General features: G+C 48.2%; 4 protein-coding genes across 7 annotated transcripts; 2 read left to right on the top strand and 2 right to left on the bottom strand.

Annotated features, from left to right (window-relative positions):
- Positions 1-873: 873 nt before the first annotated feature.
- Positions 874-37,843, top strand: MTF1 (metal regulatory transcription factor 1). 2 transcript variants are annotated; one of them, XM_044237837.1, is made up of 11 exons: positions 874-959; positions 2,568-3,026; positions 17,877-18,115; positions 19,239-19,370; positions 21,727-21,800; positions 22,260-22,396; positions 26,642-26,716; positions 31,021-31,117; positions 31,839-32,428; positions 35,380-35,440; positions 36,680-37,843. In XM_044237837.1, the coding sequence occupies exons 2-11, from the start codon at positions 2,619-2,621 to the stop codon at positions 37,105-37,107; spliced, it is 2,241 nt and encodes a 746-aa protein (XP_044093772.1). In that variant the 5' UTR covers positions 874-959; positions 2,568-2,618; the 3' UTR covers positions 37,108-37,843. The 2 variants fall into 2 exon arrangements, with proteins under 2 accessions (XP_044093772.1, XP_044093771.1); XM_044237836.1 differs by having other exon boundaries at positions 35,377-35,440.
- A 5,015-nt stretch (positions 37,844-42,858) lies between these two features.
- On the bottom strand, positions 42,859-44,092 carry C2H1orf122 (chromosome 2 C1orf122 homolog). 2 transcript variants are annotated; one of them, XM_044237842.1, is made up of 3 exons: positions 43,768-44,092; positions 43,341-43,542; positions 42,859-43,097 (listed from the first exon to the last, which is right to left on the bottom strand). In XM_044237842.1, the coding sequence occupies exons 2-3, from the start codon at positions 43,386-43,388 to the stop codon at positions 43,002-43,004; spliced, it is 144 nt and encodes a 47-aa protein (XP_044093777.1). In that variant the 5' UTR covers positions 43,389-43,542; positions 43,768-44,092; the 3' UTR covers positions 42,859-43,001. The 2 variants fall into 2 exon arrangements, with proteins under 2 accessions (XP_044093777.1, XP_044093776.1); XM_044237841.1 differs by lacking the exon at positions 43,768-44,092 and adding an exon at positions 43,635-43,680.
- On the top strand, positions 43,894-48,261 carry YRDC (yrdC N6-threonylcarbamoyltransferase domain containing). Its single transcript, XM_044237840.1, has 5 exons — positions 43,894-44,285; positions 44,842-44,956; positions 45,081-45,200; positions 47,004-47,146; positions 47,456-48,261. Exons 1-5 carry the CDS (start codon positions 43,894-43,896, stop codon positions 47,514-47,516), a joined length of 831 nt encoding a protein of 276 aa, XP_044093775.1. The 3' UTR covers positions 47,517-48,261.
- Positions 48,197-54,507, bottom strand: MANEAL (mannosidase endo-alpha like). 2 transcript variants are annotated; one of them, XM_044237838.1, is made up of 4 exons: positions 53,958-54,507; positions 52,615-52,724; positions 51,683-51,759; positions 48,197-50,607 (listed from the first exon to the last, which is right to left on the bottom strand). In XM_044237838.1, exons 1-4 carry the CDS (start codon positions 54,505-54,507, stop codon positions 49,971-49,973), a joined length of 1,374 nt encoding a protein of 457 aa, XP_044093773.1. In that variant the 3' UTR covers positions 48,197-49,970. The 2 variants fall into 2 exon arrangements, with proteins under 2 accessions (XP_044093773.1, XP_044093774.1); XM_044237839.1 differs by lacking the exons at positions 51,683-51,759; positions 53,958-54,507 and having other exon boundaries at positions 52,615-52,685.
- Between the last annotated feature and the right edge of the window lie 6,441 nt (positions 54,508-60,948).

Below are 60,948 nucleotides of genomic sequence, written 5' to 3'. Positions count from 1 at the left end.
TCCCATCTCCTTCTGCCTCTCCCACTCATGTTCCTTCTCTAAAATTAAAAAAAAAAAATTAAAAAAATAAAGAATAAGGAAGGCACGTACGTGCAAAGTCGCCTCTTGGGCTCTGGGACACCAACACTCCTTGGCAGAGTGAAATTTGACTCAGATGCAGGCTGAATGGTCAAAATTTTAAAAAGGGAATGAGAAATAGGTGACGCCGACTGGCCCGGGCGGGAGTCCTGTGGAAGCCGGCAGTCCTCAGCAGGGAAAAAGTTGGAACCAACAGTGAGAGTGAAGGAGTGGGGCGTCCGGTGATAGCGAGTGGGGGGGCATGGTGGGAGTGGGGTTTGAGGCAGCGGCGTCCTCTGGCTGAGTTTGGTTCTGCCATTTGGATCCCATCTTCCTTTCTTGACCCCACCCGCTACGTTAACGTTGGTTAGTCCCAGCTTCCCCTCAGCACTAGAGGTAGAAAGCCGGGAAGGTCACAGCATCGCAGGCTCCCCTTTAGGGTCCGAACTGGCATTAGGAGGGCTAACTGGGGTCCTTCCCGTTACAGGTGGGGCTGCCAGGGGTAGGGCGGCAGGCGCAAGCCGGGCTGACGCTACTTTTCCCCTAGTGGTTGTGGAGGTTTGACCCCCTTTCCTCGCGTCTGGCGCCACAACGCGGACGCATCGGCACCCTGCAGACAGCGAACACGGAGGGTACTGCTGAGCGCGGGACGAACTTAAGGCCCCACGATCTCTGCGCGGCACCCCGCCCCGCCCCGCCCTTTCTACTCGCCAATTGGAGGCTCGGGCTCCGCCCCCACACCGCCTAAACCAGTTAGAAGCGCCAAGGAGAGGCGGGGCCAATATCCCCTCCTTCCTCCGGAAAGCGGAAGCGGAAGTGACGTTCAGGGAAGGTGGGGGCAATCATGGTGCCGCTGGGGAGGGGAGAAGCTGCCGCTGCCGCCGTTGCCGGGAGCCGCGGAGGTAAAAGGCGAAACTAGACGCGGCCTGGGCTGGGGGCTTCCCGGGGGGTGCGGGACTTAGGCTCCCTCCTGAAGCATTTCTCAGTAGAGACCCCCGTCTGGTCACCATAGGGACCCCACCCCTCCTCCGTTTCCATAGGGATGGGTATCCAGCCCCCCTTCCCTGTTTCCATGGAGACCCTGACCCTGCCCCTCTTCGCCCGGCTTGGAGACCCCCAGCCTGTCTTCAGATTTTTCTGTGTAGCCCCTTCTGGGGGCTGTACCAGTCAGTTTCCTTTTCCCAGCCTTCTCTCAAGAGTGCTCCGTTTGTACTCCTCGTATGCCACCCTCAAACCTCCTGGTCTTGTTTGTTCCGGACAGTTGGTCTCCGCTTAGCCGCTGATGGTGCCAGGGAAGCCCTGCGGGGCCTCCGGTGCTCTTATCTCTCCTCAGATGCAGCGAAATGTGCATCTACCGGGTTGCGTAAGCCAGAGCAAGGGGTCGGGCCGGTTCCTCCCAGATCTGATCCCTTGGCCTGTCTCTGCTAAATGCCTCTCTGTCTCGCCGCCCCACTACGTAAAGGTTCACTTCCTAACCCAGGGCAGAAGAGAAAAAGTGCAAAGCCAGACTGAACACTAAAAATGATGTGCTGATTATTTTTCAGTTCTGTTCTGCCTGCCAAAACCACATTTGTAGAACCTGTATGTTTGCAGCTAAAGGAAAGAGAACTAATCCAGAACAGGAAAGCTTCAGAAAATGTATCTTTCCAAGAGAGTGTGTCTTCCCAAGAGAGTATATCTGCAGGTCTTTAATTCATTTAGCTGACATCTCCTGAACTCTTAGTGTCAGTGTATTGTGCTAGGGGCAATAGAAACGAAAATAAGATTCACCATTCCCTCACTGCAGAGAGCACACCATACAGGCATAGGTTCTAGTGGATACCACATTGTTTTAGAAGGTTAACAGATAAAATGATCTTCATTGAATATTCCTGACTAGGGATCTGCCCTCCTACCCAGAAGCTGAAACATCTGTTCTAGGAAGGAGGGAATGAATTCACACTTGTTTTCCCTATAATAATCAGACATCGTGCCTTAACATACATTATCTCTTTCACTCTCCGTAATAACTTTGCGAGAAGTAACTAGCAGTTCCACCTTACTTATAAGAAAAATGGGACACAGAAAAGTTACTCAAGTAGTAAGTGGCAAAGCTGGGATTTGTGGGTAGATGATCCTGCCTCCAAAGTTCTACTTCTGCAATAGACTGCACTGCCCCAGGGTCTAATCTGAAGGATATGTGACTGGAGTTTTCTTACTTTAAGACTTAAAACAACTCAGCCTTTAAGTTGTATGCCGTTTATCCCCTTCAGGAATTGTTTGGTAGTAAGGCATATTTGGAGGGTCTTAAGAACTGCTACTTACTTCTTCAGTGTTTTGTTTTGTTTTAAGGCATTGCTTATCCTTTAAAATGACTTGATGCTTTCAAATTTAAATTAAAAAAAATTATTCCCAGGGAAGATGATTTTCATTTACTTTGACCTATTCTTCACGTGAGAGGAAAAATGAGTCTTGTGGTTGCTGAGGTGTTCCCTGGGTTTGACTCTAACTCTCGCTTTGTCCTATTGCAGACAGGTCATTATCTTTCCATTTCTCACAATTGGGCTGAGCACGATTGAACCATGGGGGAACACAGTCCAGACGACAACATCATTTATTTTGAAGCAGAGGAAGATGAGCTGACCCCCGATGACAAGATGCTCAGGTTTGTGGACAAAAACGGACTGGTGCCTTCCTCATCTGGAACTGTTTATGATAGGACAACTGTTCTCATTGAGCAGGACCCTGGCACTTTGGAGGATGAAGATGACGATGGACAGTGTGGAGAACACTTGCCTTTTCTAGTAGGGGGTGAAGAGGGCTTTCACCTAATAGATCATGAAGCAATGTCCCAGGGTTATGTGCAACACATTATCTCACCAGATCAGATTCATTTAACAATAAACCCTGGTTCCACGCCCATGCCAAGAAATATCGAAGGTGCAACTCTCACTCTGCAGTCGGAATGTCCAGAAACGAAACGTAAAGAAGTAAGTAAAACAGTGGGTGAGGGCCCAGTTTAGGTTTGGAGAAAAGTTCTTACCCAACTTGTGTTGGCAGTTTTAGCTGGGGAATAAAGGAGTCCCCGGAATGAGGACCTGCAGTGGCTTTACTTGTCAGCAACACATGTGCTTCACGTTTTGTTCTGACTGCTTTCTGGAACTTTTTAGTTTGTATGGCCACATTGAAATTTGGGAAAGCTAAATTACAATGTTTCAAATTTTCCTTCCCAGATCATAAATAAAATAGAAATCTCACTGAGGTAAGTCCATGTTTTTGATGCTGAAATAACTAGATTTGGCTTATTTCTGGGGTGTGGATAAATGGTTTGTTTTGGAGATGAGTATCTGCCTAGAGTATGCTTTATTTTCATAGTGAATATTTGATGAATAATAAGGCCTCGCTGTCTTCCGTAAGAAATTCGGGCAAGAGACAGTAAATGAGAGTAGGTTATCTAAAATAAGTGTTCATGCTCATACTTAGCAACAGCGAGTAAGGCAATGTATGTCACGATGGTTGGAAAACTATAAAACCTTGTACAAATTGTACCGGTGTGGTGATCATTAGCAGAATGAAAGATACGGTTTAAAGGTAGTGATAGACATTATCTAGGAACTGATTACAGGTCCATTAGAAAAAAAACAGATAACTGGTAGTCGCAGCGTCAGGGACTAAATGTAAAATGTTACCAGACAGACATAGGGTAAATCATTGAGCAAAGTATTTTTCTCTTATGCTGTAATTAAGGTCTTGGAATTGGAGAATTTTATTATTCGTGCCATATGGCTTTTCCACTGCTAGCCATAGAATCTCAGAGCTGGAAGCAGCCTGAGAGAAACCATCTCGTCCTACCTCCCACCTCAGGCAGGAATTTCTCTACAGCATCTCTGCCATGAGTTCATCCAGGCTCTGCTTGAACACTTGCAGAATGACGAGAGCACGATGTTTCACCACTCAGCCTCCTGCATTTGTTGGCCAGCTCTGTTAGAAAGCTTTTACTTGTATAGAGCCAAAAACCTGCCTTCCTGCACCCACTGCCCACCGGTTCTACCTTCCTGAACTACAGCAAGTTAAACCTTCCTGTGACAGGATAACAGATATTTAAAGATCGTGGCTTTCTCTTTATCCTGTCTTGTACAGGCTGATCGCCTTGATTTACTTAAATATTCCTCTGTGACATTCTTCACTAGTTTCTCATCTCTGGTCACCTTGGCTTATGTGAATTCTAGTTATCCAAAGTCTTCTTAAAATTCACAGTTGAGCACATTCTCCCAAATGTGAGGCAACCAGCACTGAATACTGTGTGATTCTTACCTCCTAATCTGGCCACTCTCCTATAGTTGCAGTATAGTTTGTATTTATTAGCAGTGACATCATACTTACTCTTAACTTGTACTTGGAAATCTCTAGAATAGTGGTTCTTAACTGAGGGCATTTTTGTTCCCCAAAAGACATTTAATAATGTGTGGAGCCATTTTTGGTCGTCACACTGGGGAAGTGCCCCTGGAATCCAGTGGGTGGAGGCCAGTGATCCTATTAAACATTCAGCAGTGTACAGGACAGCCTCCTGCAACAAAGAATGATCTGGCTCAAAATGTTGAATGGGTGTTTTCCAATTAAACTTCATTTACAAAACAGGCAGTGGGCTAGAGTTGACCCACTGGCTGGAGTGCGCCTACTCCTGGACTAGAACACAGGGCTTAGGGAGTATTGAAAATAAGGACAGAAGGGTAGCAGAGATCCAGATATGGGAGGCAGTGATAACATGCTAAGGGGTTTGGACTGTGTTCTGGAAATAGTGGGAAACCATTGAATGTGTTTGAGCTAAGGAGTGATGTGGTTAGAGTAGCACTTTATGAAATACTACTCTTGTAGCAGTGGTAGCTTGATTGCCCAGTTAGGAGGTAGTCTAGTTTAGAATAGAGTTTCATTTGGGTGTGATGAAGGATAATGGCCTTGTAAGTGAAAAGAATCCAGAGCTTTTGTTGAACTGCAAGATAACTTCATATATTATTGGCGTTTGAAGAATGAGCCGTGAATTGGATATGATTCAGTGGATTCATCCATTTTTCCAAGTATGTCGGGTTTCTTCTCTGTCTTAGCTCAGGGGCCACACAGAGGATTGTTGGAGCTTCAGGACTTGGATGTTGAGTAGCTAGAGTAAACTGTGGTAGGTGCATGAACAGAGGCCATTCGACTGCCATGTCAGGCTGAGGACAAAGTGGCGGACTCCACTGCTCACCTCACCATCTGGGAGTAGTGAGATCATGAGAGGAATCAGGAAGAGGAGGAAGTTTGGTGGGCGACTGATGAGCTTCTTTGGAGTATAGCGAATGTATAGTCCTTGGGGAAAAGTAAAGTGAACAAGTTGAGAAGCCCATTGGAAATGTGGATCTGAAGTTGAAAACTAGGTCAGGATTCCCAAAGGGTTCAAACCATGCATGGGCGGTTTACTCAAGGGAGGAGTCAGAGTTGGTCTGCAAATGTAAAGGCTAAAAAGATAAAGAGGAACCAAAGATCACGTAGTCAAAGAGATGGGTAGAATTGGAATACAGTGTTGTGGAAGGCGAGGGAAGACTCTCAGGGAATGGGGCTGTTCCTCTGTGACCCTGCAGAGGGATTGACGGGCCGAAGAGAAGCCATTGGTTCTCCTCTCTCGCACCATGAGAAGACTTTCTGTAGAGCACTGGGGGCTGAAGCCAGATTTCCAGTGATGGAGAAGTGAGTGGGTGGTGAGGAAACTGGAGGCAGGAAGTGTCGTGTGTGTGTGTGTGTGTGTGTGTGTGTGTGTGTTTTACTATGGTATTTGGAGGAAGAGTAGTGGTATGTGGAGGGAGGTAGTAGCAACTCAAGGGGGATTGAATCATTTCTTTAGCACAGAATATGTGAACATGGCTTAGAGCCTAAACTTGAAGCCATCCTCAGTTAATGATTACTATGTGAAAGTCTTTGAGAACAAATGTTTGGGAAACATTAAGTTAAATCGAGATAGAGGCTTATTACAGAATTTCTCAGAGCTTTTGGTGTGTTAATAACTGCGAAGGAAGGAAATGCGGACTTCTCCAAATACTTTGAACTTGGGAACCCATTTTCAGGTGTCATTTCCAGGGTCGGTATTTTGTGGAACGCATTTTGGGAAATGCTGATCTAGGCAGGAAAGGAGGAGATGGTAGGGAGGGAATGATATTATGCAATCACTTATATGAGCTGTTACTTTCTCACTCCAGGCTCCAGATCTTCCTTGACTCATGGTTTGGTTGTTTCAATAAACCAATCAGCAGTTGAAAATGTCATGGAAAGTGTGTTGTAGACACCTAACCTGTTGCTCTCATAGCTTAGCCTAGCCTACCTTAAACGTGCTTAGAACTCTTACATTAGCCTGTAGTTGGGCAGAGTCATCTAACATGGCCAATTTTGTAATAAAGTGATGACCCGCTTGTGTAATTGATTGTATACTGTGCTGAAAGTGACAAACAATGGCCGTATTGGTACAGAATGGCTAGAAGTATATTGGTTGTTTACCCTCATGATGATGGGACTGACGGGGAACCACAGCTCCCTGCTAGTGCCCAGCAGAAAGTACCCTGCCTCATACCGCTAGACTGGGAGGAATCCAGATTCACAATCTGAAGTACAGTTTCTCCTGGATGTGTATTGCTTCCTCACCACTGTGTGGTTGAACCGTCATAGTTTGGGGACTGTACTTGCAAGACTGGTTTACCATCCATTGATGGCTTCAGGTCTTGAACATCATGTTGAGTAGATAAGGTGAAGGATACCATGAACACTTTGTTCAATCTACTATGGATTTAGCTTGCTGTACTTTCATCCTACCATATTGTTCCGGTCTGTTTGTGAAACCTACATGGAAGAGTCTAGAAACTTTAAAAAAATCAGTTGATACGGAGTTTGTTGGAGATGGAGGGCGCCGCATCAGTGGCTTTTAGTCTTTGAAAATGTTACTGAATGACCAGGCCTTCAGGAGACTTGCCTTCCTAAGGCACCATCTTACCTTAGCTTTTGCTTCAACAGTGGTGGGGAGGCACTTAAATCCTTTTAATTGGCCTAAAGAGGGCAGTGTTTATGACTGCTTGATAATACTTCTCATGATTTCTGTACCTCCTCTTTTCCCCTTTTTTAAAACCCGGTGTTTTCCTTCCATCTCCATGTCCAGGTGTTACTCTTGAGAAATCAGATTATTTGATAACTAGTTAGTCTTCTTGGCTTCCCAAGCAGCTTATTTTCTGAGTCAGATTTTAGCCTGATTTTCCTGTTTACCCTGGATTGTTCTTTTGTTTCCTGTAGTGTGTAGTTGGCTTACCTGTTACTTCACTTTTCCCCTTTTGCTTGTCTTGCGTAAAAATAAACCAACCAGAACTCGGCTACAGATACTGTCTTCTCCTCCTTCCACAGGCCCACTGGTCGTTCTGACTCTAATTTCTTGTATCTTCTTCTCATACTTGTTGTCTTAACCACCATCCACCTGCGGGTATCTTTGAGAAGTTTCCGATCAAAATATGTCATTCTACACAAGTCAGCATTGTAAAGGGGGTTGCTCCTTTAATGCCCTTCTCTGGGTTTCTGAGCAGCTGTGTTTCCTTTTGCTGGTTCAGGTAGCCCATGATTTCCCAAACTTTCTTGCATCCCTTCCTTTGCGAGAACCTGCCAGGACTCTCCAGTTACCTGTTCATCCACCTCTGTACGAACCATACTGGTAAACATAATGTACCCCTGTGGCTAGCTGGCCCTGCCACTTTTCTGCTCTATAGCTGGCCAGGAAGTATGAAGAAAGCCAGGAACCCCGTACCAGTTATTTCTTCACGAGGCGCCAAAGTATTCCGGTGTGTTGACTGGAAAATAATATCTTTTTTTTTCTACCAAGAAGCCCGGTTACATAGATGCTTTGTGAATTAGGCTGCTTGCTATATTAGTCAGGGACACTCCAAGAGAAGTTTTGTGGGGTTTTTTCCTCTTTAGTGTGACAAATTTTAAGTATAAGAATAAAGGGAGAATTTTGACTGTGGTGTTTTGCAATCGCCCTTTACTTTGGGAGACCTAGTTCCAATTTCATTCCTCATTATCAGCCCCTCAGGCAGTGGAATGATCCACTCTGACAAACCTGGATATTGCTGACTCTCCCAGAGGGGAGCTACTTGCTTTTAGTCTTCGCATACTGTGATTACATTTCTTCCTAGGCTCCCTTCTGAACTGCCACAGAATTGCCATTCAGAACTGGGACTGTTGCTGCTTGAAATTTTGGTGTTAAGGAGCCATTCACTCTTTCCACAAGCTTTTACTTATGGAGTCCCTACTTTTGTCCACGATCAGGAAGGACAGAGAAATAGTTCCTGCCCTGAAGGGCTGGGACTCCAGCAGGGAGACTGCCAGAGGCTGTCTGTGCAGGGTTGGGGGGGGAGGGATGTAGGAACCCGGGGCAGGAAGCATTTTCCATTTACCATGGGGAGAAGCCATCTCTGCACTTCCCTACAAGTCTGTATGCGTGGTGATAGCTCTCCATAGCCATGGGCACTTGCATCATTGAAGCCCCCTGGCCTGGAAGAGGGACAGAGTGGTTTTGTGTACATACTGGTTTTATAGCATGGTGCTTCAGGAATAAACAGGTCTCAAATTGACGTTTTATATAAGCTGTACCTCTTGGTTATTGCTAACATTTTGGTAGTGTAGGACATTGGAGAAAAAGCCCAAATTTTAATGTTTTTCTCATTTGAAAATCAAGCCTATTCTTGAAATTGTTTCTTCTGTGATGTGCAAAGGGATAATTTAGACTTAGGTTCCATCTTTGCTCTGCTTTATTCTGTGTGGCCTTGGGCAAGCTGCTCTGTTTCCTCTTTTGTAAAATTGAAATAAAAATATCCCGGTTGCATTTTGTGAAGATTAGATGAGATTTATTCATATATAAATATACAGCAGTATGTGCATAAAACATTGAGCCCAGTGTCTGGTTCACCGTGGTTGTTCAGTGAATGCTCATTTACTCTCTGTTCCTCATGGGCCCACGGGTTCTTAAAGGAGGTTCACAGGTAATCTCCTGTTTAAGAGGAGGTTAATAAAATGGCCTTCGTTAGGAAATCTTTGGGAAGCATTTTTTTTTTTTCTGAAAACAAGGAGACAGCCTGCAGAATTCCCAGTAACCTCTGGTTAGCTGAGCTGTTGTATTAATATCGCTGTGGAATGTGAACCTCTGTTTATAATCAAAAGTTTGTAGTCCTTCTGTGGGGTTCTGTGTGCACCAGCCCTTGCCACAGGTATTCCGTTCCCTTTGACTTCCCTAGCACCCGGCCACTGAAAGTTACTCCCATCAGTGGGCAGTTGGAGTATCAGGCAAAAGATGGGGACTCATTAAAAAAAAAAACCAACAACAAAAAAACCCCGCCACCTTTTTAATTGCGAGATAATTGACATGTAACATTTTATTAGTTTCAGATATACAACATAGTGATTCGGTATTTGTGCGCACTGAAATGATCCCCACAGTAAGTCTTGTCACCACACATAGTTGCAGGTTTTTTTCTTACGGTGAGAACCTTTTTTAAAAAATTTATTTATTTATTTGACAGAGAGAGAGATCACAAGAAGCAGAGAGGCAGGCAGAGAGAGAGGAGAAGGCAGGCTCCCCACTGAGCAGAGACCCCGATGCGGGGCTTGATCCCAAGACCCTGAGACCATGACCTGAGCTGAAGGCAGCAGCTTAAACCTCTGAGCCACCCAGGCGCCCCTCGGTGAGAACTTTTAAGACCTGTTCTCTCAGCAGCTTTCAGGTGGCACCGTATGATACCATTACCTGCAGTCATCCTGCTGTGTGCTGCATCCCCATGACTTACTTGTTTTATAAGCTGAGGGCCCCTAGAGCTAAGGATCGAGGACTCCAGATATGCCGGCTATGGTGAGAGGGCCAGACAGCCAGCATCCGCGGAGCGCCTGCTCAGGGGCTTCAGCATGGCTTGTATGTGATCTTCATAAGAATTTATGAAATAGGTACCGTAGCCCTCATTTTACAGATGAAGAAGACACGCTTAGTGTAGCAGGTGATAATATGAGATTTGAACCGAGGATGTTCTGGATGCCAGAGCCTGTGCTGCTGTAACATAACACACCACCTTTGTAAGGACAGAGGGGAGACTGAGCCACCGAGGCCTATTAGCCCTGAAACGGGGCAGCAGGAAGGCGTTAGTTCTGCGAGTGTAAAAGGCTGAGGTGTGGGAAGTACTGTGTGACTCCAGCTCTGGTGGTAGGCAATGGGAGGCCTGTTGAAGAAATGAGGGCAGTCAAATCTCTTGAATTTCCACTTTGAGGGGTGCCTGGGTGGCTCAGTGGGTTAAAGTCTCTGCCTTTGGCTCGGGTCATGATCCCAGGGTCCTGGGATCAAGCCTTGCGTCGGGCTCTGTGCTCAGCAGGGAGCCTGCTTCCTCCTCTCTGCCTACTTGTGATCTCTGTCAAATAAAATCTTAGGGCGCCTAGGTGGCTCAGTGGGTTAAGCCACTGCCTTCGGCTCGGGTCATGATCTCAGGGTCCTGGGATCGAGTCCCACATCGGACTCTCTGCTCAGCAGGGAGCCTGCTTCCCTTCCTCTCTCTCTGCCTGCCTCTCTGCCTACTTATGATCTCTCTCTCTCTCTCTCTCTCTCTGTCAAATAAATAAATAAATAAATCTTTAAAAAAATAAATAAATAAAATCCTAAAAAAAAAAAATTTCCACTTTGAGCTCTGTGGTTGCACATTGTACAGTAGAAGAAATGAGATCAGTGACAGCCTGGGAACAGAGTTGGTATCTGGGAGATGGGTAGGAAGTCTCCAGCGTTGGGGAGGAGGAATGGGTAGCTCCAACAGCCATCAGGACCAGGCCAGTTGTTGATTTGTGAGAATGTTCGTGCACTGGGTGCTCAGGACCAGAGACTCCTCGAGTATGGGGCTGGTAAGGAGGGTCACATCTAGTTCTCTAGATCTCTCATTTCTTTTTCCTCCAGCAGAAACCCAACCTTTTTATCTTTCTGAAAATTTTTAAGCTTTTGTCTCTTGGAGTCTAGTGTTTAATTTTCTCATTTTTGCTTGTCTCATTTACCTTTCCTTCTCTGATTCTGTTGGCTTAACCAGGCAGTCATCTTTGTTAAATATTTCTATATTCCAGAACTACTCAGAACTCCTGAGTAAAGCAGTATCAGTTCTCTGAAAGCTCATGCTTCTTGCCCATTATAACATTAGACCCCGTCCTCAGTGAGCCTACCCTGCGCACCCCTACCCCCAGCTCTTTAGCTTAGTAATCAACAAGTGTTAGAGGTCACACAGGAAAGTTAAGGTGATGGCAAGTCTTCAGCTCTTTTAAAGAAATGCAGTCTTTATTATCCAGTGGAATCGTCAGTGTCATTAGGTCCATATTATAGACAATGCTAGTTAATTTTGAAGGTGAATTATGTGTCACCTCTTTCTTTAGATTCAGCTTGAGCATAACTTCTTTCGAGAAACCTTTCTCAGTGGCCCCCATGTCCAAGTTAGATTCTTTTCCCCTGTTCTCACATCCATTATCAGCCCAACTTCTCATACCATATTGGTCTTGTCTCTCTGTTTGATTCTCCTTCTGACATTGAGCTCCTTGAGAGCATGGACTGGTTTTGCTGTATGCCTAGAACCCTGGACAATATAATCCCTGCGACATTATTTTTTGAAAGCACGATAAACCTTACTTGTATTTAAATATACCGTATGTTGCAATACCTCTTCTCTGTAACCGTGAAAACTTACATGTTTTTTGCAACTTCCTGTTCTGATCCAGTTTGAGGAGGTTTAGTTTTCCCTTTTGTGAAATTTGGTGCTATTTAAAAATGATTCTGAAAGACCCAGAATAATGACTTTCATTTATAGCCTCCCTCCTTATGGGGTAAGAGATTGCTTGTCTGTTCAGCACATTAGCAGGGAGCAGGCATTGGCTTTGTCAGTGGGCCTGTCTCCCCAACCTTGAAACACAAATACCTTTCCCAGTCTGTGTCCTCTCCCAACTCTCTCTCCTCTCTCTCTCCACAGCCAGGTTCCTTGAAAGAGTGGTTATATTCATGGTCTTCAGTTCTTTGCTTTCCCCCAGCTGTTCAGCCTGTTACATTTTGGCTTCTGGTCCCACTCCTCCAGTGAAGCTAATCTTGCTGGGGGGGGGGGCGCTTATGATCTAGTGAGTTAGGCGAACCCAAAAAATGCTTCAGTAGTCATCTCTGCTACATTTGACCTAGTTGACCATCCTTCCTTTGTCATTTGTCACTCTGTCACTACTTTCCTCAGCATTAAGTCTTGCTGGTTTGTGTTTGTGTTTGTGTTACCATTCATTCAACAAATGTGAATGTGTGCCACTCCTCCACAAGGCCAGCTCCTGGGGCTGTGACCAACACAGATAAAGGCCCTGCTCTCATGGAGCCTGCAGTCCACCACGCGAGTAGCCATTCCTGCATTTAACTCAACAGGTGGTTATTTAGAGCCTCATGTTCTCCACCTTCTGCTGTGCCCACCAACTAAAGAGGTAATGATGTCAAGCAGTTCCTTGAGGAAGGAACTTTTAATGGAAGCTTGAGGTGGCCAAGTGGAAATCCTGGACAGGAGTAGGGGTTGGCAGGGCAGGGAGACAGGGAGGGATGGTTAATGATTGATTGCACAGTTCTTATAAAGTGATCAGCGCAGTCGCATGTTAGGAATGAGCGTCTGCTCTCATCAGCCGCCATCGTTGATGCGCTCTGATGGAGACACAGTGCTCCTTTATTGCAGCTTCTCCTTCCTGGTCGGTGACTATTTTGAAATCTCTGCCTGGCAGAACTAGAGAGGTTTTCAGTCTTAATGGGAAATTAGGATATAGGCATGAGAGAATAGTTAATAATACAGGCTAAGTGCCACAAGGGAGGTATAGTTTAATATGATTGGAATTCAGAGAAGGGCACTGTCACTTCCACATGTGTTGATCCTGGAGCACCTTGGAGGTAGTGAGGCCTGAATGGAAGGGGGAGAGAGACTCAGAAAAGCAGAGAAGGAAGCAGGCATTTCCAGCAGAGAGAACGGGGAGAGGGCAGAGGCAGTGAGTGGGGATTCATTGTGGTGATTAGGGGAAGAGGGTCCTGTTGCCTCTAGGTTCAGACAGAGCCTCCTGCCGGGCTAATGGTGGAGTCACGTGGGGTCATGTGTGGGAAGGCGGAAGAGAACCTGGGGAGGGGTGACTTGACTATCAGGCAAAGGGACTTTAGCATCTGAGCATAGAGGTGGCATGTGGAGAATACCCTTTTAGAACAAATCTGGGAACGATTGGCTTCAGACCTAGGCACTGAGACATGAGAACACCTGGACTGGTAGGTCAGTCAGTCAGTTCAGCAAATGTTGATGGAGCACCTCCTGTGTCGCAGCGGGAAGGCTGCCGAACAGAAAGTGAGCGGGCACTTGTGCAAGGTTGTGTTGGGGGTTGGACAGAAGAGACAGGGAGTGGGAGGGGAGATGGGAGGAGTTAGGGCTCCTCCTTTCCCCACACCCACAGGTTTTAGGGTTTGGCAGACTATGGCCCACAGGCCAAACCGTCCGGATGCTTGTGTGTGTAGAATGGCTTTTACATTTTTAAATGATTTGTTTTATTTATTTATTTATTTTTTTAAAAGATTTTATTTATTTATTTGACAGAGAGTGATCACAAGCAGGCAGAGAGGCAGGCAGAGAGAGAGGAGGGAGCAGGCTCCCTGCCGAGCAGAGAGCCCGATGCGGGCCTCGATCCCAGGACCCTGAGATCATGACCTGAGCTGAAGGCAGCGGCTTAACCCACTGAGCCACCCAGGCGCCCAAATGATTTGTTTTAAATCAGAAGAAGAATGGTATTTCGTGATATATGAAAACTATATGAAATTCAAATCCCACTGTCCGTAAATAAAGTTTTTCTGGAGCACAGCCTGGCTTGTCCATTCATACATTGTTAGTGGCTACTTTCACATAGTAGCAGCAGGGTCGAGTGGTTGGAACAGAGTCTGCATGGCCCACAAAGCCTTAAATATGTACCATTTGGCCCTTTATAGAAACCTTGTACGCCCTTGAACATACCTGTCCTTACCTCAGTCCCTCTCAGTTCTCAAGCTACCTGTGCCTCTTCCCATCTGAGGCTTTTCCCTCCACCAGCCTTTTAAATATCCTTCTCTTCTTTATATTCCTCTCAGGTCCTCAGCTTCTCTTTTTTCCCAGGACCTTTCTTCTTCCAAATGTGCTCAGGACCTACCCTACTCAAAAAAAAGAAAAAAGAAAGAAGGAAAAGAAGGAAGGAAATGGGCATCAGCTCAGAAGTCCACTCTGCTCCTGCTGTCCCATCTCTCATGTCTGCCTCCCACTCACCTTCGATTTATTTACTTTCTTCCAGACTTCGGGCCCCAGTAGTCCATGAAAACTAGACTTGCTAAGCCATTAGTGATTCCTAGTGCTGGATCCAGGAGTTTCCTCACTCCCATCTTGGTTACTTTCTCGGACATTTCATGTTTTGATCATTCTTTTTCCCTGAGATCCTTTTTCTGTTGGATTCTGTGCCATCGTTCTCCTTGGCGACTCTTCCTGTTTTCCCCGCCCCTCTCCCCACTCACCCGTAGTGGCTTCTCTTTTACCAGCACCTTACGCATTGGTGACTTGGTGACTTACAAGGTCTAGCCTTTGTCCTCTTACAAGAGCTGTTATTTTATTGTATGCCTATGATATGCCTGTCACTATATTTTTGCTTTATGCAAATTATTCCTGATCCTTACAACAGACCTAAAAAGATAGGTTTTGTTTCTTTCATGTTATAAATAGGGAAAGTGAGGCTTAGTATGCTTAAGTAATTTTCCCAAGATTACACAAGAAGTGGCAGAACCCGAGCCTGCTTTGGTATATAGGTAAAGTCAGCTATGTGTACCGATGACTCCTGCCATAGGCTTTCCTTTCAGCTTCCAGCCTGTATGTCTATCTACTAGAAATTTCTACATGGAAGTCCTGGCAGCACTTTACAGCCAACTCATCATCTCTTCTCCACTCTCCATCCATCCCCAACTTGGTGGCGTGACCATCTGTTTAGTCATCCAGGCCATACTCTTGACCTCGACTTTGCCTCCCCCTCACCCCTTCCGCTCCTCAGTACCCAGTTGCTGCTACGGCCAGTTATTCCTCCCCCTTTTTTTGTTCTTTTACCCTTCCAGTCCATCTTCCCCTAGGCTTCCAGAAGGATCTCTCATAAACCGCAGATCTGATATGTTGCTCTCTTGGTTGAAATCCGTTGGTGAGCCCCCATTGTTCTACTCTTCTACTCCAGGGCTTGACTAAGGAGGACTCACCTTATTTTTCTAGATCCTTCTCCTTCCAGCCTTTTACATGCTACAGGTATGTTTGTGGCTCCCTGTACCAGCACACCTATTCCTCTTTCCATGCAGTTCCCAAGGTGTCACCTCTTTTTTTTTTTTTTTTTAATTTGAGAGGGGGTTGCAGATGGAGAGGGAGAAGCAGACTCCTTGCCGAGCAGCGAGCCCAATGTGGGACTCAGTCTCACATCCCTGAGATCATGACTTGAGCTGAAGTCAGATGCGTAACCTACTGAGCCACCCAGGTGCCCTGTGTCCCCGTGCTTTCTAGAATGCCCTTCTCTTCCTGGTTTATCTGCAGAACACATTTTCAGTTTATCCCTAAAACAAACTGGCAACTGAAAAAAAAAAACACTTCAAAGAGAGGACCTCAGCTTCTGAGCCTTTACCACTTCCAGTCTTTCCAAGAAGGGTTAGGTTTCCCCTTTTTATATTCCCCAGCCCCCTTGGGCAAATATCTGTTGTCCGGTTCAGCACAGTTTGTAATAATTTGTGCACATCAACCTCCTAAAAATTGGCACTCCTTAAAAGCAGCGAATTTTGTCTGGTTCCTTTGTTTATCTCATATGGTATCTAGCTTGTTGCCTGGGACCTGCTAGTTCAGTAATTGTGCAAGGAGTACTAACGGTGTAGCTGGAGATGCGGAGACTGAGGCTTTGGCGCAAGGTCAGGTCAAAGGATGGAGATGTTGGCAAAAGCTGAAGAGTAGAATGTGCTGTCACCCAGGTGTGTACGGCGTCACGTCTACCGCTGGGTTCTCTCAAATGTTTGATCTCATTTCGTTCTGCTCCACAGCACCGTGAGACAGGCGGGTCACACATTAATACTCGTTTGAGGGGCGCCTGGGTGGCTCAGTGGGTTAAAGCTTCTGCCTTCGGCTCAGGTTATGATCTCCGGGTCCTGGGATCGAGTCCCGCTCCCTCCACACACACACACACACACACACACACACACACACCCGCCTGCCTCTCTGCCTACTTGTGATCTCTCTCTCTGTCAAATAAATAAATAAAATCTTTAAAAAAAAATACTCATTTGAGAAATAAAGAACTGAGGCTCAGCGAAGCAAAATGACCTGCGGAAGGTCTGGAACGTAAGTGCGGGAAATTCAGTCTCCTCCAGCCGCGTGTGAGGCTGCTGCCCACTGCATGGGGGCAGGCAGGGGAGGGTCTGGGAGGGGAGCCGTAAGTTCCAGAATAAACCTACATATCACTGGGAAGGGAAAGGCGTGGCTCAGAGGAGGAGAAGAAGATAAAGAGAGCCTTGTGGAATTGCTGTGCTGTGAAGGAGAGGTTTTCAGGATGGGAGGGTGATGGGAGAGGTTTGCAAATAAGGGAAGGCAAATGGCGAAGGATGGAAGGGTCTGGCCACTGGGAAGTGCAAGAGAATAATTTCATGCAGTAAAAGCAGCTTGCCAAGTTGTTAAGGAGTATGTGGGCCTCGAGGGAGATGGAGGCGCACATGTATGCCACCCTCTCAAGAAGTTTGGCGGTGAAAGTGAAACCGAGAGGCTGGCATTTTGAGAAATGTCATATACCAGCAAATACTCTTGAGAAATTCATCATACAGTATTTTCATTTCGTGGACTTGAAACTTTGCAGTGGAAGCTATGCTAGGGAGATACTGCTTGATGACTGAGTATATCAGTGTCAGGGTGGTTTAGACCCAGTTTAACATTGGTCAGTTCCCGTCAAGGTGGGCTGCCATAAGGCAGGGTTTTTTGTTTTGCTTTGTTTTGTTTTAAATTATTCTGTTTATTTATTTGACAGGCAGAGAGGTAGGCAGAGAGAGAGGAGGAAGCCGGCTCCCCACGGAGCAGAGAGCCGACGTGGGGCTCGATCCCAGGACCCTGGGATCATGACCCGAGCCGAAGAAGGCAGAGGCTTTAACCCACTGAGCCACCCAGGCGCCCCAAGGCAGGGTTGTTTAATCAAGCCTGAAAACAAAGCCAAGGGATGCCTTGGGGGATGCAGTCAGTCAAGCGTCCACCACTTGTTTTCGGCTCAGGTCGTGATCTCAGGGTCATATGATCTCAAGGTCAGGAGATCGAGCCCCGCAGCAGGCTCCGTGCTCAGCTTGGAGTCTGCTTAAGACTCTCTCTGTCCCCACCCCCTGCACACACAGTCTGAGTCTCTCTTTCTCTTTCTAAAATAAAGAAATCTTTAAAAAAAAAGGGGGGGGCAAAATGTTATTTTGCTGTAAGTGATTGTGACAGTGTGGACCCACCTTTAGCTGCTGGACATATACTAGAGTCAGGAAACCCCTTTCTTATATTCATTTAGAATATTCATCTGCCTATAGGCTTCTCTCATCCTTATGACTTACTCTTTGTTCTGGCGTGATTCGATCAAGGGGAAGATTCCCTTGCTTTGTTGCTAGGGGTGGTTTTCTGATAGGAGCCTCAGTGTGTCGTCCACATTTCTTGGGAGACAGACTCTGGGAGGAGTTAGGCCTTGGGCAGCTCTTTTGTCCTGTTGATGAGGTGTCCTTTGTCTGCCAGGTAAAGCGGTACCAGTGCACCTTTGAGGGCTGTCCCCGCACCTACAGCACAGCAGGCAACCTGCGCACCCATCAGAAGACTCACCGAGGAGAGTACACGTTTGTCTGCAATCAGGAGGGCTGTGGCAAGGCCTTCCTCACCTCCTACAGCCTCAGGATCCATGTGCGAGTGCACACGAAGGAGAAGCCATTTGAGTGCGACGTGCAGGGCTGTGAGAAGGCGTTCAACACGCTGTACAGGTCGGCCTCTTCTCCAGCCCCTGCCCCTGCCCTTGTGATTACAGAGTCCTCTCCTTGCCCAGTGCAGATGGGCACTTCCAGCGCTCGAAACGGCGCAGCTGGGGGGACACCTGGGGGCTCAGTCCATTAAGCATCCAACTCTTGGTCTCAGCTCAGATCTTGATGACGGGTCCGTGAGTTGAAGCCCTGTGCTGGGCTTTGTGCTGGGTGTAGCACCTACTTAAAAAAATTTAAAAATAAAATGAAATGCACAGCTGTGCTCTCCCAACTGTTTAAAATTCTCTGGAGGAACTTGTTACTTAAAGATTGACCTATATGGAGTTGGTTAGAAAGCATAGTACATTTTATATTCAGATTTGCCTCTCCTGGAGTGACATACTGACCTGGGGATTTTATTTATTTATTTATAAGATTTTATTTTTTCATTTGACAGAGATCACAAGTAGGCAGAGAGGCAGGCAGAGGGAGAGGTAGAAGCAGGCTCCCTGCTGAGCAGAGAGCCTGACGCGGGGCTCGATCCCAGGACCCTGGGATCACGACCTGAGCTGAAGGCAGAGGCTTTAACCCACTGAGCCACCCAGGCGCCCCTGACCTGGGGATTTTAATACTTGCACTGTTGCTTCCCCTTGGCTCAGGATCTTGTCCAAAGGCTTCTGTCATTTTCTTTCCTTCATCACCTTGAAGTTAACTTTTTTCTACCACACTTTGGCCAGTTCTCTTTTACACTGTTTGTATCAGGAGGCTCCTGTTAGTCTTCAACTTTGGCAAGATCTAACACTTAGGAAGCACTCACCCTGCGCTAAGCACTGTTCTGAGTGCGAATCCTCATAGCACTGATAGTAAGAAGCGGAGAGGTTTTGTAACTGGTTGGAGGCCTCTACCCAGTAGGAAGTGGGACCAGGATTTGAGTCCTAGGCAGTTTGGCTGCACAGTCACACTCCTACCACTAGGCTACATACTTCTCTGAATTTCTCTTCAAGCAAGAAAACTGGGGATACTAATATATTAAGGATGTAGGGTTCCCACGCCCTGGATCCTGAAGCACAGTAAGCTAACGGGGGTGGGGCTCTGTCCTACATTATGCAAATGCCGGAGGGACTTTGTCTCTTGGGCTGTCTCTCAGGCTGAAAGCACATCAGAGGCTTCACACAGGGAAAACGTTTAACTGTGAATCTGAAGGCTGCAGCAAGTACTTCACCACACTCAGCGATCTGAGGAAGCACATCCGAACACATACAGGAGAAAAGCCATTTCGGTGAGTCGAACTGCTCTCTGTTTGTCGCTGACCAGGTTGCAGCTGGATGTCTCCATGGGCCCTGACATTTTTCGAAGCAGAAAGAAAATTCCCTCTGCTAGCTCTTTGGCGGCCACAACCCACTCCTGCATACAGGAGGGGGTGGTGATGGGTTCTAAGAGCATCCTTACTCTGGACCCTAGTGATGGCCTTTCTGCCTCAGGTTTTCCCTTTCTCAGCAGGCATTTGTTGAAACTCACTTAAGATGGGAGGCACTTTTATTGGTGCTAGAGAAATACTAAGACACATGCTCTTCTCTTGGGAACGTAGTCTGGTGAGAAAGTACTAAGTAACAGTATGAGAACAAGGTGCATAGATGACTTCAAGCACAGCGGAAGGGAGAGCTACCTAAATATCTAGGTGGGTAGAGGAGGAGATGAGAGGGGAGATGAAGGGTAAGAATGCAGGTGTTTTATTTTGTTGCATGTTTAGTTGTTGCCTTGTAATTCATCTGTATATACACACATATAGAAGCAACCATTTTTGTTTATATTTCAGTCTATATATACCTGTGCCCATGTGTATATTGAACACATCCACGTGTAAATGTGTATGTAACCTTGAAGGAAGGACGTGTATCATCTACCACCTTCTCCGCTCACAGCATAGGGTGTGGTTCTGGGCATTCAGTGGGGGTTCAAAAACATTTTGAACAAATGTTCAAATTTTGAACAAATGATCATATGACATTTTTAAAATAAGATAATCAGCTTGTAAGGATTCTCCCTAAATACAGTATAGATGTATTACTGAAAATTGTTCATAAACATTGTCTCTGAAGTGTGGCAGGAGAGACTGCTGTTACATACATGGCGTCGCAATGCTGCCTTTCCCCTCAAGTCACTCATCTCATCAGGATCCTTAGACTTTGCCCTTGTCTTCAGGGGCAGTCAACTATTTTTTTTTTTTTTTTAAGATTTTATTTATTTACTTGACAGAGCAAGAGAGTACAGGCAGGGGGAACAGCAGAGGGAGAGGGAGAAGCGGACTCCCTACCAAGCAGGGAGCCCAGTGCAGGACTCGATGCCAGGACCTTGAGACATGACCTGAGCCGAAGGCAGACGCCCAACCATCTGAGCCACCCAGGCACTGCTTGGGGCAGTCAACTCTTAAACATCAACTGAATGGAATTGTGTTTTAAAATTTAAGTTTCATTCCTGAGTCATAGCCCCTCTAACGGCAAGAGTATTTATTTAGTTAGTTAGTTAGTAAGTAAGTAAATAAGTAAGCTATATGCCCAACATGGGGCTTGAACTCACAACCCCGAGATCAAGAGTTGCATGCTCTACCGATTGAGCCAGCCAGGCACCCCTAAAAGCAAGAGTATTTAGATTCTAGTTGGTTACTCTCCAGATTCTGGGAAGCTTGGGTTACTTTTTCCCCCATAGGGCTGTTGAGGGGACTCTTAATTTTTATTCAATCACATGCATTTTTGTGATGATTGAAACTGCTAATTTTTCTTGAATATTAGATGGGAATTTAGACACATGATTATATATAATTAAGAAGTAAAATGCTCCAGAGAAGCTTTCTATTTAAAGAAAGAAAATATTTTGGCTTACAAGAAAATGCATTCATTCATATAAATAGTTACTGAATGCCTGCTGTGTGGAAGAACTACAGCAGATAGAAAGGACTACTTGGACCCTGCCCTCAAAGAGTTTCTAATCTAGAACAGATAACGAATGTATACCCTTAAAGATAAAATAAGTTTGGAAAGGACAGGTGCGGTGAAAGAAACACCGAGATAAGTGCCTCAGGAGTTCTCAGGAGGGGGAGATTACTTATAGCTCTGGTTATCAAGAAAGTAAAAGAGAAAAGTAGATCTTGATACTGAAGATTATAAATAAGTCATTAATGGCCATGATACATTACATATTATGTGGTCAAGGTAGTTGGGACTGATTTTGTTTTAGTGTTATATTTTAGGCTTCCTGCCTGTGTGAGAGCTTCTGTACCCACTATTGACATTCCTAGTATTCCACTGGCAGTAGATTTTCTGTATCAGCTCTGATCGTCAATAGAATTCTGTTAAGTAATTCATCAAAAGGCTTTCATTGTCAGAGCTCTGAACATGTGACTGACTTGTAGGACAAGAAATATTTATCCTGGACCATCAGTTCCCTCTGTTCCCAGATCTTTCACTTTTTCCAGCGACCTGTCTTCATTTCCCATCTCTAAAATCAATTTTCTCGATCAGATCTCTGTGTTCTGAACATGTGTTTTAGTTTGAACTTGTATTTATAAGAGATGTTGAAGATAGAAGACGTATTTCCCATATGACTGCTGTTTCTTTTTGCTTAAACAACTTCCTTAGGTGTGATCATGATGGCTGTGGGAAAGCATTTGCAGCAAGCCACCACCTTAAAACTCACGTCCGTACACATACTGGTGAGTTTAGGCTGATTTGTAATTTTTCTTTTAACCTTCATCAAGCCGGTAAATATCTGTGTTTCTCTTGGGACTTGTAGAGCTTCCTGGATGGAGCAAACCTAATCAGCTTAGGGGCTTTACTTGTAATGTTTGAGTTTCTTTCAGAGTGAAAAAGATCTAAAGGCTGGACTCAGGAATCCAGCCTTAAGTGAAATCAGTGCAGAGATTCTCAGAAGAACCTGTAGTGGGGGCGGTAGGGGGGAAATGAATCTTCTCTTTAAACTTGCCAGGGGCAAGCTATGTTTACTCTACATTCAGTTTTAGGACTGGGATGGTAAAGGTGTAATTTGTCCAACTTGTAACAACTGTTACCTGAACCTTCACAGGAATATTTACTTCTCTCTGTTAGGGAAAAGTAGATGTCTGAATCGAGTGAAATGACTATGGAAATATTAACACTATTTGTCATTCTTGCAGGTGAAAGACCCTTTTTCTGCCCCAGTAATGGCTGTGAGAAAACATTCAGCACTCAGTACAGTCTCAAAAGTCACATGAAAGGTCACGACAATAAAGGACACTCATACAATGCACTTCCAAATCACAATGGATCAGAGGTGCGTGGTGTTTTGTTTCTTGTTTTGACACAACACAGAACAGCAACAGTTGTTTGTGTATCAAAATAAAAGGTCAAAAAGTCTTCTCTGTGTATCTGACAGTGAGAGGGAAGAAGTCAGGGTCAAGATCTGTGTCTTTGTGTTGGGATGGTGCAAGCCGGCAATTTCACCAGGCGCCCTGTGCTTCAGCTTTTGATTTGGCTCTGCCACCTTCCCATCAGATACGGTGCAAGAGACACCTTGTAACCAGATCTCACATGGGTCAGCCAGATGCTCTACAAGTCTTATTTTCTCACTTGTGTTTGTGAAACATCTGTACTTGAGTTTGAAACACAAATTAAAGCTTTGCTTCATACATCTGTTTAATCTGTCACTGGAGAACCAGGCAGAATCTGGAAAAATTTCTTGCCCTTTTGAATTGTCTGTAGGCCAGAAGGTTTGAGAGCCACTGATGGGAGGTACTGAACTGCAGAGCTTTCTTCTGCAGAGTTTTAGATAGTTGGTCTGTTCTTTGCCAAGCCCATCTACTGTATTTTCTTCTCTGCAGCTTCATTCTGGAGAGGTCCTGGGAGAAATTTGCTGTTTTTACTTCTTCTTCTTCTTTTCTTTTTTTTAAAAGATTTTATTTATTTATCTGACAGAGATCACAGGTAGGCAGAGAGGCAGGCAGAGAGAGAGAGAGAGAGAGAGGAAGGGAAGCAGGCTTCCCGCTGAGCAGAGAGCCCAATGCGGGGCTTGATTCCAGAACCCCGGGATCACGATCCGAGCCGAAGGCAGAGGCTTTAACCCACTGAGCCACCCAGGTGCCCCTTCTTCTTCTTTTTTTTTTTTTTTTTTAAAAAAGATTTATTTATTTATTTGAGGGGGAGAGAAAGAGAACAAGCACATGGGGAGATGGAGAGAAGCAAACTCCACTAAGTGTGGAGCCTGACACGGGGCTCAATCTCACAACCCTGAGATCACGACCCGAGCTGAAATCAAGAGTTAGATGTTTAACTGACCAAGCCACCCAGGCACCCCTACTGTTTTTACTTCTAACATATTGGGCACTTAATGTATATCTTTTAAACCAAGAAGTGAGTATTATTATCTTACTATTTCATAGATAGAGGAACTGAACCACACTTAACCTCCTTTTGAAAAATGAGAATTTTACTTAAAATCGGTAATATCTTTTGGTTTAGGGAGAGACCGCATAAATTCTGTGGTTTCCAATTTTTAAACAGCAAAGGATCCCTTCAAACCTATTCTGCCCCTGTATCTTATTAGTAATAATAACTAGCATTTACTGAGTATTTACCTTGTGCTGCATTCAGTGCTGAGTGCTTTTACATGGATGGTCTCACTCACGAGCTCTGCAAGGTCAGTACTGTTAATTAGCCCCGTATTACCAATAATGAAACTTTTGAGGCAAGGAGAAATTATTAAATGACTTGCCTGAGTATCCAAAGCTTGTAATTACTCTGATTTAACAGGCACTCTGATTCCAGAGCCTGGTTCTTGACCCCTGTGTGGTGAGAGGCAAAATAACATTAGCTGTGAAGGCTGTGGCCTATGGAGCTCAGCTGCCTGAATTCAGATCCAAGCTCTGCTATTGATCAGGTGGACGCCCTTAGGCAAATGGCTTTTTTGTGCCTCAGTTTCTTCTTCTGGAAAACCAGATAAAAAGATTAAGATCTGAGAGTCTTTGTCTACTAAGCTGCCTGTATTAAGTCGTGATCAATCTTCTTGTTCATGTGACAGTCAGAGGACAGTTTAATTGGTGACAGCCCCTAAGCACTGGGACCCCCTGCCAGTGCGTGGTGCTCAGGTCTTGTTTTCTCTGGGTTGCAGCTCATTCCCCAGTAGAGGGAAGCTCCTCTTGTCCCAGGCTTTCAGAGCCATCTAGATTGCCTCTGAGTCCTAAATAAAGACCTCCAGCCTGGATCTCTTCCTGAACTCTAGACTGGTACAGACAGTCCCTACTTAGGATGGTTTGATTTTATGGTGTAAAAGTGATACACATTCAGTACAAACCGTACTTTGAAACTTGATTTGACTCTTGTCCCGGTCTAACAGTAGGCTAGGCTGTATGATCCTGTATGATCCACAGCCCCCTGTCAGCCTGCGATCGTCAGGGTAACCAGCTGGTAACGTTTCCAGCTATTCCAGACCCATTCAGCCGGTCTGTTTTTTTCCCTTTCAGTACAGTATTCAGTCGGTTACAGGAGCTAGTCAACACTGGTATAAAATCAGCTTTGTGTTAAATTGTTTTGCCCGACTATAGGCTAACATAAGTATTCTGAGCCTGTTTCAGGTAGGTTAGGCTAAGCTGTGATGTTTGGAAGATTAGGTGTTCAGTGCATTTTCGACTTAGGCTGGGTTCATCAGGATATAGCTACACTGTAAGTTGAGAAAGATCAATATTTTCAGCCTCCCTCCTCAACCCAGAAAACATCAGTCTTCTCAAATTTCGTATGCCCAAACCTCTTCCACCCATAGGTCCCCACCTTAGTAAATGGTACCTCTGTGTTTTTAGTGGCATAGGCTGAAAGTCTTGGAGTCGTTTTTGATACCTCTTTTTTTTCCCCTCAGATCCCACACCTGCCAGCAAAATGTCAGCTCTACCATGCGAATATACATAGAATCTGATCACTTCTGATAACTTTGTTCAGGCCACTGTCATCTTTTGCCTCAATTACTACAGTGACCACTAAATGATCTTCCTCACACCTTTCCCCTTCTCCCCACTCCCACTCTGCCCTGACACAGACTGGATTACATATGTCACCCAGAGCAATCTTTCTAAACCATAAAGCAAATAATGTCTATCCTCTGTTCATAACCCTGCAGTAGCTTCTTGCGTCACTTAGAGCAAAAGTCAGTCAGAATCTTACAGTGGCCTACGGAGTCATTTCTCTTGGTCACTTCTCTGGCCTCATTTGCTTCTCTTCCTCTCACTTTAGCTCTGCTGTCCTCTTTGTAGAGAAGAGGGAAGCCCATTCCTGCCTCCGGGCCTTTGTACTTATTATACCCGCTGCTTGGAACACTTTTCCCAGATACGTGCCTGGCTCGTGCTGTCTCTCCTTCAGTATTTGCCCAAATGCCAGCTTAACTAAGAGGCCTCCCCTGATTTAATAAGAGGGCATCTCCTGCCCCGGCATTCCCTGTTCCCTTTATCCTCCATAAACTTAGCATCATCTTCGGGGATTTTGTCACACACCCCCACCACAACCCCCAAATGTAAGAACTCTGGTGGCGGGGACTTGTTTTGTTCAGTATCGTAGCCCTGGGCCTGGAACAGTGCCTCATATGTAGTAGACGCTCAGTGACTATTTGGTGATTGTATGTATGAATGGAAATACTTGACCCACCAGGTAAGCAGGGTTCCCACTCAAAGTATGTGAATCGCAGCTGGCATTCTAGGAATCCAGAGTTCAGAGTTAGCCTAGGCCCCTGTATTTGGAAGTAAATCCTCAGCACTACTAAGAATCCCTGAGATGCTGGGAACACAGTGATACAGAGGAAGATGGCGTTCCCTTCAGAAGTCCTGGGTTTTTGTTTTGCTCGTTAGCTCTGTGATTTTGGACAGTTCACTGCCAGTCTTAGCATTGATTTTTTCATACTTAAGATGGGAATATAAAATACTTCAGGTTCATATGAATAGCAAATCAGGCCATGTGAAATTGCTTTATAAATGAGAAGACCAGTTACACAAATACTATTGATTTCATATTATTACAGCTTTTGTTCCTCTGGAGCCCAAGTCATGAGATAATTCTTAAACTCATCTATTAACCATCTTTAAGAAATATAAGGCAGTCTTCTAAGAATATCAGGATTTTAAAAATTAAAATAATTCACATAGCCCTTTCTTCAGATGGTTTTTACCTTTCCAAGTAACAAATCTTGACATTTGCAACCATAGGGACATTGTGAGCAAGTATTTGTTTTTTTGTTTGTTTGTTTGTTTTTATTTTTTTTTAAAGATTTTATTTATTTATTTGTCAGAGAGAGAGGGAGAGAGAGTGAGCACAGGCGGACAGAATGGCAGGCAGAGGCAGAGGGAGAAGCAGGCTCCCCGCCGAGCAAGGAGCCCGATGTTGGACTCGATCCCAGGACGCTGGGATCATGACCTGAGCCGAAGGCAGCTGCTTAACCAACTGAGCCACCCAGGCGTCCTGTGATCAAGTGTTTTATACATGCTATGCTACTATAAATCTTAATTTTTTTTGTTACTTAATAAGAACTTTTTGTCTTTCACAGGATACAAATCACTCACTTTGTCTGAGTGATTTGAGCCTTCTGTCCACAGATTCTGAACTGCGAGAAAATTCTACAGTAAGTGTACCTGTGATATGGGTATGAGAAAAATAAGTGCAAGAATTGAGCACACCCCTTTGGTGGGAAAATTGAGGGAGGCCAGCCTTTGGAGTCTTCCAGATTTGGTTGCATCCAGTTAGATTAGGGCTGTTTTGATTTTATTTCCCGATAGAGCCCTCATGGGAAAGGTTGTACACTCTGATGTCTAATGCCTTTTGACCCATGTCACTCACTTGATAACCTCTGGCCCCAGAAAACGTCTTTCTTTTATTCACTTAGCAAATACTTATTGAGTGCCTAGTCCATCAGGTAGTGTGCTGGTATGAGCTTGTAGGGGTAAAAAAGTAAGTGTGGTCTGTCCTTGAGGAGTTTAAAATTAGTCCGATATAAGGGGAGAGCCAGAATTCACCAGAACTCCAGTTTGCAGGCTTTCTCAAGCCCTGCTGATGTGACTGGAGTCTGTCTTTGTCTTTCTTTGAGCTCACTCACTGCCTTGAGGTCCTGAGGGAGCCTTATCTCTGAGCCTCTTTTAAAGGACAACCCCACTGTCTCTTGATCTGGTGGCTTCAGTTGACTCTGTGTGGAATTCCCCTGCCATTCCGGTGGCTTGGTGATGTGCCTTGCAGGCCACTGTATAAGGGCCGAGCTTATGCTCCGTGAGGATCTGCGCTTTGCTGTGTCACCAACTGGGTTGTTACGGGTGCATTGTTTGACGTTTTTCTGTGGTAAATAAACATAGCTTAAGTTAGATTTCTATGAGTATTTGCCTAAGTAAGAAGGAATCAACATGACGGGAGGTATTTGAGCAGAAACCGAAAGACTCGGGAGTGCTGTCAGAGTGTGTCAGTGGGGTCCTCTGCGCTTCTGATGCCGGGCTTCTTGGGCCTTACCCCAAGCCTACTTCATCAGTATCCTCTGGGAGTGGCATCTGACACTGCGTTTTTTTATCTAAGCACCCCAAGGCTTGGGTTCTTCTGGTGATGGTGGAGTTGCTCTTATCAGACCAACCCCCCATGGAAAACAACTCCATATGCTGGGCAGATGATCAGGAACAGCTACTTGAAGGCACCAAAGGGCAGCCCCCAAACAGGCAGAGGTGAAAGCTCGAAAAAGGAGCCACACGGACAATGGCAAAGGCCCTAGATATGTTCTCAACTTTTACGGCTGGTCAGCCTCAGGGCAAGCCCCATGTGACACCAAACAAGATGGCTAAAACTCGGTAAACATGCAGGCTCACTGGCTTGATAACCAGAGGACAGAGCTCAGAGCTACCACAGCAGCATCTAGAAGATGAAGGGGGGAATAGCCTGGAAAGTAAAGAGCCACAAAGTGGGAGCCCCAAGCTCTTGTGTATAAACTGGTCACATCTCTAGTTGACTCCCGAACTGGGCATGTGTGAGACAGACCCTCAGCAGCCCAGCTGGGGCTGAAGAACTGGACAAAGAGATGGCTGCTCTCCCCCACAGGGAAGACCGAGTTGGCCATTGGAGCACAGCCGGATCCACAGAATAGTCAAGCCGACAGTCTCTACAACATACCGTTTACAGTGTCCTGGGTAATCCCAAATTAGTACACGTAAGAAAGAGGAAAACATTTTTTTTTTTTTATAGTTCATTTCTTTAAGCAGTCTCTTCACCCAACATGGGGCTTAAACTCACGACCCCAAGATCAAGAGCCACAGGCTCCACTTACTGAGCTAGCCAGGTGCCCCAGTAAACAAGGCTTTCTGAGTAGCTCCTTCATGCTCAAGGGCATAAAGGAACATGCTTGTAATAATTGAATAAACAGGAAATCTCAGCAGAGAAATAGAAACTATAAAAAGTGCACCAAGTGGAAATTCTGGAACTGAAAATAATGTACTGGATGGGCTTAACAGTAGATTGGAAATGACAGAAGAGAGAACTAGTTAAATTGAAGACAGCAATAGAAATGAACCAATGTGAAGAAGAAAGACACTAAATAAGCTCTTCATGTGATTTTTACGCCTCTTTGCATTTCAGAGTTAATAGTCTAAGATGAAATTTCTGTACTGGAGGCCTCGATGCCCTCTGAGTTGGGGAACCTAAGATTTTGGGGTATAATAGCACTTTAATCTCAGAGGTTGTATTAAATGATTTGTTTAGGAGTCTACTTCCTGACCAGGGCCCTGATCTAGGATTAAAGAGCTTTCTGGAGCTCTGGGGTCATCAGGTGAGGAATCCTGGTATGGAGGGACATTAAGTACTTGTTAAAAAGAAAAAAAGCCTTTTCTACCACAGTTGACAATGGCAAGACAGAGGCTCTGTCCCTTGGGGTCAAATTACATAGTGTGCCCTCACCACCCATCATTTATTCCAGAATTGGAAATAGTCTCATTTTTAGTCTTTCATTCTAAGGCCACAATTCTTAAAGTAATAGAATTAATTTGCCTTTTAAAAAAATTAATTTGCTTTGTTCTGCTTTAAAAAAATGATGACTTGTTAATACCAAATGACACATTTTGACGAAGTCCTTCTTTCCTTGGTTTCTGGACAGCCATATGTGTATGTGGGTCCCCGACGTGAGCTTTGGTTTGCTCGGATCTTTCGTTAAAGGAGGGTTGAAGCGTGTAGGGAACGGTGCTCTGGACCTCTTGGATCTAGAGCTTCTGGCTCCATCCTGGTCCTAGACAGCTCCCAGGGTTCTTTGTCTCTCTGAGCCAGGCCCCAGAGGCTCAGACTGTTCTGGTCTCCTCCACTTCGGGGAGCTGCTCACTCTGTCCCCAGGGTTTGTATCCTGAAGCCTGGCAGTGGCTGAGTCACAGGCACTTCAGTGGGTTTTTTTGTTTTTGGGGTTTTTTTTTTTTTAATTTAAAATAGTTTTTATTGAAGTGTAGTATACATACAGAAAAGTACACCAATCACAAATATGCAGCTTAATGAATGATCACAATTCATCACATCGATGTAACTAGCACCCAAATCAAGAAATAGAACATTCTCAGCATCCCTGAAGCCTCCCACCCTCCATGCCCACTAACAGCGCTTACCTCTCCCTAAGGAGAACTACTGTCCCAACTTGGCCCCTCTTGGCTCAACGTGGGTGGTTTCATCCGGAGGACCTCAGGCTGCTGGACAGTTCCACTCACCACACTTGCCCAGGCCCAGAGTGATCCTTCCCCCTCCCAGAAGCAGAGTTGTTACAAAATGACCTTTAAACATGAGTTGGCAGGGACGCAAAACATGGCCTGAAGATCAGTTTTGTTTGGCTGTACAGTGCTTTGTTTTCAGTTACTTGCTTTTAATGACAAATCAGTAGATTTCACATGAAAATCCACCTTTCAGACTATTCTTGAGCTCCGGAAGTCCCCAGTCTGCACTTCATAGGGCAGCGTTCCTCCGAAGCCCTTGAGCTGCCGGGGGTACACGCTCCCCAGTTTGCCCCAACCTCCTGTCCCTGCCGCCCTGGCTTCATGACTTCGGTTACCTGCCTGCTCTCGTGGAGACACTTGCCTCTGTCCTTCCTGCCCTACCAGCTGTGGAGCAGAGGCAGACTGGAGGGAGAAGAATGCTGTCCCCTTCCCCTCACCACAGAGAAGCCTGGAGGTGGCCATTTTATTTGGTGCCTATCAGGAGTCAGACCCTTAGGGCATTATATGTTTTTTGGGCTCCCCCCCCCCCACATTTTATCTTTTTAAAAAATGCCTCTGACGTTTTCTTAATTCTTAATTACAAAGAAACTTGCAGTGACAATAGTGAGTATAAGGTGATAACTACTGTCTCTCATGAAAGGTTTCTTTTATTGCCTGATTCGTTGCCATGCATACCTGTTAGATTTTCATAGGGATTATGTAATGATCTTGAAGGATATTCCCAGGACATTATTATTACATGAGAAGAGGAGGTTGCAGGTAATAGATATTATACAATCCCATTTTTAGGTAGGATTTGGTCTTCTTTTAGGGCAGGGGTCAGGAAGCTCCTTTTTTGGAAAGGGCTGGATAGTAAATATTTTTGGCTCTGTGGACCACAGAGTCTCTGACAAAAGTCAGCTGTGCCGTCAGAGCATGAAAGGAGCATGGAAATAAATGAGCAAGCATGCATCATTCCAGTAAAACTCTATTTCCCAAAACAGACACGCAGCCTACAAATCATAGTTTGTGGGCTCCTGTTTTAGAGTATCTGAGGACCCAAATCGCCAGTGTCTGAAGTTTAGGGAACTAGATGTCACCTTGGAAAGGGAGAAGTTGGAAAAAAGAAACATATCAAAAAGATCATTCTAGTTCTGCTTCTGTGTGTTCTGTCCCAGTGAAGAATTGCCTCAGGGTGACAAGCCTCACGTCTCTGTCTGTCTGTCAATCACAGGGCCAGGACCTCAGCACAATTTCACCAGCAATCATCTTCGAATCTATGTTCCAGAATTCCGATGACACGGCAATTCAGGAAGATCCTCAACAGACAGGTTTGTGCCATAGTCTCTCTTCCTGCTCACGTCTCGGCACTAGGCAAGGGAGTCCCCCTCGGTGACACACTGCGGCAGGCGCCGTGAAGTAGATTTCAGTTCCCTTGAACAACACATGAATTTGGTGAGGGGTCCAGGAAGTATGAGCCTTTTGTTTGGTTCCATCTTTTTCTCTCCTTCCCTCAGCAAGAGTCTCCTTGAGGGCCTACTTTCCCTAGCCCTTCAAAAGAAGAGGGTCTTCTTCAAAAGCTCTTGTTAGCTTTCAGAAGCAGGAGGAGCTGTGAGCTCGTGCTTCTGAAGCGACACTGTGCTTGCGAGTGGGCAAGATCCTCAAACAGCATCAGATGCCTAGATCCTTCTGTGTTTGAATGAAAATCTGGCCCTGAAGCTTCACAGCAGTCAGAAAGTGTGTTCGCTGGTTATGCCAAAAGGGGATGTCTAGTCTCTTTAACAGAAAAGCCTTAGAATAACTTTTTTTTTTTTTTTTGGACGGTGAAGCCCGTACTAGCTCTTCACATGTAGAAAGCGAGGTTGGGCGTGAAGCCTGGTGCTTCGGCTGGAGGGGTCATTGAAGGGAACGCAGGAGGCCAGCCTTCTAGGAACGAAGCTCTTGGCTCTAACGGACTTCAGCTATCTTTGGTGTCGCCATGATGACTGTGTTTTTGTGGCTCCTGTAAGGCTTGGGATATGTATATATATTTCTATTTCTTTTTCTTGCCAGCTGCCTTGATTGAAAGTTTTAATGGTGATGCAGAGTCAGTCAGTGATGTTCCGCCATCCACAGGAAATTCAGCATCTTTATCTCTCCCGCTTGTACTGCAGCCTGGCATGTCCGAGCCTCCCCAGCCTCTGCTACCAGCCTCAGCACCGTCCGCTCCTCCGCCTGCTCCTTCCCTAGGAACTGGTTCCCGGCAAGCTGCATTTGGCAACCCCTCTGCTCTCTTCCAACCTCCAGAAGTGCCTGTCCCCCACAGCACACAGTTTGCTGCTAATCGTCAAGAGTTTCTCCCGCACCCTCAGGCCCCGCAGCCCGTCGTTCCGGGACTCTCTGTTGTTGCCGGGGCTGCGGCAGCGGCGGCACCACCAGCTGTGGCGGCACCGCCCCAGTCCCAAAGTACTACTGAGCCCCTGCCGGCCATGGTCCAGACTCTGCCCCTGGGCGCCAACTCTGTCCTGACTCACAACCCCACGATCACCATCACCCCGACGCCCAGCACAGCCATCCTACAGTCCAGCCTGGTCATGGGAGAACAGAACCTACAGTGGATCTTAAATGGTGCCACCAGTTCCCCGCAAAACCAGGAACAAATTGTAAGTACTCTGTCTTGAACGGATGCGGTGGGGTGAAGCGTCTATACGTAGAGGACATGTTCCCAGGTTTCGCTTCAGAAAGGAACACGGTTATCGTATCGGCCCTGAAACCTGTGATTTGACCTCTTGGCCTTGTCCATGAGCGAGTGGTAGAAATCCGGAGAATGCCATGATGCAGACCCGCAGTAGGGAAGCAGAGGACAAGCCCTCCCGTGCAGCAGGCTCATGAACGAAGATCCCATCTGCAGTGTCACAGCATCCTCTAGGAGAGCAGAGCAGTCAGCAGACTGCAGAGGCCCAAGAACGACTTAGGAAACCGGGTTCTTCTCCAAGGCGGAGTCAGACTGATGTGCAGGGATGGTCAGACCCCATCAGGTGGAAAGCACAGCTGTGGCCAGGTCAGACAGAGAATCTGTGCTCCCAGGGCCTCCTTGAGAGCCGGTTTCTACAGAAGTATTCCATTTTGATGACGAAGGAAATGACTTGGTCACTCAATTAAATATATTTTTGAGGGCCGGGTTTTTTTTTTTTTTAATTGTATTTATTTATTTGAAGGAGTGATAAGAGGGAGAGCCAGCGAGCACAGGAGCAGGGGCAGAGGGACAGGGAGGGGGAGAAGCAGGCTCCCCTACTGAGCGGGGGCTCCATCCCAGGACCCCGGGATCGTGACTGGAACCAAAGGCAGACACTTAACTGACTGAGCCCCCCAGGCGCCCCGAGGGCCTGGTATTTACCAGGTACCATGCATGATACTTTTGGGGATACAGAAGAGTGGAAACCATGATCTCTTTTTCATGAAAACTTAACATTTTAGTTAAAGAGGCTAAAATACCTCAAAGTTAACATTACCAGTAGGGAAAGGGCCAAATAATAAAAATGGTAATAAAAAAATTTATCGAACCCTTACTATGTATAAGGGCTCCCTGTGCTGATTAAGCACTTTTTGAAATTGAAGGTCTCACATGTGCCAGTTGTTTGTTACCTTATGTACATTATTCTTAGATTACCTTTTTTTTTTAGATTTTATTGAACAGGTGGTACAGAGAATTTCTGTGTACTCTCTGGCCATCGGCCCTCGGCCACCACCACCCAGTTTGCTATGTTAGTGACATCTTGCATTAGTCTGGCACGTTTGTTACAACTGGTGAATCAGTATCAATATATTACTACTATCCAAAGTCCATCGTTTACATTAGGGCCTACTCTATGTGTGCACCGTTCTGTGGGTTTTGACAAACGCATGATGTCATGTGTCTCCCATTACTGTATTCACAGTAGATTCACCACCTTAAAACTCCGTATTCTTCTCTTATTTATCCCGTCCCCCTCTCCCTTAGCACCCACTGATAATTTCAGTCTCTAGATGTCTGTACGTCTGAATGTCACCCACTGTGCTGACTAAGCACTTTTCAGTGCATTGCTCATTTAATCACAGTAATCCTAGGAGGTAGGTATGATTTTACCAATGGAGAGCTGAAGCCCAGAGAAGTTAAGTGACTAGCTCAAGGTCACACACCTCATAAGTGGGAAGGCTGCGATTTGAGCATAGACAGCTTGGTCTCAGAGCCCGTGCTCCTGACTACTACATCGTGCTGCCAGATGAGGGGTGCAGAGGTTCGGGGCTTGTTGGGTAGCCATCCAGGGCATGTGAGCCTTGAGTTAAGAGGAGGAAATAGATGGAGAAAACGACGTACTAAGTCGGAAAATGCTAGGGTAGATGTATGACGCCGTTAAACTGGAAGGGTAGTCTGGGGCTGAACAGCGAGACCAGAGTGTTCGGATTCCGTCGATCAGGTGCCAGGCACCTCTGGAGGCCACCTGATTCCATGTTTAGAGTGCCAGAGTCACTGGAGAGGCCTTTTTGGTGTCGTAATCCAATCTGCTCCATGTCATTTTTACTTTTTTTTTTTTTTTTCCTGCATCTGCCCTGGGGAGCTGCATGTTGCCGGTGTCATTCCTTTTCCATACAATTCATTTTTATGTATTTAAATATCGGTCTCACTTTTCCACCATTATTTTAGTGTCAGCTCCTATAACTTAGCCAGAAGCTCTCACATTCCTCCTAGAGTCAGCCTAGAGGGACCCTTTCCCCCCTACAAAAGGGACAAAGTACAAAGCCTTTTTAAGGTAACTACTGGAAGAAAGCAGAAATCCTGTAGCCAGTGTAACAGGAAGTGTTACCACAGTGAAAGGGGTGGCCTCTGGGCCTGACTCTGTGGTCCGCCTCATAGAACGTAAATCGCTCATGTTTGCAGTGGGCTCACCACGTCCTGCCAGCTTCACACGCCTCCTCTGATTTCGCCTTCACGGGGGCCCTCTGGGAAGTCCTTTGGTTATTATTCCCGTTTTACACATGAGGAAACTGAGACTCTAAGAAAAATCACTTGCCTGCCCTCAATAACTAAGAGGTGGTGGGACTTGAACTTGAGGCCAGAGCCCACCTTGGAGCTGCTACCCTGTGCAGCTTACAGCACACCTCACGGGGCTCTTCTACCAGTGAGAGGACATCTTAGCCGGTCCTTAGCATGCAGGTTGATCCTTGATGAGACAAAAGAACTTGACAGCCTCACAGAAGTATTGGGGTGTGGCGGCAGTGGAGGCCTTGTAGGGAAGCTAGCCCTGGGGTTCCCTGTGAGAAGACCCCAGCGTAAGCAAAGCAACCTTGGCGGAGCTTTTGGGTGGACAGAACCTACTAGATTGGTCAGCTGGGAGACAGCCAAGTAGTAGGAGACAAAGCCGGCTGTACCATCAGCACTGAATGTCAAACAGTGCAGTTGACCTCATGTCAGAGCACAAACAAAACATCACTCAGTGCAAAAATCCTTGAACACTGAGGGTTTTCTGTCCTCTTGGATGACCAATACAATCAGGCAGGCTTCAGGTCCTTGGAGATTTGCCATACATGAGTGGCCGTAAATGTGATTTTTTTTTTCCTTCTTCCTCCCCAGCAGCAAGCATCTAAAGTCGAGAAGGTGTTTTTTACCACGGCAGTACCAGTAGCCAGTAGCACAGGTATGTAACTGTGTGGGGGCTTTAAAAGCACGTCAGCTCTCGGGGCCCCTTGAGGCAGATTTCACTGTTGCTTTGCCCCAGTTTTTAAAACCTCACATTTGTCAGATTGTATTGTTCATAAGTTAGCACACTTACGGCATAAATAACCACATTTAACATTCCTTAGGGAGTAGTGGTTCTTTGCCTCTCAGATACAGCTTTTAAGTGTAACCAGAAGAAAGTTTGACTCACAGTTAATGCCGAAGAGGGCAGCTGTTAATTCACTGGATTCTTTTCTAATTACAGTAATGAAGAAATAGCATCTGGGTCAGAGACTCATACAGAGTGAAAAGTTCCTTTTTTCCCCCCACACTATCTTATAGATTAAGAAATGGGGTCCTGAAAGATGAATTGACTCCTCTGGAGTCCTAAGAGAGTTTGTGGCCAGAGGCAGGGCCCTGGTTCTCGGGCTCCTGACTTCTATTCTCTTCTCCTGCCTCCCTGGTCTCTCTTTTTTTTTGAGACACACACAGCCTGATTTCGGAGTGTGCGTGTGCAGAGCACACAGACACGCATGAAAGAGCGGGCGCATGCGTGAGCGCAAGGCTGGCAGTGTACAGCCCCCCCCCCACTGTGTGTGCAAGACTGGGATGCGAGAGTGAGCAAGAGGCTGTCCAGGAGCTTGGGCCTAGACAAGGAGGACTCAGGCCACACATCTCACGCAGTGTGGAGAGAAGTGCGAAGGGAGGCAGGAGCTCCTGGCACACAGACAGGAAGCTGGTGGGCCGGCTGCCCTGGGCCAGCCCTTGGTGGGAGCCTGCGGGCATCCCAGCCTGGCAGCCTCAGGAAAGAGGATGAGCTGGGTCTTCAGGAAGAAGAAGAGTAAATTCTCCAGAAAAACAGCCCTGTGTGGGGAGTTTAGGCAGAAGGAAGAGCCCAGAGTCCTAGAGGTATGAAGAACATGTCAGGAAAAGGGAGGCATCTGCTGTGGCTGGCATGGAGGGTACCAGGGAGAATGGCCAGAAACAAAGCTGGAGGTACAGGGTCATCTAGATGGTGTAAGTTGCTTTCTGAGGAAAAGGGACTTTGCCTTGGAGGGGATGGGGAGTGTCAGACAGAACGAAGCCTGGAGCGTGGCATCGTCCCTCCCCACGGTTCTTGCCTCCGTGGCCCTCGGCACTCACCTAGTCTGTACCCCCCCATCCCTCACGCCCCTGCCTGCGGCTACTTGAGGAGCAGTGTCTCTTGCCTCTCTCACAGGGAGCTCTGTACAGCAGATTGGCCTCAGTGTTCCTGTGATCATCATCAAACAAGAGGAGGCATGTCAGTGTCAGTGCGCGTGCCGGGACTCTGCCAAGGAGCGGGCGGCGGGCAGGAGGAAGGGCTGTTCTTCCCCACCCCCTGCAGAACCGAACCCCCAGCCTCCTGACGGGCCCAGCCTGAAGCTACCACCACAGACTTTTTCCTCGCCCCCTGACCCCCTGTCGACATCCTCCGCTGTACCCTCTTCCTGTGAGCAAAGCAGACAAGCCGAGACTCCGTCAGACCCTCAGACAGAAACGTTAAGTGCCATGGATGTGTCAGAGTTTTTGTCCCTCCAGAGCCTGGACACCCCGTCCAATCTGATTCCCATTGAAGCACTACTGCAGGGGGAGGAGGAGATGGGCCTGACCAGCTTCTCCAAGTGAAAGGGCCACGTGCGCTCACCTCCAGGAAAGGAGGAGCGAGCGGGAGGCGGAAGGGCCGGCGTCCGTCTCACTGGGGGTGGGTCAGCAGTTCAAAGGATGAAGAAATCTACTGTTTGAAATCCCCACCTTTCAGACGTATTTTCTTTAGTCATATCCCAGGAGCATCCATTTTAAGGAACTGATCTTTGGAAAAAAAAAAAAAAAACCAACAAAAAAAAACAAAACAAAACAAAAAAAGCTAAGTTATAAATGAACTGTTTGGCTGCACTGTATGTCACTTTTGCTTATTGTCATGTGAACTTGGAAACTAAGGTTACTCGTATGCATAAACATTCGAAATGAAAGGGTGTGGCTTCCATCAGTCTGATGCTGCCCATCACTTGCACTGGGGTCTCTGTGGTTTGGGCAGCGGAGTTCAGTGGGTCGGGTGTTGCTCCTCCCTCCCTGTGCGTCTTTTGAGTCTGAGGCCGCAGCTGGCCTGGGAGGTCAGAGCCTGGCTCCATCAGAGGGGGCGATGCCAAGGCAGGTCAGACAGCCGTGAGCCAGACAGGGACTGGGTGAGGTGGTTTTGTTGTTTGCTGTTGGTGTCAGTGGAGCTCAGGGTGGCTATGGCAGGTGTCACCCAGCAGTGGGTTGCGAAAAGCCTGGCCCGAGGCTGTGTGGGGGATCAGGTTCTCCGGAGGGCCCTGGACGAGCTGTTGACTGCTGTCTGTCAGTGCGTGTGCAGAGCAGGCTCTAGCCACGTCATCCGTCTTTGCCTTCCTGGTTCTTTGCCTCTCTTGGTTGACGGCCAGGGCTGCGGATCGCAGTGAATTTTTCTTGGGGACCCTCCCTGTTTCGTCCTAGAGTGGACATGTGGCTTACGGCCAGTGGCTGGGTGGTGGTCTACCTGCCTTTAATGGTATTTTCTTCCTCAGAGCAGAAGAGCTGCATTTTGCTTATCGGGAAAAAGTGCAGCTTTAAGGGAGTTTGTTGTTGTTGTTGTTTTGTTTTCTCTTGTAGGTGGCATGTAATTGGCAGGCCAGGTGTCCTGGTTCCAGGTTCTAGCCAGGCTTTTGGTTGCCCCTCCCATCTCTGCCTCTCACCCCTCTGGATTTTGCATACAGTCTAGTGCAGTGCAAAGAAGGATGTGACTTGCTTGGCTTAGTCATGTGATTTCTAAACAAACAAACAAAAAACAAAAACCACAAAACGATGATCTTCTACTCAGGGTAAAACAAAACAAAAATCCCCCTTCCACCAAAAAGCCTGAAATGTTGCAATAAGTTATCTCATTTGGAATGTTTCATTAAGTTGTGTTATAGGAAAAAAAATTTTTTTTGATTTGTGTATAGAATTATATCCATCTGTCTGCCTTTGGCTCTAAGTCATTGCCTCTTTAAAATAAAACCGAAAATCCAGTTCACACTAAAATGGAAGGTTTCTCTCAACTGGCTATATTAACATAGTCATGAGTGCTCACCAAGCTCACTGAGCTCAGAAATGAGGCCTGGCCCAGGGTGTAGAGTAGGCCTCTGCCTCCAAGAGACCGTTCCCTGCCTTGAGCAAGAAAAAGGGGTCCACGAACACAGCTGCTCTCCTGAGTCAACAGTGTCAGGCAGAACGCAGCCATAATTTTGTTGTCTTTTTCCATTCCCTAACGTACAGAGATCTGCATGTGTCACTCTTGTGTTCTCTGAGCTATTACTCAGGGCCAGCCAAGACAGTATCCAGAGCTGATCATATACCTGGGGGCCCAGAGGCCCTGCCTTTGACAGAATTTCAGGGACGGAGTTGGACGGGAAGGCAGAGGTAGTAAATGTTGTTACTGCCATGAGAAAAGGACTTTCCCTCAGGCAGCTGATGGTTTCTCATTCCAGGAGTCTAGTCCAGAGAATCCATTTCTTCTTGACTTTCTGCACTCCCTTCCCCCCAAAGGCTGGTGGGTTCTGGTGACCACTGACTTCAGCAGAAGTTGATAAGGGGGAAGGAATCTTCTATTACCACAGTGGCTTAGTCTTCCTGGAAAATTAGTTGCTGAGTGTGGGTTATCCATGGCTGTCTCTGGGTCTTGTACCCATAGGAAGCTTTGAGGCTGTTTTTGCTACAACTTCAGACAGAGCAAAGCGACAGGGTCCCAAAGATAGCTCATATCTGAGGTTACAAATGACCTCCCCACATACCCAGTCTGGGGGCACCTGGGAGTCGGTTCCCTGAGAGCTGAGGTGGGAAACCTCCCTGGGAGCCCAGGGAAGGTCATTGGAAGTATCCGTGGTTTCATGATTGCTTCTTTCTAGCTAGCCAGAGCTGTGCTCCTCTGGGCCTAGCGAGGTCATTGGCTTTTCTGCTCTCCAAAGATTGGGGGTGATGAAGAAGCATCTTTAAACAGTATTTAGGCTGACAGATTTATCTAGTTGAAGTATCTGCCTTTTGAGGGTGACTCAAAATTACAGGGGGACTATCAGAGCCAATTAGCTTTTGAAAAATCAGGAATGTGCTTAAAAAGCTAGTGAGCGATTGTGAAGAGCAGGTTTTTTCCACAGGGCAGTCTTTCCTTCCTCTTCCAGAGCTTTCTCCCTCCCATCGCCTCCTGCAAAGCCTGGCCTCTGGCGCCAGGAACCTTCCGGGGGGAGCAGGCTACTGGCTACAGTGGAGCTAGAGCGAGCCTTCATGGAGAATGTGCTGTCCCCAAACCCAGGAATGACCCTGTGGTGAAGTTAGGGAAGAGCTGCAGACTTCGGGCAGGAAAAAATCAAGCCTTTTTTCTAACCATGGTAACCTTAGCCATTTTCACCTGGTAGGTGTATGCTTCCAGCCCCCGCTGGCATCTCCAGCTCCACCACCCCTTTACAGGGTGTCGTCAGCACCAGGGACTGGAGTTCATGGACTTAGGAAGGGGTAGGAGACCGGCTGGCACCCTCAAGCTGCCTTAGTGATGTGGGCCCTTCCCCAGGAGGTGGCTGGGACATCGAGGGAGAATGGCCCTGCCTATCCTTGGGGGGTGGGCAGTGGTGGGGAGAGGAATCTGGTCAGCCTCAAGGGGGCATCGCTTGTTTGGTGACAAGAGTTGGTGTCATTTATTAAATTCCGCTCCTTTCCCCTTAGAAGGAGATCATGGTACAAAGTCAAGGAGGGGCCTTAAGGCGTGATGACCTCTCTGTGTAGAAGCCAGGGACTTCTCTCCACCAGCTCTGGGAAAGTCAGTAGATTGGAGTTTCACCTTCAGGGTCAAGGCAGTGGGCTGATGGGGATCGTGGAGGGTGTGGGTGGGTTTTCCTGAGAGACTTTGTATAGTATAATGCTGAATGTGTCCAGAGGGATGAGTTTGCAGAACCTCATATTGGTATATTAAAGAAATAATAAAATAAAAAAGCACTTTAGGTTATTTTATCTTTAACCCAATTGCTGCAATTTCTTTTGTGTATATATATACATATATATACTTTCCACAAAGTTTTATTTTTTGCTCAGAATAAAAATTTAAATTGAGGTGTGAAAAGAAAAGCACTTACCTTGGTGCAATATGTGTAGCTTGACGGTCGTTGTCCCATGTGGCCCTGGCCTGGCCGCGTTTTTCCACTCTGATCAGCCCTGTGCTGGGAGGCTGTCCATAGGGAAACACTATTATGCATTCTCAGCAACTGCTTCAATCTATGCAAGCCTTCCCTGTGTGCCCGAGGGCGCCCCCTCAGGCTCTCTGAAGAACTGCTGCGGGTCCTGTTTTCTTCTGCTGACTGTTGAGGCCCTTTCTCATCACTTCTTGGTCCCTTGCCATCTTGCCCCACCTTCACCATTACAAAGTGATGCCTGAAAGGAAGGAACAGGTTGTTCCTAGTAGAAACCTGGCACCTTCTAGACTTTTCTATTTGTAATCACGTTCATTGTCCTTAATCTTAAAGACTTCTCCAGAGTCACTGAAACCATTGATTTGTGGAACTGCAATAGTATTGCTAGAGTTACATTTTCCTCCACCACCAATCAGAAACGTGTCTGGGAGGTTGTGGTGGTAGTGGGGGAGTGGGCAACATGAGCCATTTTCCTACTGTTCCCCTCACCACCCGTGTTGATTCTTTAAGAAAAAAGGTCTCCAGCCTTCCTTAAATCCAATAAACAAAGCTGTTAATCTTTTTTTACTTTCTTCCTTCCCCCACATTTCCCTTTTGTCTGGGCGGGGAGTACCCCCCCATTTTATCTTCAATTCTCAGGCTACAGTAGAATAGAGAAGTTTTGACATAACACTTCAGCCAAAGCAGAAGGATTTCCACAGATCAATATGCAAATGGGCCTGCTGTAACATAGATGGGAAGTTGTCCATTCCCTAATATTGGGGTGGGGGTGGGGGTGAGGCAACAAAATGGAATTTTGCATATTTCTGGCTGGTAGTCAGTTTAGCCTGTTTCCTCTTGCAGAGTTTTGGGGGACAGGGAGAGTCCCGTATTTCCTCTCATGCCCCTTGGGGGAAGCTGACGATCACTGTTGGGACATTTCTCACTGTTATTCCTGTTCCAGAGGGCTTCTCAGTCTGCACTGAAAAATGCAAATTAAACTGGATCTTATGTCAATGTGTACATAGTACAAGCTTTTTTTACTGGAAGCAAAGTTTAAAACCACACACTGCCCTTTTGGTGGTGTGTCTGCTGGCCAAAAATTGGGTGATAATGTAGTGTCACTTTCTCAGCGCAATGCAGTTTCTACTCTTTTTCTTATGGGAAAATTTTTCATAAAATTTTTTCACCAAAACCCAGGGGTGTTTTTTGCAATATCCTTGTTATCCTCATAGTGGTGCCAAGTCAGAGGCCTCTCTTGCCCTTCTCCCATGTCCTTAGGCCTCCCTGAGCCGCCTGTGGTTCAACAGTCTACATCCTTTGTTGTGTTTTGGAGAATGTGGGGGTGGAGGGTCAGAGCTCAAGGTGGCTGTTACCTTTCCCTGTCAACTCTTCCAAGTCCCTTTTTGGGGAAGGTGGCTGGAAACAGGATTTTGCTGAATCCCTGGCTTGCATCTGGCCAGAAAAGGCAAGACCCACAGAGAGCCTTCTTTTTTTGACACACACTAGTAGTCATTGGCCGGAGGTCTTGGTGACAGTTTTTTAAATCTCAAATGGTTTTATTTGGATTATGTGAAAGCCTATCAAAGTTACTGAAGTGTAAAACATGGGAACAACGGACTTCCACCGAGCGATATGAAAACGTTACAGGTTCAGTACTTCCAAAGGAAGAAACCTCCAAACCCAAAAAAGAGTAAATATGAATTTGTATTTTTGAAGAATGTGAAATAATGGTGTTTGCTTAATTGCTCATTTTGTATAAACTTAATATTGTACTTTAAAATATCTGCTAAGAAGTGAAAATTTAACTTTTTGGAATTGAAAAAGCAATATTAAATACTAATGAAATCCTAATTAAATGCTTATTTAAATCTGGTAGTATCTGTGGCATTTCTTCCCAAACCTACCCATGGTTGATGATTTTCCTCTACTTACCACCCTCTCCCCTCCCCAGCTGAGTCTTGGGGGACAGAAAGGAAAGGTCGGTCACCAGGAAAGTCTGCAGGTTTCCTTTTAATCAAGGCTCTGCTAAAAGTGTTTTGTGGGCTAGGAGCCCCCAAAGCATGAAATGGACATGTAACACCACCTGGATCCCCCAAAGCAGGCCAGACCACTCTGGAGAGCACTGCTGGTCTGTCCAAATCCGGGTAATCAGACAAGGTATTCGTTGGCTACATTTCAAAGCTCAGCACTGCCTTCAGCCAGGATGAAGTGGGAGTGAACCCAGCTGCTAGCAGAGCTGCCACCCCAGGCTGAGAGCCAAGTACCAGCCACTGCCAGTGAAGACTGGCCCCTTTATTGAAGGGAGTTGTTCAGAGTTCAGCCACCAGCCCCGGGACGGAGAGAAGTCAGGGCGCCCATCAGGGATGCTCAGGGCTCCGCAGCTCCATCGCCAGCATCCTTTGGAAAGCCACCTCTGGCGGAGACAGCTGGCTGGGGAGGTGCTCCGGGTTTGGCCGAGACGTTCTGGTTGGAACAGAAAGGAAAAGTGAGGCTGGGAGGAAAGGCCTTGGGATTAGGCCCCGCAAGGACATGGCCACTTGGCATTTGGATAGCACAACTTTCTCAAAGCCTCTTGCCCAGATGAAAGGAGATTCGGGGGTAAGGCGGTGGGGACACTCTTCCACCCTCCAGGGGAAGCTAGGGCTTAGCAAGTCCAGCCACGGGTCAGTTCCCACCTCCCAGGCCCAGCCCGGGGTGGGCACTGACCCCGCCACCAGCCGGCTCCGGGCGCCGGCGGCCCAGCTGCCGCAGCATCTCCTCGCAGGCGGCGATGGTGTCCAGGAGCTGCCGCTGCCGCTGCTCCACCGCGTCCAGCAGCTGCTGGGCGCGCTCATCCCGGGGCGGCTGCGGGGGTGGCCTCCCGCCGAGCCCCAGCCCCGCCTTCCCACGGTCCACGCCGGCAGCCTCCCTGCCCGGGAGAGAGCGAGAGACACACGGTCAGGGCCGGCGCTCGCGCGGGGTCCGAGCCCCTTCCCCCCGCCCCGACGGGCCCCCTCTCACCCCCGTGACCAGTCTGAGCCCGGGCCCCATTCCATCTCCGCCTGCGCGGCCCGACCACCGCCCCCCTTTCGGCCGCCCCCCTCCCCAGCGCTGCGCTAGGGCTCCGCAAAGCTGCGCCCCGCCCCGTCCCCACCGGTCTCCTTCAATCCTCCTGGGGGTCGCGGTCCCTTTAAGTTGCCCGGCGCGGAGGTGGGGCCGAGCCTCCCCGGCCGGAAGCTGACTGGGCGCGTCACTTCCTCCCGGAAGCGGGCCCTGGCGGATGTCTCCGGCGCGTCCGTGCAGGGGGCTGAGGGCCGCGGTGGCTGCCAGCGTGGGGTTGAGCGAGGGGCCGGCCGGCTCCGCCCGGAGGGGCCGCCTCCTCCGCCCGCCGAGCCCCGCTCCGGCGGCGCCGGGGGCCCGGCTGTTCCGGCTCCCAGGGAGCGGGGCCGTGCGGGCCGCAAGCCCGGAGCGCGCCGGCTGGACGGAGGCGCTGCGGGCCGCCGTGGCCGAGCTGCGCGCCGGCGCCGTGGTGGCCGTCCCCACCGATACGCTGTACGGCCTGGCCTGCTCGGCGAGCTGCTCTGCGGCACTGGGCGCTGTGTACCGCCTCAAGGGCCGCAGCGAGGCCAAACCGCTGGCCGTCTGCCTGGGCCGCGTGGCCGACGTCTACAGGTGAGGCCGCCCCGACCCGGCCCCGCTGGGGGCGGCACCGCGGGAGGGGCTTCCGGTGACAGGCTTGGGAGACTGAGGCGCAGAGAGCGGGAGGGGCTTGTCCAGGCTCACCCAGGAATCCGGAACTGGAAGTGTGTATCGAGCACTTAATGTCTTCCAGTCCCTGAGAGGGGTGCTGGGGCGCAGCGATGAACGAGGCAGGCAGGGTCCCTATCCTCCCGGCGATTTTGTGATGATGAGGGGAGGGGGTCGGGACTCCCACGGTTTAAAAACGGCAACAAAGGAAACAGACGCTCTGGGGATGCCTGGAAGAAAATGAAACACGGAGCGTGATAACGGTGTAGCTGTTGTAGTCCCGGAGACCAGAGGCATGTGGGCTCCAAGCCGTGGGTGTTCCTCTGGAGCACCGCCTTCTCAAACTCTGACGGAGGTGAAGAGGGAAGACAGATCCCATTGTAGTCCCAGGTTCCCCTTTTCTAGATCTGTCTACCGTCTGGAATAGGACCAGCAGAGACCCTTCATTCTTGGGTAGATTCGTGCCATCTCTGTTTTTCAGGTACTGCCATGTGAGAGTACCTGAGGGACTCCTGAAGGACTTACTGCCAGGACCAGTGACTCTGGTGTTGGAACGCTCGGAGGAGCTCAATAAGGACCTGAATCCCTTTACTCCTGTGAGTCAGAGTTTCTCCTGTGTCCCCAGACTTCTGCCATCTGGCTTTCACTAGGATCCAGGAGAGAGCCATTCCCTACCCCTTCCAGCCTTTCTGACTATCCTCTTTTTTCCTTGCTTCATAGCTTGTAGGCATCCGGATTCCTGATCATGCCTTCATACAGGATTTGGTCCAGGTGTTTGGGGGACCACTTGCTCTCACCAGTGCCAACCTGAGCTCCCAGGCCAGTTCTCTGAATGTCGAGGTAAGTTACCCAGCCCTCCCCGCAGAAACACAACCAGGCCAGACACAGTTTCCTCTGAGTCAGTAGGGTTGATGGTTCACCGGAACCCCTTGCAGGAGTTCATCCATTTAGTCTGATGGTGGGAGGTCTGTCCGGTTGGCAGGGGTGGGGTAGCATGGTGGAGGGATCCAAATTAAAGAATCTTGGAAAGGTTTAATTGAAAAGCTTGAGAGGTGAGGGGAAGAATTGGTGTTTTCTTTTTTTTTAAAGACTTTATTTGTTTATTTGACAGACAGAGATCACAAGTAGACAGAGAGGCAGGCAGAGAGAGAGAGAGAAGCAGGCTCCCTGCTGAGCAGAGAGCTTGATGCGAGACTCGATCCCAGAACCCTGAGATCATGACCTGAGCCGAAGGCAGCGGCTTAACCCACTGAGCCACCCAGGCGCCCGGGTGTTTTTTTCTTGTTGTCTTTTTAATAATGAGGAACGTCATGGTGAATCTAATTCTTTCTTTCTTTTTGTGGTGGTAGCTGTTGGAAAGTATAGTCAGGTACTAAGTCTTTACAACAGTGCTGTAAAGACAGTTAAGGCTCCAGAAAGTTAAATCACTTGGCCCAGGGACTCCTGACCCTGTTCTCTTCCCTGGCCACTAGCCAGGTCAAAGAATCCATCCTGATTCTGTCTTGACTGCATAGCTTGGAACGAATGACAGCACAAAGAAATGACAGTTACAGGGGTGTCTGGGTGGCTCAACTGGTTAAGTCTGCCTTTGGCTCAGGTTCTGATCCCAGGGTCCTGGGATCTAGTGCCACATCAGACTCCCCGTTGGGGAGCCTCCTTCTCCCTCTCCCTCTGCTTGCCAGTATCCCTGCTGTGTGCACGTGAGCTCTCTCTCTCTCTCAAATAAATAAATAAAATCTTTAAAAAAAAAAAGATGTCACTTACCACTTTTCTTCTTCCTGAACTAAAATGTAAAACACAGCACAGTGATGGGGTTTTCCATGTCCAGACCTAGAGAGTGGCTTCAGGGGCTTTAGAAACTGAGAGTCCAGCATCCTGTCTTATTCTGGGACTGCAGGCTTTACCTGGTGGCTATGCCTGAGGCAATGGGGATGGGAGTGGGGGTATTCTTGTCAGCAAACAGTTGACCTGTCCAGTACAGAAACTGCAGAAACTGGTGGTTATGCTTCTCCATCCCAAATGCCCAGGCTTAGCCACCGCTGCAGGGTTTTTGTGAGTGGTGGTGGCGGGGAGAGTGGATGATGCTCTAAGCCAGTTAACAGTTCAGACCACGGATTTCGGAGGGGCTATCCTTCCCACAACCCAAGGACTGAGAGCTGGTGTCACGCATGTGCAGAATGCACCCTGCCTTCCTCTCCCTGACCTTACCCAGAGTTCTCCTAAGAGCCAGGAGATGCACTGGATGACGTAACTTGCATGCACTGACTCAGAAGTTTGGGCGAAAGTTCAGGGTAAAAGCCTACATGTTTGGACATCCACCTAGACCTCCAGTCATCGGACCTGTATGTCCCTAACAGAAGCCCTGTGTGCAAGCTCCTCTTGGCACAGTGAGGTTTTTTTTTTTTTAAGGCTCTAGATAGATGTTCCTTAAAGTGCTAACCTGGGGCAGCTCCGAACCCCATAGGATGCCATGTCCTAGATGCTGACAAACCTTAACTGAAGGAGGTTCCTTCCCTGCTTAGGGGAAGATGCCTCTTGTTTTAGACGTGTGTGGGCTTTGTCTCCTTGTGCACGTTGCATGCACAGTGACATCACTGTGGATGCCAGAGTTGGTGTCCATGATCTTCCTCTCCCTCTTCTCAGGAGTTCCAGGACCTCTGGCCTCAGTTGTCCCTGGTCATTGATGGGGGACCAATTGGGAACGGCCAGAGCCCTGAGTATCGCCTGGGCTCAACTGTGGTTGATTTGTCTGTACCTGGAAAGTTTGGCATCATTCGTCCAGGCTGGTGAGTCTCCTATGGCACGGGGAAAGAATTTGAGGAAGGTGGGAAGGTGGGGGAAAAAAAAGGCCTTAATAAAATAAGGATTGGCACTCCTACCTTATCCTGGGTGGGCTGGGCAGGTTTGGAGAAGTGGTGGATGGACTGGGTTTGCTGGCATTTGCTGGCTTTTTGGGGATTCAAAGGATTCATCACGGGTTTGGTGACGAGAGCATATTTAAGACCTGAGGGTTTAGAGGTCACTGATCAGCAGATTCTGGTGGGCTCGGAGCTTTGAGAAGTCAGACTTTAACTGCCTCCATTTTTTTTTCTCAGTGCCCTGGAGAGTACTACAGCCATCCTCCAACAGAAGTATGGGCTCCTCCCCTCACACTGATCCTGCTTTTGCGTCTTGGGTAGGGGGAAGGCCCAAGCACTGGTGCTGGACACTATGTGTCTGTCCACTGGGGACTGGCACGGCCTCATTGAGAGAGGCCACTGGGGCTGCAGCGTCACTAGTCCTGACTCTTGAAGGCACTGTGTCTTCCTGAATACTGCACACCAAGTCCCAGAAGCTGCTGGTTTCGTCTGACACCTGGTGGGGGAGGTCCTATTTATTATCTGTGATTTCATGTATCAGCCAAAAGCTGACTTAGAGATTTTGTTTGAGAACATTCCTTGGATGGCCTTGTTCTGATAAGTTTCTTTTTAAAAAAATTTTTTTTGAGAAGTAATTTGAGGAACAGATACGGAATCCAGTCAGAGCCCCCTCTCTGGCAGGTAGTGGCATTTAAGGTCCAAATCAGCCAGAGCACCAGCTGGTGCTGTTAAGTCTCCAGTGACCAAAGACATGTACTTAGGCACCTGAAGCTGGACCTAGAGTAGGATAAAGACTGTTAAGCCACAGGCCCAACACTGTTTCTCCAAACCGGAGAGGCCGGTGGTGTGGTGTGCCTTAAGGCCTGGTGGAGAGAGTCAGCATTCTGGACTAATGGTGGGAAGTGAGCTCAGCTGGCAGGGGGCAGGACTGAGGAAGGCCAAATCAAAAGAATATCAGAAAACAAATCTTCACTACTCTTTTCAGCCAGTGGCTTTTTTCCTTATTTATTCATAAAATAAATTATAATGAGTTATGCCTACAATACCTTTATTGAATCCGGTATGTACTCAGAGCCTTTATTCACATGTATGCCAAGTGTTAAACAGAATTACTCTTGGTTATTTGAACCTTGTTTTTCTTTAATAGAAAATGTTTTGTAAATAGTTTATTTTTCTTCTTTTGAATTACTTCCTCAGGGATTAGGATTATAGGGTTAAAGTGTATGTACATCTTTATGGCTCTCACTACAGATTAGCCTTTGAAAGAACTGACCAGGCTGTCATGAATGAGAATTACTGCTCCTGACCCTGAGCTGGCCACATTTTTAGTATTTTTCAAACCGTGTGGTATGTGAAATGAATCCTCAGTGTGTCTTGTTTCTGTGAAGTACTGCAGGGCACCGTGCAGCCCTGTGCTCCTGTCCTGATCTGCCCTGTCCACCATGGCATCCAGTGCCCATTACCTCACAGGAGCTGGGGGTCCCATGGTAATCCGTAGGCCCCACTTCCTCCCCTCCTGCCTTGCACCCTGGTCCCACAAGAAGTGGGATTCAAGCTTGAGCCTATAAAGTAATGCACATATTTCCAAGTAGCTCCTAAACCTTGCCAAGAAGGTGTTCCAGGACCTGCCCTGAGGGCCCCTACAATGAGTAGATTCATTTATTTGTAAATAAGCACTGTTAAATGTTCCCTCTAAACATCTTTATACTCCTGGTTTCTTAAGCAAACTCACTCTTCATTGTGCTGACACTGGCCAGCCCATCTCATGTGTCTGTCACAGCATTTGAGGGAGGGCTCAGAGTTCAGGAAGGCCTGAAGAGAGTGAAGGAATGCTTACTTGAGAAGATCATGTTGTATTTAATTACTACAAATCACAGTAGCACTGAAAATGGCCCCACCGAGTGGGCCTCATTCGGTTTAGGCAGCTGGAGGGAGGAAGGATGCCCTGGTCCTCTCCCTGGAGCTAGATGGTCATCTGGGGAAATGTGGGCTCTGGGGCACAGAGGTATCTTCTTAGAGGAGGAAAAAACTGAACTCCCAGCACTGGAGAAAATGGCAAAAAAAGAAAAACTGCTCAGGTACTAGCTACAAGGCCACGCCAAATAAGGAAAGCTGGATCCTGTAAGCTTCTGGAAGAAAAGAACCTTCCCGTATGAAGTCTCTCCCCAGCGCCTAGCACATAGTAGGTGCTCCATTAGTATGTGTTGAATGAGTGTACAAATGCTCAGGGTTATTTCCTGATTGTTGTGTTCAGGGGTCTACTGTAGGGCTTCAACCTAAAATTCCCATTTTGGGAAGTCTCAGATATGGTTCCCTCACTTGGAGAAGACAGATGCTATGGGAAGAAGGCCAGAGAGGAAGCAGGGCACCTGCTTCCCCAGAGCCCTGAACCCTCCTGACAGCAGTGACCTGGGGACTGCTATGCGACACCAACCTGCTGAGTTCCAGGCTCAAAGGGATAATTCTAAAGTTTCTCCAGGTTGTGGAATGGCCCTGGGCTGAGTCCAGTCACCTGCCAGCCTCTCTGGGTCCCTCTTGGGAGGCCCGCCTTACTTCCCATCCCTACAAAGCACCCCAGTGCCACAGGCCTGAGGAGGAAGCTCCGGTCCCCACTGGCCCAGGCTCCATGGGCCACCCAGAGGAGCTCTGCTGCTAAGTTGGGAGGCCAGCGAGTGTCTCCAAGCACAGCTGAGCCCCACACGGTGACACCTTCCGGGGAGGCCAGGACATTGGCACCTCGTGGCCAGGCTCCTCACATCAGCCACTGCTCCTTCTCTTTGATGAAGTGCTCTGCCCAGCGGCGAGTCAGCTCCAGGTACAGGCTGGGCTGGTGAGGCAGGTAGTCCAGGTACAGACGTGTTGGCGTCTTCTTCGGGATGGCCTTCTCGATCTGGGTGCCCTCGTGCCACTCATTGAAAGACGTGATGGAGACAATCTCGGGCCTCACGGTCAGGGCTGCCTGCAGGGCTGTCTCGTAGTACTTGCCATTGACCCTGTTCCGAGTATTGTGGTTGTTCCAGGGCCGGATGCTGGTGTCAATGTAGCCAGGCCCCACGCTGGGGATGAACATGAGGTTGTTGGCATCACAAAAGCTCTTCACAGCCTTCCAGTTCTGATGGGAGGAGCCGAAGGAGAAACCGTTGGAGGCGAAGTAGGTGTACATGCCGTCAAACCCGGCCGCCAGGATGTCGTGGGTGTGGCCCTCTTCCACCAGCAGCGCAATGAAGACCCCATCGTAGGGGGTGTTGCGGACGGAGTGGGGCCCGTTGGGAGTCAGGAGGTGGGCCCAGGCTTCAGGGGATGTCAGGTAGGAGTCATAGATATAAAAGAGTGGAAGGCTCTTACCCATGCTGTTCTTATAGCGGTAAAACGCATCATGGGAGCCATACCTGAGGAGCAGGAGGGAGAACAACCTGAGCTGGTGGCCTAGGAGGGGGGCAGCCAGCTCAGCTGTCAGGCAAGCCACGGATCAGGTCCTTCCGGATGCCCAAGTGTGATTTGGGATCCAGCCCTTTCCCGTGCTTGCACTCTTCATGCCTCATAGCAAGAACCTAGTTCCCACTTTCCTCTCCCCAGCCTCAACCTCCTCCCATTAAAGCCTCACTTCCAGTCCCACACCACACCAATCCCCTCTCCCACTGGGACTACAGGAGCAGCCAGCCACTGGGTCTCCAGGCTTCCACTTCTGGCTCCCTATAACCCACTCTCTTTCTAAGGCATGAACCAAAACCGACCGCTCCTGAAGGAGACGGGCAAGGCCCGTCCTACTTGATCTGGCCCTCCCCACCTCCATCCCTGCATTACCCCATCTCCACACATCAGCTACACAGCCGCTTATTCTGCTGTCAAGCTTGTCCCATTATGGGCCGCAGATCTTTGCAGAGCTAACTCCCTTCAGGTGTTAGCTCACACATTCCTCTCCTCAGGCTCCCTTGCCCACCTGTTCTAAAGTCTAGCACCCATTCTCAGGCATGCTGTTAACACAGTTCCCTGCTCTATTCTTTACTATCACTTTCTCATAGCATGGGTCACTATGTGATTTTTCATGTGTAACTACTGTGTGCCTCACTGCAGCGACACGCTAGAATATCACCTTTGCTAGCCCTACCCATGACCGTACAGCCAGGGCTCAGGACAGAGCCCGGACACCGGAAGGCACTCAAAATATTTTTTGAATGCATGGATGAAACTGCAAGCACTGTACAAGGCACTTTCACATATTTTAACTCCTGTAACTCTCATGAGACTCAAAGGTTAAGAGACTTGCATCAGATCACAGATTGGAGGCTGCAGAACTGGAATTCAAACCCAGGTTGCTGACTCCAAGCCTAGTACTGTATTACTGGGAAGGAGCTGCTGAGGACACCGACATTCTTCCCTGGTGTCTCTTGACCTACCCCTCTAAGTCTATCCCCATCCCCCTTTTTGATCCCCATCAAGATCCAGACTCCATAGCAGCCTTACGTGTCAATGATGTACTTGATGTTGTCATGCAGAGTGATGTCATCCCGGCCCTTGTAGGGTTGGATATGGAAGGCCACCTGGCACAAACAGAGGAGGTACTGGTCAGGTGAGTATCTGCCCACAAGCCACAACCCATAATAAGGCTCATGCTCCACTGGGGCTTAAAGGAGGAGGCTTGGCAACAGTGGGCATAACAGAGATAAAAGCAGCCACTGCCCTTAGGGTCGGAAAAAGAGGGGCAAGAAGCTTGGCCACCTCCCACAGCAGGGCATCTGGGAATCATTCCCATGGGATGGCTAATTGGTTTAGCCATCACTGGATGGTTAATTGGTTTAAGCTTACGTGCCAGCTCTATATGATTGGCACTAGCTATCTGAAACCATAGGAACAAGTGTGCTGAAGCTGTCCGGCGAAGGTGCTCTGATCTGTTAACATGTCAGTGATGGGCTCAGGAACAGGGATGGGGCTCTGCTCTGCTCTTTCTCTTCCTTCACCCCAGGAGAGGGGAATAACTTATTTGGTTCATTTGGGGAAAATAACTGGACATGTTTAGCTCCACCCCATCATCTTGAAAGTGCACCTGCCTGTCTATACTCCCCTCCTTGAGGCCCAGCACTGCCTCCTACTAGGGATCTGAGACGTTTGGCGCTTGCCTGCCATCTATCCAGAGTCAGGGTCTCCACCCTAACCTCTATCACAGTGATACTTATTAAGTCTTTCCATTTCTCCTAAATTTAGTTTTCCCAGTTTTTCCCCCCAAAATTCAAGAGAATAAGAGGGACAGGTGCTATTTATTAGAACCGCACCCCCAACACCACACTTGCTGTGTATCTGCCATATGTGGGCTAAAGCCCAAAACTAACCCTATGGGCAAAGAAGGGGAAATCTCCAGAATGGGCCAAAGAGCACCTGACGTATTCTTGGACACTCACCTGGATGTTGTACTGATGGGCGGTGTCGAGAATGGCGGGTACCAGGTCGTCTGAGGGTTCCCCGTTATCATCAGCCATACCAGGTGGGTACCAGGACAAGACCAGGACGCCTGAGTCACAACACAGAAGCTACTTCAGAGACACACAGTACCCCCGCAACAGAGATGCATTTCCTCCCAGACTGTCTCCAACTGCAAAATGGTTTCTGAATGAAACCTTGAGCAAGGCTCCTGCCAGATTCCTGCAGATCGAATCCCAGAATCTAGCCTCCCGGAGCTGTCCACGCCCACGGTGCTGAAGCACAGCGCCAACGGGAACCTTTGCACATCAGGCAGGGAAGGAGCCTGAGAAAAGTCAGGAGGATGCGGGCTTCCGCTTGCAATGGCAAGCAGTAGAACAAAAGGAAATGAGTGGATAATGCCACACCCATCTGGAAGCCACAGTACTCTCTCTGGAGAAGAAGGACACCTCTAAGTTCCCGCAGAGAGAGGAGCCCCATGCAGAAGTCATCTCATGCCTTCCGAGGGAAATAACATTTGTCTCGACTGCCTCTTCAGACTAAAATCCTGAGGAATAGCCTCTGTGGTATTTCTCTGTGAATACCTCCCACCATTGTCTCTGTCATTCAAACACACCACCCCCCATTCACTAACCGTCTCTAGATAAATTGAAATGTGTTCTAAAATCCAGGAGAATTCAGTGACACGGTCTGAAAGAAGTGAGCTTCCCCACCCAAGCCTGACTACAAGAGTCTCCCAGGGACCTCTTTGCAACCACAGTACTTGAAGAAAAGCTTCTGCCGCCCCCCACCCCACCCCCCAGTGCAAACAACCGGGTTCATCATGCAATATGGGCAAACTTTGTTTCTGCAGCCAGCAAGAACTGGAAGGATTGCTGCCCTATCCTGTATCTGGTGTGAAAGCATTGCCATCCTAGGCATGGCTCCTCTGAACCCCATTCCTACAGAGTCAGGATGCCCAGTCCTCACTTACCCAAGCCTAGAAGCCCAAGAGATGAAGACTTTCTCCCTCTCCTTGCTGTCCCTACTTGGGACAGCTCGGAGCAAATGCCTTCTTCCACTGGCCCTCCAGGCAGCTCTGCCCTATGAAAGGGCCCTGCTGTGAGGGGTCAGACGGCAGAGATGGAGGAGTCTTAATACTAGAAGGGGGGAGGGCGCCGCGTGGTAAGTACTGAATGAAAATAGAAGGGAGGGAGTAAGAAGCCAGGCTGAAGGGTGAGTGGGACCAGAGGCCCGGTGACAGGGCCACCGGGGGTTGGGGTGTGAAAACTGAGGAAGGGGGAGACTGGGGAACAGGGCCTCCCGGGGGGTGGGGGGAACTCACCGATGGCGGCTTCCTTGAGCTGGGTCATGTGCTCCCGTAGCACCTCGGGGTCCCGGGAGCTGTAGGGCCCCAGCTCCGGGTAGAAGCTGGAGCCCAAGTCGTCTGGAGGACTATGGCGGCCGCGGGGATAGCTGGCCGAGATCTTGGGGTCCCAGTGCGGCACCATGACGTGGTCCCAGTGAATGTAGTGGCCCTCACGCCGCGGGCTCCCGTACCACGAGTAGTAGAAGGCGTGCAGGTCCGAGTAGACGGGCAGACTCTGCCCGGGGGCGGGCCCGGCCCCCGCGGGGGCCGGGCCCGGGGGACTGCCCGGGCCAGCGGTGCGGGGCGGCGGCGGCGGCGGGGGCGGCGCGGCGGGGGCGGCCGGGGCCCGGGCGGCGGGCGCGGGGGCTCCCTCCGGGCGTCGCTCAAAGGGCGCCAGCTCCAGGCCGGGGCCCAGCGCCGGCAGTCCGTCCGGAGTCTTGAGCGTGCGCAGGCCCATGAGGGTGCCGAAGGCGAAGAGCAGCACCAGGAACAGCGCGATGCAGGCGCGGCGCCGCCGCCGGGCCATGGCGGCCCCTGCGCTCCCCGCGGCCCGCCGGGCTACCTCCCCGCCCGCCGCGCCATGGCTGCCCGCCCGGCTCCCGCGCGCCGCGCCGCCCGCGCGCGTCCCAGGGAGACGGCGACGCCGAGCGCCGAGCGCGGCGTGGGCGGCTCCCCGCCTCTCCCCCGCAGTGCGGGCGGGCCCGGCACACAGCGAATGCAGATGGCGCAGACCAAGTGGTCAGGAGCCGAGGGGGGAGTGGACGAGAGGAGAGGCAAAGAGCAGTAGAGCCGCGAGTTCCCGGAGCCAAAGGAGCAGGGGCCTGGTCAAGATGCGCGGCTCGCGGAGCACTTGTCGCCTTTGGGCCCGGGACAGTGGCGTAGAGGCACGCAGTGGGGAAGGCGAATGCCCTCCCTCCGGGGCCCAGGAGAAGGTCGCGGCGGCGGTGCCGGAGGGCGTGGGAGCAGGGCCTGGGTGGGGAAGAATGCGACTGTCAGTGTCCGTCTCTCTCTCCAGGGATCTCCTTGCCGGCTCATCCCTCTTCACTGACCACTGACCGCCTTGGTACTGATCTCAGGGACCTCCCTTCTTTGCGTTCGGCATCCCCCATCCCTCGAACCCTGTCTCACACCCCAGGCACCCTCTGAAGCTTGCGGCGCCAGGGAAACCCGGGGGTCAGACGTTTCAGACACTGGGCTAGTGCGTGGAAAGACGAGGGTGACGGTGATTTGCACAAAGTCACATGCACCCGGCCTAAGCCCAAGGGTCGGGACTGGCTGGAGGGAGATTTTGTCACTGCCCAGACCGCTGGGTCCGAGGCCCGTTGTCCAGAGCTCTTTGTCCTCGGACAAACTCCTAGAATCGGTGAGGACTAAATGAGAGTTACCCAAAGGCCCTTTATACAGGGCCCGACAAAGTGAGCGCTCAGTCCATGTTGGCATTCTTTCTGGACTCGGCTCCAGAGGGCAGGCCCTGGGTCGTTATTTAACCTTCTAGATTCCTAGACGGCGGCTACAAGAGCAGGGTCTGACCCTCAGGTCCCAGGGCTGTCTGCTGCCAGTCTCTGGTCTGATAGTCTATAGGCAGTGGTAACTTTTTCACTCGACACTGAGTTCCTACTGTGCATTATTCCTTATTTCATTTATTCAGAAAATAGTTTTGCTTATTGCCTGCCTCCTGCACTGGTCATGAGAACAGCAATCTTGTTTCAGCCGCTGCTCTGGCCCCAGCGTCTATAGCAGAGTTTGGCATAATAGTAAGCACCTGCTTCTTTCTTATGCGAAAGAATTGTAGGAAAACCAGGAAGAGGAGGAGCAAAGTTGGGAAATGTGGGTAGGTCTGGAGCCCAGGAAAGTGAGTTTGAGAGAATTCATAGTAGTAAGTGTGAATTAAGTAGGATGCCTACATCGCCAAGCAGGAGACACCTGATTCAAACTGGCTTATGCAATATGGAAATGTATATCATCTCACAGTGCAGGAAATCCAATGGTAGTGCAGAATGAGAGGATTTCCCTGTTCAACAATGTCACTAGGAACCTGAGACACTTCCGTCTTGCTGTTCTGCTGTGCCAGCCATTGACTTCATACCGAAGCTGGGTCCCCTCGTGTCACAGAATGACTGCAGGGACAACTGAGGCAGCATTCTCCCCTTTCCTATCCAACAGGCAACAGTAAGACTGATTTCTCTTTCCCAGAAGTCCTAAGCAAGCTTCTCCTTAAATCTCACCATTCTGATCTGATTGAGGCCTGTTCCTCCCAAACGAATTGTTGCCAGGGGGGATGAAACTACCATAACTAGTTTAGATTAAATGTTTGGAGAGGTTTAAATGTTGGGGAGAAGACCATGACGTCTGCCATGGAATTAGATGACTCTGGAAATGAATAAGAATGGGAAGAGAAAAAGAGTAAGGATGGAACTTTCAGGAACCCCAACATTTATGCATTGGGCAGAGGAGGGAGAGCATGTGAGGGAAGCTGAGAAGAATCAGGAAAAAGGAAGCAATGATGTAGTTTTTGGTTTGGGGGGGAATGTTGTTGTGCGTTGATGAGGTCTGGAGCTGACGGCCAAGAAGGAATTCTTGACATGTCTTTGAAGCAAAATGGTGGTTTTATTAAAGCACAGGGACAGGACCCATGGGCAGAAAGAGCTGCTCCCTGCTGCCCAGGGAATGTGAGGGGCAGTGATTATATACCTTGGAGTTGGGAAAGTAAAACTAAGGGAAGTTCCAAAAGGACTTTCATATGCTGAAGGAGACTTGCAGGATCCTGGAGGAATATTATAATCTGTCTATTTCAAGTATTTGTCAATGGGCTGCAGGTTATAAGGACATTTAATTTATCTACATTTCCTTCTGCCTTTGTTCCCCACATCAGTAAGAGAAGTGAGAGTGGATGCTAAAGGATTTAGAAAATGAGTGGAGCTTTCCTCATCTCTCAGTCCTTCCCCCATTTCTGGTAATGCCCCGCAATATAATGGTGGCCCTGGAGGCCCTCACACACAACCCAGCTGTATGGTTTGATCCAGGGCTAGAACCCCGACCCACAAGGAACCAGTGAGAGTGCCCTGCTTCCCACTGTACCAATCAGGGACACCAACCCAAGGGTCATCAATTACAATCCTTCTCTGGGACTTTTCTCTCTGGTGTTGAGGGTAGATTGCATCTTTCTCTCTAAAAATAATACCTTTAGGGAAGGAACAAGAAACAGAGAGGAACTTAGTGGTATTGGATTTGCAATTTCGGTTTTCCTTGAGGCCTGGTTTCAATGTGAGACAGTGAAATAATCTTCCAGTAAATTAACCTTTCGTTCTGAGCAAGATGAATTCATGGAGTCGACTTTGCCGGTTGCCCGTCAGTTTCAAGCAGAGATTGATAAAGGGACTTAGGAACAGGGTGGGCATTTGGAAGGCAATCATAGGAAACAAGAACAAGGACTTGAGGAGAGTGGGACAAAAAAGAAAGAAGAGTCAAACAAGGGAAGTGTACATTACAGAGGTTGCTGCTACAGCTAATGGGGCTTTGAGTCTGCTTTCTAAGAAGTGTACAAATGCCTCCCAGAATTGAAAGCTTACAGCTAAAGCAATTATCTACTGGCCCCCGTCATCCACGGGGTGAGTGTTTTCCTCAGGGCTTTTAACTTCCTTGCTCTTCTGGTCTCCTTTGTGCCAAGTAGGCTCCCATGATGTCAGAGAAGGTCCTGAAGGCAGGCATAAAGACAGGCAGACATATCGCAGGCTTGAAAGGGGATGTTGCCAGGTAGAGGTAAGTCCGGGCTTAGCACACCTGTCCAGTCCAGAAAAAAGGACTAGACACTTAGCAGCTTCAAACAGCAGGAAAGTGTACTATCGCACAGTTTCTGGCAGGCGAGAATTCTACCACTGAACCACCAATGCTATCGCACAGTTTCTGGAAGTCAGAAGTCCAGGCACAGTGTGGCTCAGCTGGTTTTCTCCTTAGTCTCCCAAGACCAGAATCAAAGTGTTGGCAGGACTCTGCTCCTTTGTGGAGGTTTTACGAATGGATCCGCATCCCAGATGGTTGGCACGGAAGCTCAGTTCTGTGGAATTGTAGAACTCAAGTTCCCACTTCCTTGCTGGCTGTCAGGTGGGGGGGTCTTTCTCACCTTCAAGAGTCTGCCTGCATTTCCTGATCTGTGGCTGCCTTCTTCCATTTTCAAAGCCAGCAACGTCAGGCTCAGCCCTCACACGCTCAATCTCTCTGACTTCCTCTTCTACTTGTAAGAGCTCCTGTGAACATCAGGCCCCGTTGGATACGCCAGGATAATGTCTCTGTTTTAAGGCCAACTGATTAGTAGCCTTAATCCCAGCTGCAAAGTCCTTTCCTAGCATTAACTATACTAGTATTTGGAGGAAGAGCCCAAGGACAAGAATCTCAGGAGCAGGGACATCAGAATTCTTCTTACCTCGGAAACTGTCGCCGGATTCAAAGCGAGCCAAGGCTCTGTGACTTGTGGCCTCAAGGTTGTCAGCTATACTCACGCTTTCAGAATGAGTTGGGCTGTAAATAAGAAGGAAGATAGCTAAATATGGCTGAAAGGAGTGCCTCTCCAACTTGAACATCATGTCAGTCCTTGGGGGATTTTCTTAAAATGCAGATCCTGATTCAGTGGGTCAGGAATGAGGCCCGAGACTCTGCATTTCTAATAAGATCTCAGTTGGTGCTGATTCTGGTGGTCTCAGACTACATTTTCATTCTTAAAGTATAGTGAGCTTATGACCCCACATTGTTTTTAAAGATTTTATTTATTTATTTGACAGACAGAGATCACAAGTAGGCAGAGAGGCAGGCAGAGAGAGAGGAGGAAGCAGGCTCACAGAGAGCCTGATGCGGGGCTTGATCCCAGGACCCCGGGATCATGACCTGAGCCTAAGGCACAGACTTTAACCCACTGAGCCACCCAGGCACCCCATGACCCCACATTTTGAAGAGTCTTTAGATAGGGTGGTTTTTGAGATGGTTAACCCAGTGTTTCAAAGACACTGGGGCATCACATTGTCTTCTCTAGGTTTCTTTGGCCTTTCCCTCATGGTTGAAAAAGGATGGAAGCGATTCCAAGCATCACATTCCCACCTGACAATATCCAGATGCAGAAGAGGAAATGGCTGTCTTATTTTTTCTTTTAGGAAAAGAGGTGACATACCCCAAGGATGTGGAATTAGAATAGCACTGGGAGCAAGAAGACCGGGGAGAGTTGCCTCCAAACTTCTGAGGGAAAATAGCTTTGAACCTAGAATTCTATAACCAATTTAACAAGTGTGAAGGGAGAATAAAGACATTTTTAGGTATCCAAGGTCTCAGTTTTTTTTTCCCCCATGTTCTCTTTCTTAGGAAACCACCAAAAGATATAATAAGAAGATAAATTTTTAAAGGTAAGGAGAAACTTGGGATCTAGCAAAAGGGAAATCTAGGGGGCGCCTGGGTGGCTCAGTGGGTTAAATCCTCTTCCTTCGGCTCAGGTCATGATCCCAGGGTTCTGGGATCAAGCCCCTCATTGGGCTCTCTGCTCAGCAGGGAGCCTGCTTCCTCCTCTCTCTCTGCCTGCCTCTCTGCCTACTTGTGATCTCTGCCTGTCAAATAAATAAATAAAATCTAAGACAGAAGAAAAACATGGAGGGAGCCCCAGGTTGACAGCTGGGCAAGTGCAAAGAGCAGTCTGCCCCTATAGGAGTGGAAAGATTCCCCAGGACAGGTGTGTCCAGGGAATGCCTGAAATTGATAGATATCCTGGGATACAACCCAGTCCCAACTTTCTTCTGTGGCTGTATCATTATTTTAGGTTAAATCACCAGTAGACACATTATATTCAATAATACTTTTCACTACTGAACCAAATGTGAACTATGATTATACTTCGTTTCTTGTATAATTTTTGTTCTCCTGGAATTAATAATTCTTCTTTTCCCCATTATTTGTTTTATATGTCTTTATTAGTTATTTTTCCTAAACTCTTCAACACACTTAGAGAAGTCCTTTGAATACTGTCTTCTACACAGTTCCCATATGAAGATGTCTGTCAGTCAGTGACAAAGACAGGATGGTCAAATGATGATAAGGGCTGTAGAGAAAAGTGAGACATGTACGTATAGGGGGAAGAGGCCCAGGGTGGAGAGATTATGAAATTTTTGTAGGCTGATCAGGGAAGACCTCTCTACGAGGGTGACCTGAAGGGAGAGGGGAAGGAAACTATGCAGGCATTTGGAGAAAGAGAGTTCCGGGAAGAGAGAGCAGCAAGTTCAAAGTCCTCGCATAGTTCTAGGTACTGAACATACAACAGTGAACGAGGCAGGTCAGATTCATGCCTTGATGAAGTTTGCATATAATACCACGGTGACCAGAGCAACTACCAGGGCAGAGGAGGCCTCTGGCAAGTAGAGGTTATCTCCATTTCCTGCTGCCCAGTCTGGTGCAATGGAATTAAATAAAAGACAGGAATTGGAATGCCTGCTCCTTTACACACACACACACACACACACAGCTCTGCTTAAATGACCATTTTGTTCCCCTGATCATGGCTTTTGGACCAGTAACAGACCTTTGAACCAAGTTAGACCACCAGATTCCTTCCCCAAGAATTCACCAAAATTGGCTGTGGGGAGGCAAGCGGAAAGGCCATGTAGACTTGGGGACAGAGCAGAAGCCAGAGTAGACACGAGAAGCTAGGTAGAACATGAAAAGCCAACGTCATGGGGAGACCAGAGTTTAAGAGCAGATGTCATGAGGAGGCTGAGGTGAGCAGTTTGTCTACAAAAGGGAAAATGCAGTAACTATGCCCCAAGAAAAAGAAATCAGAGATAATTCTACCTCAGGAGGAAAGAGGAAGAGAGAGCAAGCAAAAGGCCTTTGAAAGAAATCAGCTGCCTCATCTGGCAGCTTTCAGACCTGCTTCGTTTGCCACCACATCATCCAGTTCATTCTTTGTACGTATTTCCATCACCTGATAAGTCCTCTC

This window comes from Neovison vison, chromosome 2, assembly GCF_020171115.1.
Source record: "Neovison vison isolate M4711 chromosome 2, ASM_NN_V1, whole genome shotgun sequence".
NCBI classification, from domain to species: domain Eukaryota; kingdom Metazoa; phylum Chordata; class Mammalia; order Carnivora; family Mustelidae; genus Neogale; species Neogale vison.
This window is presented reverse-complemented; position numbering and strand designations above follow the sequence as displayed.

Bases quoted from the DNA above. Each gene is read 5' to 3' on its own strand.
- MTF1 (XM_044237836.1), top strand. From the start codon at position 2,619: ATGGGGGAACACAGTCCAGACGACAACATCATTTATTTTGAAGCAGAG. The intron at 3,027-17,876 runs GTAAGTAAAACA...TTTGTCTGCCAG, and splicing joins CAGAAACGAAACGTAAAGAA to GTAAAGCGGTACCAGTGCAC. The intron at 22,397-26,641 runs GTGCGTGGTGTT...TGTCTTTCACAG, and splicing joins CAAATCACAATGGATCAGAG to GATACAAATCACTCACTTTG.
- C2H1orf122 (XM_044237841.1), bottom strand. From the start codon at position 43,669: ATGGAATGGGGCCCGGGCTCAGACTGGTCACGGGG. The intron at 43,543-43,634 runs GTGAGAGGGGGC...TCTCCCGGGCAG, and splicing joins GGCTCAGACTGGTCACGGGG to GGAGGCTGCCGGCGTGGACC. The intron at 43,098-43,340 runs GTCAGTGCCCAC...TGTTCCAACCAG, and splicing joins CGGAGCCGGCTGGTGGCGGG to AACGTCTCGGCCAAACCCGG.
- YRDC (XM_044237840.1), top strand. From the start codon at position 43,894: ATGTCTCCGGCGCGTCCGTGCAGGGGGCTGAGGGCCGCGGTGGCTGCC. The intron at 44,286-44,841 runs GTGAGGCCGCCC...TCTGTTTTTCAG, and splicing joins CGCGTGGCCGACGTCTACAG to GTACTGCCATGTGAGAGTAC. The intron at 44,957-45,080 runs GTGAGTCAGAGT...CTTGCTTCATAG, and splicing joins ACCTGAATCCCTTTACTCCT to CTTGTAGGCATCCGGATTCC.
- MANEAL (XM_044237838.1), bottom strand. From the start codon at position 54,507: ATGGCCCGGCGGCGGCGCCGCGCCTGCATCGCGCTGTTCCTGGTGCTG. The intron at 52,725-53,957 runs GTGAGTTCCCCC...GTTGTGACTCAG, and splicing joins GCTCAAGGAAGCCGCCATCG to GCGTCCTGGTCTTGTCCTGG. The intron at 50,608-51,682 runs GTAAGGCTGCTA...CCTGCTCCTCAG, and splicing joins ATCAAGTACATCATTGACAC to GTATGGCTCCCATGATGCGT.